At 36.4% G+C, this 71,290-nt stretch overlaps 5 protein-coding genes across 14 annotated transcripts; 2 read left to right on the top strand and 3 right to left on the bottom strand.

The window, feature by feature from the left end:
• Positions 1-31,354: 31,354 nt before the first annotated feature.
• On the top strand, positions 31,355-33,863 carry LOC140867730 (uncharacterized). 2 transcript variants are annotated; one of them, XM_073272779.1, is made up of 5 exons: positions 31,355-31,492; positions 32,543-32,803; positions 32,907-33,090; positions 33,376-33,459; positions 33,580-33,863. In XM_073272779.1, exons 2-4 carry the CDS (start codon positions 32,565-32,567, stop codon positions 33,439-33,441), a joined length of 489 nt encoding a protein of 162 aa, XP_073128880.1. In that variant the 5' UTR covers positions 31,355-31,492; positions 32,543-32,564; the 3' UTR covers positions 33,442-33,459; positions 33,580-33,863. The 2 variants fall into 2 exon arrangements, with proteins under 2 accessions (XP_073128880.1, XP_073128879.1); XM_073272778.1 differs by having other exon boundaries at positions 33,376-33,863.
• On the top strand, positions 33,589-34,164 carry LOC140862022 (uncharacterized). The gene is made up of 3 exons (XM_073265027.1): positions 33,589-33,592; positions 33,688-33,843; positions 33,944-34,164. The coding sequence occupies exons 1-3, from the start codon at positions 33,589-33,591 to the stop codon at positions 34,162-34,164; spliced, it is 381 nt and encodes a 126-aa protein (XP_073121128.1).
• Positions 34,165-37,010: 2,846 nt separating this feature from the next.
• Positions 37,011-42,381, bottom strand: LOC140866343 (factor of DNA methylation 1-like). 4 transcript variants are annotated; one of them, XM_073271319.1, is made up of 10 exons: positions 42,332-42,381; positions 41,991-42,145; positions 41,690-41,893; positions 40,148-41,039; positions 39,855-40,036; positions 39,422-39,511; positions 38,982-39,269; positions 38,322-38,540; positions 37,430-37,670; positions 37,011-37,323 (listed from the first exon to the last, which is right to left on the bottom strand). In XM_073271319.1, the coding sequence occupies exons 2-9, from the start codon at positions 42,132-42,134 to the stop codon at positions 37,434-37,436; spliced, it is 2,256 nt and encodes a 751-aa protein (XP_073127420.1). In that variant the 5' UTR covers positions 42,135-42,145; positions 42,332-42,381; the 3' UTR covers positions 37,011-37,323; positions 37,430-37,433. The 4 variants fall into 4 exon arrangements, with proteins under 4 accessions (XP_073127420.1, XP_073127423.1, XP_073127422.1 ...); XM_073271322.1 differs by having other exon boundaries at positions 41,991-42,136; positions 42,332-42,378; XM_073271321.1 differs by having other exon boundaries at positions 41,991-42,136; positions 42,288-42,372.
• Positions 42,382-43,286: 905 nt separating this feature from the next.
• LOC140864103 (factor of DNA methylation 1-like) lies at positions 43,287-48,352 on the bottom strand. Of its 4 annotated transcripts, none has more exons than XM_073268033.1 (9): positions 48,245-48,352; positions 47,894-48,045; positions 47,598-47,801; positions 46,077-46,968; positions 45,575-45,744; positions 45,078-45,167; positions 44,656-44,940; positions 43,983-44,201; positions 43,287-43,782 (listed from the first exon to the last, which is right to left on the bottom strand). In XM_073268033.1, exons 2-9 carry the CDS (start codon positions 48,032-48,034, stop codon positions 43,552-43,554), a joined length of 2,232 nt encoding a protein of 743 aa, XP_073124134.1. In that variant the 5' UTR covers positions 48,035-48,045; positions 48,245-48,352; the 3' UTR covers positions 43,287-43,551. The 4 variants fall into 4 exon arrangements, with proteins under 4 accessions (XP_073124134.1, XP_073124137.1, XP_073124136.1 ...); XM_073268036.1 differs by having other exon boundaries at positions 44,656-44,934; XM_073268035.1 differs by having other exon boundaries at positions 47,894-48,036; positions 48,245-48,345.
• A 1,882-nt stretch (positions 48,353-50,234) lies between these two features.
• On the bottom strand, positions 50,235-54,796 carry LOC140863718 (factor of DNA methylation 1-like). 3 transcript variants are annotated; one of them, XM_073267336.1, is made up of 9 exons: positions 54,596-54,796; positions 54,426-54,493; positions 52,891-53,806; positions 52,475-52,656; positions 52,026-52,115; positions 51,587-51,874; positions 50,915-51,133; positions 50,480-50,714; positions 50,235-50,408 (listed from the first exon to the last, which is right to left on the bottom strand). In XM_073267336.1, exons 3-8 carry the CDS (start codon positions 53,804-53,806, stop codon positions 50,484-50,486), a joined length of 1,926 nt encoding a protein of 641 aa, XP_073123437.1. In that variant the 5' UTR covers positions 54,426-54,493; positions 54,596-54,796; the 3' UTR covers positions 50,235-50,408; positions 50,480-50,483. The 3 variants fall into 3 exon arrangements, with proteins under 3 accessions (XP_073123437.1, XP_073123436.1, XP_073123435.1); XM_073267335.1 differs by having other exon boundaries at positions 50,235-50,381; XM_073267334.1 differs by having other exon boundaries at positions 50,235-50,714.
• Positions 54,797-71,290: the final 16,494 nt, after the last annotated feature.

Below are 71,290 nucleotides of genomic sequence, written 5' to 3'. Positions count from 1 at the left end.
TTTGATTATCAGTAGTCGCAATTCTTTTAATTGATGAGATAAGATAGAACCGAACAGTATTGTACTTCAGATTCTGATTTGATTGATATTTTGATTTGATTGTGACTGTGCAGTATCGTAATTCAGTTATCAAATTTTGAGTTTATTGTCTGTTAGCTGCTTTATCCAGTTCAAAACTACTGAGGATGGTTTCAGGAAATTGACAGATTCGGAAATCCTCCGGTAAGGATTCTCGATTCCAGGATTCTTTATTAGTTGATCTGCCGAATGACCTTTTGATTTTAGAGTTTCGCGGAGGAATTGTCTTGTTCACAGCTGATGTCCTAGAATCTAGCCTGAAGTGGTTGATAAACCAGTGGTTAGAGAGTTGTTGTTATCATCCAGATGAGATTTCTGGATTACCTCTGAGTCATGAGGTTAGATTCAGCAATGGCTTGAGATCAGATATCCTCATCTGAGAGTTTGATGGAAAGAAGTATTGAAGACTGGACTTGGATCGATGTATGACTGCTTTGGAGTATAGTCGTACCATTTGAAGTGAAACTCGTCTACAGTATTGTAGATCATTCGAACTGAATCTATCAGAGGTATTTAGATGGAATTGGAAATTCTTATCGATCTTTTTGGTTCTTTTCGAAGAATAGTACTGATCATACAGAGTGTTGAAGAATGGTCTTACAGAATTGCATGCCGAGACGTTGCATGCCATGCTATGAAAGTCCAAATTTTGATTGTATCGAGATATCCTTTCCTCGATCATATAAATTCCAGAGCTGGAAATTTATGTGATTATTGCAAGACCGAGGCTGTTTTGATTGAAGCCGAACCCACATCTGTACTTGAGAATTGAAGATTTTGAGTTCTATAGCAGAATTTCGAGAGATTCTTATCGTCGTGGAGCCGATTTCTCGTCTGACTCCAGAGAATGAACTTGTACCTGAACCGAATCTTATGAGATCAGTTTGTTTGACATGAAGAAGAGATCGACCAGAGCTCCAATATTTCTTATTTCCTCAGTGCATTGTATCTTCTTATTCAGATTCTGGAGGTATTCTTATTCAGAGGAAGTATGTGATATCTTAGTCATAGTAGCAGCTGGAGCAGTTCGAGACTCAACATCCGATTCGTGATATTGAATTGGCAGTGAATCTTATTGCTTGTAAGTCGTGCATCACTGTCTCCAGTGGAATTTTCGAAGTCTTTTCTGAACTGAGAAGTCAGAGTATGAGTTTCGCAACCAAACTGATCTTGAGATTGAGGAGAAGATTGAATTTGATGAAGATACTGATTGTGAAATTCCAGTATAATCCGAAGTATTACGATGCAGCGATTGCGGTTTGAATAGAATGATTTGTTATTATTTTATCTATTATTGTTATTCTCTTTGAGCCGATGGATCTGTTCTTATTTTATCTACTATTCTTGACTTCGCCGACCGATGAGTGTTGTACTTCTGATTTGGAGTTTAGAATAGATATGAAGTTTATCGGAATTCTCTTATCCGAACTGAGCCAGAATTGATTTACAAGATGGAGATAGCGCAGAAAACAGATTCGAATTGGAGAATTTGTTGAAAAAGAGTCAGAACTGGACACAGTCTGAGTTTCAGGACAGTGACGATACCTCAGTTGTGAGTATTTGTTTTGTTGTGACAAAGATTTTGATTGAGACAGAGTATCATGAGATTGACACTTTGCAGTTATTCGTTATTCGTTCAGACGATCAAAAGATATTCAGAGAATTGAGGAATCTACCTTTATAGGAACAGATGGAGAATAAGGTTCGAAGTATGAATTCGTAATGGCTAGTCTGTCCACTTTTGATAGCTGATAGAGAGGAGGAACCGACTGTCTATGGTACAGTTACTTGCCAGAATGAAAAGAAGATTAATTTTCGGCGAATACCTTTCTGAAGCTATCGATCAGTCTGGAAATTTGAATTCATTTGAGTTTTATTAGACCGATTGCAGAATCTGCTTCTGTATTCCGTACGGAATGAATTCCAGACTCGACCCGATGTTGAGAAGTTGGTTAGAAAGAGTTTCGGATGGTTTTGCTCTATCGCAGTTTATCCGTGCAGAATAGAATTGGGAATGTTCGGCATGTGGTCACAGAGATATAGAACTGTTTGAATTGGGAGATGCTATCTGATTATAATCGAGATATTGTGGTATTCTGCTTCTGTTTCCGTATATAATGGATTCCAGACACGACAATATGATTGGGATTGTTGTCAGGAGGATTTTTGGATAGTTGACTTGTCAAAGTCTGTCCCTTCTGAATGAGATTTTGAGTTAACTCTCACCTTGAACTCAGTCTTTGAGAGACTTTTGTTATTGGATGATAATTGAGTTCAGTTTATTATCCTCAGAACGACGGACAGCCAAGAATAAGAAATTTAGATTTCAAGAGGATATGATGAGCTGTAGTGCTTGATTTTGGCACTAGCTGGATGGATTTTCCATCTTTTTCGAAGTTTCTATACTACCGCTGTCAGACGAGTCTCTTGACATCATTTCTGTAAATGAGTTGTACGAGAAGAAATTAGAATCCCAATTGAATTGGAATGATTTTCTGAGTTCCATGACTTGGGATCAGATTTGATTCTAGGTTCGATAGATGGATGGAGATTTCCTGTCTATGATGAAGACGACTTGAGAAGAAGGATGAACGAAGTATCCGAATTCCAGCGCAGATCTCTGTACTTATGTTCAGGGAAGCCGAGTAATTTAGAAGATTCCTCAGTTTAGAGGTTGTGGCAGTTATGATTAAAGAGAGAACTGTCTCGATGAACTCACGGGTTCATTTGAGATTCTAGAGGAGATAGGCGATCTCGCCTACCGACTTTTACTCCTTTAGTTCTCCTTGTTTTCCACTACTTTGTTCTTCAGTATCCTTTGGGTATTCTTGACGTGCTTCACGTCTTTTGTTGCCAATTCACAGATTTCCTTGATGTTGAGACGGAAATTGATGAGTCGCCAGTTTTGTTTGAAACGACCGATTCAGATGTGTTTGTGCAGTTGAACCGATACGGATTTGAAGAAACGGTGCTAGAAGCGGAGTTTGATTAGAACCGCGATTTCAGAGTTAATTTTGAGAGAAGAATTATTATAGCAGTTTTTGGACTTTATCTTGTTTTTATGAGATTGAACTGCATTGATTTCGAGGACGAAATCGATTTTTAGAGGGAGAGAATTGTAAGGCCCTGAAATTAATTATTTTGGGATTAGTGGAATTATTTTAACAATGCTTTTTGTAAAAAGCGTTGTCTTTCAACTGTTTTCGATGACCAATTTTGTTGTAGTGTAATTATTAGAATTTAATTGAAGGTAATTAGTTGAGCCGAGATGAAATTGATTTGATTTGGAGTTTCATGGACCGGTTTGCAATTAACACAGTTGACTAGTCTATGGGGTATTATTGTTATTATCTAATCTATATCTCACCATCACTCTCCTATCTCCCCTCACCACACATCGAGAGAGAGAGAGAGACCGAGAAGCCATGGCCAACGATTCTCAAGCTTTTCTTCCGTCCGATTCGCTCGATCCGACCGTCAGATTTTGACTCCGAGTTGAGTTTTACGATCACCGCAATGAGGGCTTCATTCTGACGTAAGTTTTGCTACGATCCACGAACTTTGAATTTTGTTGGGTTGTTAGAATTTGATAATCTTCGAGTATGTTGTGCTTGAGCTAGCATAGATCGTGTATTCGAAGTTGGATCGGAAAAAGATCAAAGTTTGGATTTTATATGATTTTAGAGCTTAAATTCGAAAATGGGTTGTTGGATTTTGGTTGAATTTGGTTGTTCTTGATGGATTAAAAGAGGATATGAGTTGTTTAGAATTGTTTGATGATGTTGATGATTTCTGGTTCGACAGTTTATAGCCGTTATGCCGTCGAAATCGAGTTTTGAACTATCGATTGTTTGTTTCGATTTGATTTCCGGGTTTGGTTGAGTTGTTGAATTGATATCGAATCCGTATGTTCAACATTTCAGATTTGGGTTGACGATTCGGGTTTGGAACGAACTTGGAAGTTTGAATCGATTCGAGAATTAAATAACGGTATAGTATTGAACTTCTTATATGCCTTGTTTTGATTCGATTCGATTTTTTATTGAGTTCGTTGTTATTTTCAGATATGAATCCTCGACGAACTTGGAAGTGGTAAGAAGACAACAATTGAATGAATGGGACGATCAACTCGAATTTGAATTAATTCGAGTGCCCAAAAGAAATCACATACTTGAATGCTAATTGAATTATTTGATTTTATTTGAATGAGTTTTATTGCACTTGCATACATCTTGAGTCGAAGATTCGATTCGTTTTGAACTTAGACGATTTAGGGAACTATATTGAAGTGGTCTTGGATTTTGAGTTTTTCCATGTACCAGAATACTTCTTATAGTTGCTCTAAAGTCTAGGGGTTTGAGTTAAACAACATCCACCCCGAATGGGTGTGACGGTGAGTTGTTTGTGAAAACTTGACCCCGGGATCCCAACCGAGTACCGATTGATTTTGATTATCCGATTAGATAATCCCGAGTTTTGAAGTCATGCATTGCATTTTAATGCATTTCGAGTTGAGTGCTGATATGCCTTTTTGAATTGATTGACTCGTTGTTTTATATAACATGATTTGTTATATTATTTGAAATTGCTTTATTTGTCTCTTTTACTGGGAATTATATTCTCACCGGATTATCTGGCTGTCGTTTTGTTTGTATGTGTACTTGATGGCAGGTGGGGCAGGATTGAGTCAGAAGCTGCATGACTAGATCGAGTTGGAAGTGATACAGTGAGACACCGTTTAGAAGTTCATTCTTTTAGAATTCTTGCTTTATAGGGTTATTGGAGTTTCATGTTTTGAATCATGTTTAGGAAACTCGAATTTATTTTGATTAGTCGAACGAACCCTATTGTCGAACTTGTTACTGTATTTTGGACAGAACTTTGATTATGGCTTGTTCTAATATTGGATTTGAATTAGGATTGGAATGCATGTTCTGCTGTCAAATTCTTTAAAATTTTCTGGTGTAGCAGAGCACGGACCCCGTGTGTAGTAGCCCGTACCCTAATTGAGTAATTAAAGGATTAATGCTAATTAATTGAATTGGGTATCGGACGGATCGGAAGCTCCGAAGGCACGATCGGAAGCTCCGAACAGGATCGGAAGCTCCGATGAGCGATCGGAGGCACCGATGTTATTACGTCAGGCATGACGTGTGGTTGGATCGGAAGCTCCGATCAGGACCGGAAGCTCCGATCACCCCTATCCAGAATCAACAAGTGATATTTTGACACGTGGTAGATCAGGATCTTCGGAAGCTCCGATGGCAGGATCGGACGTTCCGATCGAGGTTCGGACTTTCCGATCAAGGATCGGAAGTTCCGATCGTTGTCTATAAATAGAAGGCCGAGCCTTCACTTTCATTTGCCAATTCCGAGTTCTCCTTTCCATTCTAGTCCTTTTGGAGCTGTTCTAGTCTTCTTAGGCTTGGTCCGGAGGTCGACGAGGCGTTCGGTAGTCGTAGCGGAGTTGTGCCCAAGTTCTGGAGGCATCGACATCAAAGGGCTAACGACGGACGAAGGTATAGCTTTTGCTTCCTATAAATATTTAGGAGTATACAATAGCTTAGTTAAGGCTTTTAGAGCACTTTAATGATAGTAGTATCATTTGGCAGTGTAGAGCAGACCATAGGCGTGGATCTAGAGTTGGTAGAGCTTGCACTATTTTGAGGTACGAAAGTACTGTTCGAGATATCCTGACTGAGTATGCATGTATTATGTGACTGCATGATTTATATGCCATGATATTATGCTGCATTCATTTGCATCTTGCTGTATCTCTTTTGAGATGTCTGTTAGTAGGGTTGTACCCTATCCTGTTAGTGGATGGACTTCCATCGATTTGGGTCTGGTGCATCCACGGTTATCTCGGTATGGGAGCCACCTCCTGAAGCGACGGCACAGCGTGCTACATACCAGGGCCCGGTCTGTCTCTGTTATCTGATCCTTGACCTCGAGTCTATAGGGAGTTCACTTGCATGCATGTATACTCATACTCTCGCACTGAGCGTTTTATGCTCACGTCTCGTACTCTGTATTTTCTGGACACCCTATTCCATGGGGCAGGTTTGCGATTGGACGAGGAGGGTGGATCCAAGAGGGGCTAGTCAGTGGTTGGCCAGCTGGAGCTTCGCTTAGGTTTTATTACTGTTGTTTTGGGTTTATACAGCTATTCGATTTGGTTGTATATTATTGGATAAATTACAGATTCCTTTACTTGGGATTGTATAATGTTTATGGTTTCCGCAGTTTTATTCTGATATCTGTTTTATTAAGTTAATTGCATGCCTAAGTTCTGTTTAGTAGGTGATCCGGGTAAGGGTCTCTACATTTATGGTATCAGAGCATGCAAAAGAATTCTTGGGATTTAGTCTCATCTTGAGGTATTTTTGTAGATGTCAAATCGTGACGACCAGAGTTCTCATGGCAGTGTTGGTGGGCGTTGGGGTGATGCCGACCGGGAGCCTCATCGAGAATGGCGTCATCGTCACCATGACGACGAGCGTTTCACTGTGCGTCGATTCTTAGCTATGAGTCCTAAGCCCTTAGTTGGAGGTGAGTCTCCGGAGGATGCGGAGAACTGGTTAGACCGCATGGAGACGACTTTTCAGACTTTCCAATGCACCGATGAGCAGAAGGTGGAGACCCTTGTCTATCTTCTGGATGGGCGTGCGCGCAGGTGGTGGAGGTTTACTTCTGCACCTTTTGTTGCGGCGAGAGGAGTGGCCACCTGGGCTGAGTTCCGCACAGCTTTCCAAAAGCGGTATTTTCCTCCGGCACTCCGTCAGTAGAAGGCAGGCGAGCTACTGAGTCTGCGACAGGGAGCCATGTCTATCGATGAGTATCAGCAGAGGTTCTTTGATCTGCTATCCTATTGCCCCGAGATTGCTAATAGTTAGAGATGAAGTATAATCTGTTCCTTCAGGGCCTTAACCCTGAGATCCATGACCGTGTGGCGGTTGGCGACGACATGTCCTACGAGGGTTTGGTGAGCCGTTGTCACCAGGCAGAGGACAGCATTCGGCGGAACAGGTCTTTCTCTCAGTCGAGACCTGCTAGTTCTTTGGGTCCCCGTGCCCAAACTTTCAAGAAATCTGGATCTTCTTCTTCCTCTGGTTCTGGAAGTGTTGTTCGTTATGGTAAGAAGGACAAGTGTGATCACTGTGGGAAGAACCATCCATCCGACAAGTGCCGCAGAGCTTCTGGAGCTTGTTTCCGTTGTGGAGAGACTGGTCATATCCGGAGGGATTGTCCACAGTCTGGGGGAGGCGGTTCTGGTTCTGGTTCAGGATCGGGTTCTCAAGCCACCGTACAGCAGAGGTCGCAGGGACAATCTGCTGGGAGTTCTCATTTGAGGCCACGAGCTTCTGGCCAGGTGTTTGCCCTGAGACATGATCAGGCTGTGGAGGAGAATGAGAAAGTCATCGCAGGTACATTTCTGCTTTATGGTATACCTGCTCTTGTACTTATTGACACTGGTGCATCTCATTCCTTCATTTCTACACGTTTTGTTAAGAGGCATAAGTTACCATGCATTGCACTAGACATAGTGATGTCTGTTTCTACTCCGACGGGCCAATCTGCTTTGGCTAAGCGTCTAGTGATGGGTTGCCCTTTAGAGTTCGAAGGGAACATTCTGTTAGCAAATCTCATGGTCCTGGCGATGGACGACTTTGATTGCATTCTGGGAATAGATGTGTTGACTACCTATCGAGCTTCAGTGGACTGCTATCAAAGATTAGTACGCTTTCATCCGGAGGGGAGTGAGAGCTGGTTTTTCTATGGTGAGGGAGCGCGACCCCCGATGCCTTTGGTATCAGCTTTGAGAGCCTGTCGAGCTCTGGAGTCTGGCGGGGAAGGCTACCTTATCTATGCAGTTGACTTGTCCGCTGAGAGTTTTGGGATAGAGAGCATTCCTGTTGTGGATGAATTTCCAGATGTGTTTCCTGATGAGATTCCGGGTTTTCCTCCTGCTAGGGAAGTCGAGTTTGGCATAGAATTGATGTCGGGTACTTCGCCTATTTCTAGAGCACCGTATCATCTGGCTCCGTCAGAGATGCGTGAGTTAAATAATCAGCTACAAGATCTTTTGGACAAGGGGTACATTCGTCCTAGTGTGTCTCCTTGGGGAGCTCCTGTTCTCTTCGTAAAGAAGAAGGATGGGTCGATGCGGCTGTGCATTGACTATCGGCAGCTGAATCGAGTCACTGTGAAGAACAAGTATCCGTTGCCTCGTATTGATGACTTGTTTGACCAGCTGCAGGGCACGTCAGTTTACTCCAAGATTGACTTGAGATCTGGGTATCATCAGTTGAGAGTCCGTGATCAGGACGTAGCCAAGACTGCATTCCGTACTCGCTATGGGCATTACGAGTTTCTAGTGATGCCTTTTGGTTTGACTAATGCGCCGGCTATATTCATGGATTTGATGAACCGTGTCTTCAGTGAGTATTTGGACAAGTTTGTCGTGGTCTTCATTGACGACATCTTGGTGTATTCGCATAATACAGAAGAGCATGTTTCTCACTTGCGGTTGGTACTACAGACTCTTCGAGATGAGCAGTTGTACGCCAAGCTGAGCAAGTGTGAGTTCTGGATGGATAGAGTGGTCTTTCTTGGCCATATCATATCCAGGGAGGGGATTTCTGTTGATCCAAGCAAGATTGAAGCGGTACTTAATTGGTCGCGTTCGACGACAGTTGCTGAGATCCGTAGTTTTCTGGGTCTAGCAGGGTATTATCGTCGCTTAATTCTGAACTTCTCTCAGTTAGCTCGACCGTTGACGCAGCTTACTCGCAAGGGTGTGGATTTCGAGTGGTCCTCCGAGTGCGAGGAGAATTTCCGTGAGCTTCGACGGCGGTTGACTTCTGCGCCGGTGTTGGCATTACCGTCAGGATCTGGAGGGTATGTGGTTTACACGGATGCTTCTCTTCAGGGGTTAGGTTGTGTCCTGACTCAGAATGGGCATGTGATCGCATACGCTTCTAGACAACTGAAGCTTCACGAGGACAACTACCCAGTCCATGATTTGGAGTTAGCAGCCATTGTGTTCGCTTTGAAGATCTGGCGTCATTATCTGTATGGCGAGAAATTTGAGATCTTCACCGACCATAAGAGTCTCAAGTATTTGTTCACTCAGGCAGAGTTGAACATGAGGCAGAGACGCTGGATGGATTTGCTTAAGGACTATGATTGCGAGATTAAGTACCATCCGGGAGCTGCTAATCTCACCGCTGATGCTTTGAGTCGCAAGGTGCGACTATCCGCACTTCAGACTTGTTCGATGTTTAGTGCGATTAGTGACTGTTGTACTTCAGGTTATACCTTCAAGCATAAGAAAGGTATGCAGAGTATCCAGATGTTTGCGATATTATCTGAGCCAGCCTTGTACTCGCGGATCCGAGAGGCTCAGATGTCTGATTCGAAGACCCAACGTTTAGCTCGTCTAGCTGACGAGGGTAGCTCGTCTGGATTTCATTATCAGTCAGATGGCTTTCTGTGTTTGTCTGGTAGGCTTGTGATTCCGCAGGATGAAGAGTTGCGAGAGGAGATTTTGTCTCAGGCACATCGCACTAAGTTGAGTATTCATCCTGGGAGCAACAAGATGTACAAGGATCTACGTACTCGTTTCTGGTGGAAGGGAATGAAACGCAGTGTTTATCAGTTTGTTTCGAGATGTTTGGTGTGTCAACAGGTCAAGGCAGAGCACCGACGACCTGGAGGATTGCTTCACAGTCTGCCTATTCCTGAATGGAAATGGGAGTTTATCACAATGGACTTTGTAACCCATTTGCCGGTATCCCCGAGGAACTGTGATGCTATCTGGGTTGTGGTGGACCGACTCACCAAGTCAGCGCATTTCATTGCCTATAGCCGAGAGTACTCTGTGGATCGCATGGCACGGATGTACATTCAGGAGATCGTCCGACTTCATGGAGTGCCTGTGAGCATTGTCAGCGATCGGGACCCCATGTTTACTTCTAGATTCTGGGGGAGTATTCAGCGTGCGATGGGTACTACTCTCAGTTTGAGTACAGCCTATCATCCGGAGACTGATGGTCAGTCAGAGCGCACTATCCGTACGTTAGAGGATATGCTTAGAGCATGCGTCATGGATTTTGGTTCAGCCTGGCAGGATCATTTGTCGTTGATCGAGTTCGCTTACAACAACAGCTATCATACTAGTATTGGGATGGCACCTTTTGAGGCGTTGTATGGGCGACGTTGTCGTACTCCACTCTTCTGGGAAGAAGTGGGGGAGAGACAGGCTGAAGGACCGGAGTTTATCCAGCAGGCGATAGACATTGTTGATCAGATCAAGAAACGGATTAAGACTGCACAGGATCGTCAGGCCAGTTATGCTAATATCAAGCGTAGGCCCTTGCAGTTCGAGGTCGGGGAGAAAGTGTTTCTGAGAGTGTCACCTTTCCGCAAGATTCTCAGATTTGGCCTTAAGGGCAAGTTGTCTCCCAGATATATCGGTCCGTTTGAGATCTTGGAGAGCATTGGCGATTTGGCTTATCGACTAGCTTTGCCACCGCATCTATCCAGTATTCACGACGTGTTCCACGTATCTCTGTTGCGACGGTATGTGGCGGATGAATCTCATATTCTGCAGCGGAATGAGGTTCAGGTAGACAAGGATTTGACTTATGTTGAAAAACCTCTTCGTATCCTGGATTATAAGGATAAGGTTTTACGGAACAAAGTCATTCCTTTGGTTTTAGTTCAGTGGCAGCGCCGAGGCACTGAGGAAGCTACTTGGGAGCTTGAGGACAGGATGCGTAAAGACCATCCTGAGTTGTTTTGATTTCATTCTTTGAGTTGTTTTCAGTTGCAAACTCTGTAAACGTTTGATTTGAATAAAGAATGTTTCTGATTTCTGTTTTTGCATTCGGTACTTAAGATCTGATTTCGAGGACGAAATATCTTAAGTGGGGGAGAATGTAGTAGCCCGTACCCTAATTGAGTAATTAAAGGATTAATGCTAATTAATTGAATTGGGTATCGGACGGATCGGAAGCTCCGAAGACACGATCGGAAGCTCCGAACAGGATCGGAAGCTCCGATGAGCGATCGGAGGCACCGATGTTATTACGTCAGGCATGACGTGTGGTTGGATCGGAAGCTCCGATCAGGACCGGAAGCTCCGATCACCCCTATCCAGAATCAACAAGTGATATTTTGACACGTGGCAGATCAGGATCTTCGGAAGCTCCGATGGCAGGATCGGACGTTCCGATCGAGGTTCGGACGTTCCGATCGAGGTTCGGACGTTCCGATCATTGTCTATAAATAGAAGGCCGAGCCTTCACTTTCATTTGCCAATTCCGAGTTCTCCTTTCCATTCTAGTCCTTTTGGAGCTGTTCTAGTCTTCTTAGGCTTGGTCCGGAGGTCGGCGAGGCGTTCGGTAGTCGTAGCGGAGTTGTGCCCAAGTTCTGGAGGCATCGACATCAAAGGGCTAACGACGGACGAAGGTATAGCTTTTGCTTCCTATAAATATTTAGGAGTATGCAATAGCTTAGTTAAGGCTTTTAGAGCACTTTAATGATAGTAGTATCATTTGGCAGTGTAGAGCAGACCATAGGCGTGGATCTAGAGTTGGTAGAGCTTGCACTGTTTTGAGGTACGAAAGTACTGTTCGAGATATCCTGACTGAGTATGCATGTATTATGTGACTGCATGATTTATATGCCATGATATTATGCTGCATTCATTTGCATCTTGCTGTATCTCTTTTGAGATGTCTGTTAGTAGGGTTGTACCCTATCCTATTAGTGGATGGACTTCCATCGATTTGGGTCCGGCGCATCCACGGTTATCTCGGTATGGGAGCCACCTCCTGAAGCGACAGCACAGCGTGCTACATACCAGGGCCCGGTCTGTCTCTGTTATCTGATCCTTGACCTCGAGTCTATAGGGAGTTCACTTGCATGCATGTATACTCATACTCTCGCACTGAGCGTTTTATGCTCACGTCTCGTACTCTGTATTTTCTGGACACCCTATTCCATGGGGCAGGTTTGCGATTGGACGAGGAGGGTGGATCCAGGAGGGGCTAGTCAGTGGTTGGCCAGCTGGAGCTTCGCTTAGGTTTTATTACTGTTGTTTTGGGTTTATACAGCTATTCGATTTGGTTGTATATTATTGGATAAATTACAGATTCCTTTACTTGGGATTGTATAATGTTTATGGTTTCCGCAGTTTTATTCTGATATCTATTTTATTAAGTTAATTGCATGCCTAAGGTCTGTTTAGTAGGTGATCCGGGTAAGGGTCTCTACACCGTGCCTCTTTTGTGTAAGGGTCCGTGCCCTCTCGCATTCCCGAATCATTATTTTTTCTATGAATGCACGGACCCCGTGCCTTTTTTGTGTAAGGGTCCATGTAAGCCGGCAGAGAGTTGGCTTTTTAGTGTATTTTGGATGTATGGACCCCCTTTCGGAAGTGGCACGGGGTCCGTGTCCCCTTTTTGTTTATGCCCGGACCCGTGCACGGAGGGTGCACGGGGTCCGTGCATTTATTGCCAAAAAAAAAATTCTATTATTTTGGCCTTTGATTAATGATGTTTAATTATTGATTATTCGTTACTTGCCGATTAGAAACGGGGTCTCACAGTATTCCATTTGTGTGTGAAGCATGTCAGAAATGGAAGCAGACTAGGGTGTCACACGAGGTGTTGCCAACATTTGTGACAACACGCTATCTTGAGCTTTTACATATGGACTTGATGGGTCCTATGGATGTTGAAAGCTTTGGTGGTAAGAAATATTCTTTTGTTTGTGTGGATGATTTCTCACAATATACTTGGGTAAACTTTCTGAGAGAAAAATCAGACACATTTGATGCATTCAAGAAACTGCTCACTAAGATTTCGAACCTATACAATCTGAAGGTAATCAGAATTCGTTCTGACCATGGTAAGGAATTCAAAAACTCTTATTTTGCTAGTTTGTGTGATAAGAAAGGGATTTCTCATGAATTTTCTGCTCCTAAAACTCCACAACAAAATGAGATTGCTGAAAGGAAAAATAGGACTTTGCAAGAAATGACAAGAGTGATGCTAAGTTCAAAAAATATTTCAAAACATTTTTGGGCTGAAGTCCTGAATACTGCATGTCATATTTCAAATAGAGTTTATTTGAGGAATGGTACTACTACGACATCATATGAAATTCTCATGAGAAAGAGGCCAAACCTTAAATATTTTCATGTTTTTGGATGTGTATGTCACGTTTTGAATGATAGAGATCATCTTGCTAAGTTTGATGCAAAGAGTGATAAGTGCATGTTCTTGAGATATTCATCAAATAGCCGAGCTTATAGGATGTATAACTTGAGAACAAGGATATTTTTGAATCAATTAACGTTGTGTTTGATGACTTTGCAGATCTAAAGAAGAAAACAGTTGAGGATGGAGTTGATGACCTACTGGATAATTCTGGAAATTCAGATGTTGTCCAAGGAGTGTTGCCAACACCTCCTACAGAAATTCCAGAATCAAAAATTGAAAATCTTGCTGATGAGAATATTTATGAGGACAGTGAGGTAAACGAAGTTGGAAAGAATATTCCAAGAAGAATTCAGAAGAATCATCCAACCTCACAAGTTATTGGAGATGTGCATGGAGACTTGCAAACTCGAAGGAAAGAGAAAGTGGATTATCGAAAGATGACAGGTTTGTTGTGCATGAGTTCTACATATTCTCAGGTAAGATTATCTTGTTTCGTGTCAAACATTGAACCCAAAAAGGTTGAAGAGGCTTTAAAAGATAAATTTTGGGTCAATGCTATGCATGAAGAGTTAGAACAATTTGTTAGGAATGATGTTTGGTACTTGGTACCGTGTCCTGCTCATGGTAATGTTATAGGAACTAAATGGATTTTCAAAAATAAAACTGATGAGTCGGAAAACATCATTAGAAATAAAGGTAGGTTGGTAGCTCAAGGGTATACACAGGTTGAAAGGGTGGATTTTGATGAAACCTTTGCTCCTGTAGCCCGCATTGAGTCAGTCCGACTTTTACTTGTTGTTTCATGTTATATGGGAATGAAACTTTTTCAAATGGATGGAAAAAGTGCCTTTTTGAATGGGATCCTAAATGAAGAAGTCTATGTGAAACAACCTAAGGGTTTTGAGGATCCAAATCATCTTGATCATGTGTATAAGTTGAAAAAGGCATTGTATGGTTTGAAGCAAGCACCACGTGCGTGGTATAGAAGATTCACCGAGTACTTGATTAATATTGGCTTCAAAAGAGGTGAAGTGGATAAGACTTTATTTGTGCAAAAGTCTCAAGGTAATATCTTAATTTGCCAAATTTATGTGAATGATATAATATTTTGTGCTTCAAATGTTAAACTTGTTGATGATTTTGTGAAGTGCATGTCGTCTACATTTGAGATGAGCATGGTTGGTGAGTTAACTTATTTCTTGGGATTGCAAGTGAAACAAATGCATGATGGTATATTTGTGTGTCAAAGCAAGTATGCTAAAAATCTTGTGAAGAAGTTTCTTAATGACAACACTAAACATATGCGCACACCTATGGGGTCTAATGAAAAACTGTCTAGGGAGGATGTTGCCGAAGGTGTTGACAACACCCTCTACAGAAGCATGATTGATAGTCTCTTGTATTTAAGTGCTACTAGACCTGATATAATGTACAGTGTTTGTCTGTGTGCTAGATACCAGTCTAACCCAAAAGTTACTCATTTGAAAGCCATGAAACGCATACTGAAATATGTGGCAGGAACTTTGAATTTGGATTTGTGGTACACTAAAGAAACCAATTCGAATTTGGTAGGGTTTAGTGATGCTGATTGGGCTGGGGATTTTGATGAGAGAAAGAGAACCTCGGGAGGATGTTTCTATTTGGGGAATAACTTAGTGTTATGGTACAGTAAGAAACAAAACTGTGTCTCACTTTCTACTGCCGCGTCTGAGTATGTTGCTGTTGGTAGTTGTTGTTCACAACTCTTATGGATGAATCAAATGCTAAAGGATTATGGTGTTAAGAGTGATACTCCTATTATGTACTGTGATAATTCTAGTGCCATTGATATATCCAAAAATCCAGTACAACACTCTCGAACCAAACACATTGACATTAGATATCACTTCATTTGAGATTTGGTCGAGAAAAGCATGATCTTAATTGAGTTTATTGGGACAAATAACCAATTAGCTGATATGTTCACAAAAACTTTGGATTTCGAGAGATTTTCTAGTCTAAGGAAGTCTCTCAGTATGTGTGCATTATAGACAGAACCAAGATGTTGTCAGGAGTATTGCCAATACCTTGTGACAACACCTTTTCATGCATGAACATTTTTAGGATCTTAGGCATTTTTGCATTCATGCATTCATTCTGTTTTGTGATGTGTTGAATACTTTGTAACCGTTGACTGGTTTTCACTCAGGATTCTGTGCAAAATATTTTACAGCTCAATATTGATTAATTGAAGAAAAATTCTGAGTTAGTCATGAAGTAGTGGAGGGATGTTCGTGTATTCCATGATCTGTCCCAAATGAAAAGTGATTTTGTAAACTCAGAATAAAAATAGAACAAGAATAATTAAGCTTGAATTGAGTCAATCATCAAATTGAAGCAAATGAAAAAAGCTACCTAGAGGGGTCCATTTGAAGATCGTTCCTCTAGTGTGCAGGCTACCACTTCTGCAAAAATAATGAAATTGGAAATTAAAATTTTTTCTGAATCCTGAAGTGTTGCTGGGAGATGTTGCCAACATCGTGGATAACACCTCATGTGTCAACATATATTTGCGCAATTAATTGCATTTTATTTTTATGTCACATTCTGTTTTAGATATAATTAGGACATGCATATTTTTATTTGTGAATATCTTTGGCCGAACGGTTATGAATTCTGATCAGATGAAAATTTTGAATTTTGCCCTATCCTCTGAATTTTTGAATTTGAATGTGAATGGATTTTGTTTCAGTGGAGTTATATTCGAATGAGGAGTTATTTTGGTAATATTTGGTGAAATATTTGGGCCCAGATTATCGGTGGAAATCAAGGGATTTATTGCCTAATTTAAATCGAATTGTTACCGTTTTGGAGAGTTACCGTTGAAGATTTTGTTACCGTTGGGGGCCTACTGAATCTGAGTTAGAATAGGAAAAGATTTGGTGCCTTATATATCTGAGTACTTATCTGTTAAGGAAATATTGTTCTTCCTTGGTTCTTATCTTTTCTCTGTTCTCCCGATTCTCAAATTGCTCTAAATTTCTCGATCCTTCATTTTTTCATATTATAATGGCAGGAAAAGGTTTTGATTCACATGATATTTGTTCTGAGATGGGATATACGGAAGATGCTGCGGAAGGTGTCTCAGCACCTACATCACCACACCCTGTGACTGTGCAAGCCATCGTTCCTGTCGCCGAGGAACCTGTGCCTCTGGACTCCATCGCTCCAGGAGAGTCTGGAAATGCCATCGATGTGGAGAATTTACCAGATATGAGCGTGCTGAACAAGATGTTTCCTTCAAAACCCTTGACCCATAGATCAAAGAGACAAGTTGGTTACAACCCAGATTACACTGCATCCAAACGATTCCATGGGAAAGGACAACCCTCACGACCTTCTCTGGTGGACACTGAATTTACCTCTGGGGATGAAAGCTCCGATGAAGACTTTAAGTTGGTACATCGTAAAAGGGGAAAGGCGAGTGCCATGGAACCCTCTGTTCAAACCACCCCGTTCCATTTGAATCTGAGGAAAACTCAAAGGGAAGTCATCCTCTGATAGTGAATCCACTGCATCAGAAACTCTATTTGCTGATGTTGTTGTTCCGAAAGAAGCGTCTGCATCCATTTCGATTTCTGAAGAACCATCTTCTGTTGCTCCTCCTGCTCTGTTTGATGATGAGGAGATTTCAATAGCCCAGTTCATGGCTAAAATGAAAAAGACTAAAGGAAAGAAGCCTACACCCACTGTTACAGCTCCTGTTCAGGAATCCGAGGATGAACCTGATGAAGAGATGCTTCAAGAGTATGCTGATAACCGACCACAACCCTCTGATAGTTCAAGCTCTGATTCGAGTGAAGATTCAGATGCTGAGAAGGAGTTGGAAGAAGAGTCAAATTCTGATGACTCTGAAGAAGAAGAAGAAGAAGAAGAAGAAGAAGAAGAAGAAGAAGAAGAAGAAGAAGAAGAAGAAGAAGGTGCTGAAGAAGGTGTTGCCGACACCCTGGACAATACCTTAGGCGAAGAATACCAGGTAAACTTGTCCTATTCATCTGTTTTTTACTCTAAAGAGATTGCCGATTGCTGGGAGAAGTATACTGATCGAGAATTCCTGGAAGAGCATAACATTGATATGGAAAGTTATGGAGCTCAAAACATGGTGAAATTTTTTGAGGTAAGGAACCTACTGTCTACTGTTACTACTGCTAGTCCTTATTGCAGAGAACTGGTGCATGAGTTCTACTGCAATCTCACTGAAACTGTGAAGGATCCAAGATATATGAAGCATGGGAAAGTTTATGTACGTGGGCAGATCTTCTCTTTCAGCCCTGCTATTATCAATGGATTTCTCCAGACTTCTGCCTCAGATGATGCTGCTCTGCCCACCATGGATGAGATGACATCTGTCATCACTGGAGGACATGTCACAGTGTACCCAGCTCATCCTAAGAAATTTCCAGCATCCAAGCTCACTTAGTTTTACTCTGTTCTCCATAAAACTGCTGTGAAGTCTTGGACTCCATCCGGAAATTCCAGTGTGGTTACCAAGCATCAAGCTCCTGTCTTGTATGCTATTGGTACTGGAGTTGCATTCAACTACGGCCGACTCGTGTTTGACACAGTCATGGCCTTTGCAGATTGTTCTCAACCCACTTTGAAGCTGCCTTTGTAGTGACCCTGCATGGTATCACCTACTAACTGGCAACTAATAGTATGTATTAAACTTAATACAGCAAAATAACTTAACAGAGTAAAACATGCGGAAACAAAACCATAATTTACATATCAGCTTAGTAACATAATCCAAGCTTAAATCTGTAGTGATACAACCAAATCAAAAACTTAAACAGTAAACATTATACAGCTATATCGAATCCTGCTGTATAATAGAATCCTCAAGGCTCCTGCTCCCTAGTCCTGCCTTGAACTACCAGCTCCGTCCATCCTGCGACCTGCCCCATGAAATAGGGTGTCCAAGATAACAAATAGGACGTGAGCGCTAACGCCTAGTACATAGACATGAGTACACATAAATATATGATGCATGCAACATGATGACTGGTAACGGGTCATCCGAAAAATCATGCTCAGTACCGGCGCCACATGAGTGCTGCCACCGCACGGATCAACCTCTGGGTGCAACCACACTCGTCTAGTACACCAGAGTAGACAGACATAAATGCCCCCGCCGTCGCGGTACTCTCAGTGACAGACTATCGAGTATAGAGCTGAGCGGCTCTATAGTCAGATATAACAAGGTATAGGTTCAACGTGTATATGCACATGACATATGAGTATAGAAAGCGATAAATCATACATCATGCCATATAATAATGCCAAATAAATTCAACATATAAACATGTATAATCGTTGGCAATCTCAGTCAATGTGTACGTACCTCTAGGCTAGTTCAAGTATAGTAAAATCCTAGGTTCCAAGCCTATATTTAAAAGTTCACCGTATCACTACATAAATTCTATAAGTCTTAACTAAGCTAATAAGTACTCCCAAAACTTAAATAGATTCCCGGACCATACCTTCGTCCGTAGTTAGCCCTTTGAAGTCGCTAGTCCCGGATGACTATAACCACACCTTGGTTATTCCAGAACCTCTATTATAACCGATAGGGCCCTCAAGTGTATATCTCACACTATATAACTGAAGAAGGAAACTCGGGAATTTATATTTAGAAATGAATCTGCGAAGCCCTATTTATAGGCAAAATTCCCGGCCAGGATCGAAACTTCCGATTTCGGGATCGGAGCTTCCGATCCAGCTCATTGCGTGCATGCAGGACACGCTAGGATCAGAACTTCCGATCCGACGATCGGAGCTTCCGATCTCACCCCCGATCAACACTTGTCAAAACTCGCGGCTGAGTCATCGGGCAAAGCTGGCAGCCGGAGATCGGAACGTCCGTTCCAAGATCGGAGCTTCCGATCTCGGTGCTTCCGCTGAGCTTCCAAAGTGGCTGGGATCGGAGCTTCCGATCTGAGTTCGGAGCTTTCGATCCGGCCCAAAGTCAAAAGCCCAAATTCTCTTTCGAAGTCCAATTAAATCCCGGAATTGATTAATTACCAACCCTTAATCATGTTTAACATATTATTATCTTAAAATGAGTTCTGGGTTACTACATTCTCCCCACCTTTAGATATTTCATCCGCAAAATAATATCTAAAGACAAATCAAGATAACAATATGAAATATCAAACCATGTTTATTACAACAACTGTAATTACATCTTACATGGTAAATCAAAAGTACAAAGCAAACAACTCAGGATATTCCGCTTGCATACGACTCTCAGTTTCCCAAGTTGCCTCTTCAACGCCTCGGCGCTGCCATTGTACCATCACAAGTGGTATAGTCTTGTTCCGAAGAGCTTTCTCCTTCCTGTCTAGGATACAGATTGGTCGTTCAACAAAGGACAGATCTGGCTCTAGCTAAATATCAGTAGACTGAATCACATGAGATTCATCAGCTATGTATTGTCGAAGTAACGACACATGAAAAACATTATGTATACTGGAAAGATTTGGCGGTAACTCTAGACGATATGCAACATCTCCGATCTTCTCCAGTATCTGGAAAGGTCCAATGAAACGAGGAGACAACTTGTCTTTCACACCAAATCTCATCACCTTCCTGAAAGGTGATACAAAAAGGAACACATATTCACCAGGCCCAAACTGAAGTGGCCTGCGACGAATATTAGCATAACTGGCTTGTCTATCTTGAACAACTTTGATCCTATGCTTGATCAAATCTACCTTGTCTACAATCTGCTGCACCAATTCAGGACCCTCGACTTGTCGTTCCCCGACTTCATCCCAGAATAACGGAGTACGACACCGTCGACCGTACAGTGCCTCGAAAGGTGCCATATCAATACTACGATGATAACTGTTATTGTAGGCAAATTTGATCAAAGGTAACTAATCCTGCCAAGATAAGCCAAAATTCATGACAGAAGAACGTAGCATATCCTCCAGCGTACGAATCGTCCGTTCTGACTGCCCGTCAGTCTCCAGATGATATGCAGTGCTCAAACTCAGAGTGGTACCCAACGCCTCCTGAAAACTACCCCAAAAACATGAGGTAAATCGCGGGTCTCTATCACTGACTATGCTCACTGGAATCCCATGTAATCGCACTATCTCCTGGATGTATAAACGTGCCATGCGATCATAAAAATACTTCCGGTTATAAGGAATAAAGTGTGCTGATTTTGTCAAACGGTCAACGAAAATCCAGATAGCATCACACTGACGTGACGTCATAGGTAAGTGGGTAACAAAATCCATAGTTACGTGCTCCCACTTCCATTCGGGAATCTCAAGATTCTGCAGTAATCCACCTGGTCGTCGATGTTCAGCCTTAACCTGTTGACAAACCAAACATCTCGAAATAAATTGATACACACTCCTCTTCATCCCTTTCCACCAGAATCTAGTTCGCAAGTCCTTATACATTTTCATACTTCCAGGATGAACTGATAATCGACTCCTGTGAGCTTGAGATAGAATATCATTCCTGAGCTCCGCAACATTAGGTACAACCACTCGATTAGATAAGCACAATAAACCATCTGCCTGAAAATGGAATCCAGATGTATTAACTCCATTGGCTAAACGTGTCAAACGCTGAGTCTTAACATCAGATATCTGAGCATCTCTGATCCAAGAATACAATGCTGGCTCAGATAGAATAGTATACAAACGAATCCCATTCCTCCCTTTCTTGTGCTTGAGCGTAAAACTCAATGAACAGCACTCTTGAATCATATGAGATATTTCACAAGTCTGAAGTGCAGAAAGTCTTACCTGCCGACTCAAGGCATCAACAGTAAGATTGGCAGAATCTGGATGATATTTGATTTCACAATCATAATCCTTCAGAAGATCCATCCAGCGTCTCTGTCGCATATTCAACTCCGCCTGAGTGAATAAATACTTCAAACTCTTGTGATCCGTGAATATCTCAAATTTCTCGCCATAAAGATAATGCCTCCAAATCTTGAGTACAAATACAATGGCGGCTAACTTCAGATCATGCACTGGATAATTATTCTCATGCGTCTTCAACTGTCGAGAAGCATAGGCAATAACATGTCCATGCTGTGTCAGAACACATCCTAATCCCTGACCAGAGGCATCAGTATAGACAACATAACCTCCTGATTCAGAAGGTAGAGCTAGCACAGGTGCAGTAGTAAGACTTCCACGTAGCTCGTGAAATGACTCCTCACAATCCGAGGACCATATGAAGGCAACATCTTTCCGTGTAAGCTGTGTCAAAGGCCTTGCCAAATGTGCAAAATTCTTGATGAACCGACGGTAATATCCAGCTAGACCCAAGAAACTACGAATCTCAGCAACCGTCGTCGGACGAGACCAGTTCAGCACTGCCTCTATCTTACTAGGATCAACAGATATCCCTTCATTAGAAATCACATGACCGAGAAACACTACCCGATCAAGCCAGAATTCACACTTGCTCAATTTCGCATACAGCTGCTTATCTCGTAACGTCTGTAAAACAATCCTTAGATGTTGTGCATGCTCATCCTTGTCATGAGAATAGACAAGAATATCATCAATGAAGACGATGACAAATCTATCCAGATATTCCCGAAATATCTGATTCATCAAATTCATAAAGACTGCCGGTGCATTCGTCAAATCGAATGGCATCACCAGAAATTCATAATGCCCATATCTGGTCCTGAAAGCAGTCGTAGATATATCTGAGTCTCGTACCCGCATCTGATGGTATCCAGATCTCAGATCTATCTTCGAGTAAACAGAAGTACCCTGTAATTGATCGAATAGATCATCAATCCGCGGCAAAGGATACTTATTCTTGATGGTGACACGATTCAACTGTCTGTAATCAATCCATCTTTCTTCTTGACAAATAAAATAGGTGCTCCCCACGAAGAAACACTCGGACGAATATATCCCTTATCAAGCAAACCCTGTAACTGCTGTTTCAATTCCCTCATCTCTGACGGTGCCAGACGATAAGGTGCTCGGGATATAGGTGTAGTTCCTGGTACTAGATCAATACCAAATTCAACCTATCGCACCGGAGAAAAACCAGGAATCTCATCAGGGAATACATCAGGAAACTCGCTGACAACCGGTAACTGATCAATACCCGTACTACTCGTGGACATATCAACTGCATAGATGAGGTAGCCCTCCCCACCTGACTCCAAGACATGACATGCCTTCAGAGCCGAAACAAGTGGCATCGGAGGTCGCGCACCCTCACCATAAAAATACCAGCTATCACCCTCAACCGGATGAAACTGTACCAGACGCTGATAACAATCCACAGTAGCATGATACAAAGTCTGCATATCTATTCCCAAGATACAGTCAAAATATGCCATCGCTAATATCATCAAATTAGCTGCTAACACATTACCCTCAAACTCAAGAAGGCAACCCATCACTAGACGCTTAGTTACTATCTCTTGCTCCAACGGAGTAGATACAACTAAATCCATATCTAATGATACATAAGGTAATCTATGTCTCTTAACAAAGCGACTAAAAATAAAGGAATGTGATGCTCCAGTATCAATTAATACAAGTGCAGGAATACCACATAACAGAAAGGTACCTGCCAACATGCGATCGCTTCCCTCTGTAGCCTGCTCCTGAGACAGAGCAAACACCTGCCCTTGATTCTGGGGACGATATCCAGAAGAACTCTGTGGTGCTGGCTGCTGACGTGGAAAAGTAGAAGCCTGAGATCCAACCTGTGATCCCGATCCACTAGCAGAACCCATGCGCTGAGGACAATCTCTCCGCAGATGTCCCTGCTGACTGCAAATATAACAAGCACCAGTAGCTCTCCGACATGAAGCTGCAGGATGCTTCCCTCCAGAATGACTACAAAACTCCTCCTTCTTCTTCTTCTTCTTCCCAAAACGGAACATACCTCGTGAACCACGAGATCCAGATGAAGTAGTAGGAGTAGATGAAAACGTAGGTCCAGACTGCACAACAGATTGAGCTCGAGGCTCAAAAGATCCACTAGGCTGTGCTGGCATCAACAACTGTGCCCGCCTGTTGCTAGTCTCCACAAGACGGCAACGGTTCACCAAAGTCTCAAAAGATACCGGGTCATCACAGACGACAACCTGAGAGTAGATATATTGGTTCAAACCTTGTAGAAAGATATCATACTTCGACACATCACTCTCATTGATATGAGGACTGAAAGGTAGCAGATCAAGAAATCGTTGCTGATATTGATCAATAGTCATTGATCCTTGCCTCAGAGTAAGCAACTCCATAGATCGTGCTTGGCGAATAGCCGGAGGAAAATACAGTTTCTGAAACTCCCGACAGAAATCCCCCCAAGTCACCTGTCCTCTCTCAGTACGTGCCTGAGCAGCCTTGGCATCCCACCAAAAACGTGCTCGATCCTCTAGAACAAATTCTAGAACTTTTAATTTCTGATCCTCAGTACAATCGAAAGCACGAAAAGTACTCTCGAGTTTAGACATCCAACTCCTCGCCTGTTCAGGATTCTCGCCTCCCACCAAGGGTTTCGGTCCTACTTGCATAAACTTATTGATAGAGTAGCGACGTCTACCCTCATGATGACGATGTTGATCATCATGATGGCGGTGATGACGATGATGATGACCACTTCCCTGGCCAACACTACCGTGACTTTCGTCAGCCATATTCTGAAAAGAATTGCACATTAAAATCCCAAATGCGCAAGAATTACTCAAGACTAAACTAAATCCCAAGTACTAATCCCAAAATCTAACCTTGCTCTGATACCAAAAATGTAGTGATCCTGCATGGTATCACCTACTAACTGGCAACTAATAGCATGCACTAAACTTAATACAGCAAAATAACTTAACAGAGTAAAACATGCAGAAACAAAACCATAATTTACATATCAGCTTAGTAACATAATCCAAGCTTAAATCTATAGTGATACAACCAAATCGAAAACTTAAACAGTAAACATTATACAGCTATATCGAATCCTTCTGTATAATAGAATCCTCAAGGCTCCTGCTCCCTAGTCCTGCCTTGAACTACCAGCTCCGTCCATCCTGCGACCTGTCCCATGGAATAGGGTGTCCAAGATAACAAATAGGACGTGAGCGCTAACGCCCAGTACATAGACATGAGTACACGTAAATATATGATGCATGCAACATGATGACTAGTAACGGGTCATCCGAAAAATCATGCTCAGTACCGGCGCCACATGAGTGCTACCACCGGATAACAAATAGGACGTGAGCGCTAACGCCCAGTACATAGACATGAGTACACGTAAATATATGATGCATGCAACATGATGACTGGTAATGGGTCATCCGAAAAATCATGCTCATACTTGAAATTTATTTGTTTAATATTAAATTTATGGTAATTTTATCATTTTAATTATTATTTGAATTAATATAATTAAAATTTTAATAAAAGTTGAAAACATTTTTTTGCGTGTAAACTCGTAGTAATCTCGTTTAATCTTTAAAAATTTGAAACTCGACATTCACGTTTCGACGTGTTTCGCGTTTTTTTAAAACCTTGCTATTAAATGTATGGAGTTTCGATTCAATGTTTTTTTCTTTTAAATGAAAGAAACTTTGAACTCAACAAAAAATTATGGTTTAATTAATCGGAAATAATTTCAAAAATATCTTTTAATCAAAAAGTTGAGAAGTTATGACATATTAGCTAATAACAAAACGAAGTAAAATTTATATGAGATCTGGAACACAATGACATGATTTTATATTAAAATATAAAACAAATATTGAATATGATATAATGTAATACAATAAAAAAAATTGAAACTAATTGTAATATAATAATGTGTCACATATTACATATACGTCAAATTAGGAAGAACTGTTATGGATATTAAATTGAAAAAAAAAAAACACATTGAAAGAAAAACGAATTTTTATATTATGGAATTATATTTGTTAAAATGGAAAGTATTTATTGGAGTTTTCTTATAGTTTTATTTATGTCAAAATTTAATTAGAGTGATAAAGGATATTATGGTCATCTTATAAATTTAAAAAGGTAGGAGTGTGATTAACAAATTTTGGAGTGTAAATAATAATCTTCATAAATAAATAAAAATATATATATATACCTAATATTAAGCAAGAATGCCTTATGACCTCTTATTATGGGGGATAATTGCATTCGGACCCCCTGTGAAAGTTTTAATTGTCGTAAAACCCCCTGTGATAAATCAATTGGCTTAATGCTCCTCGTGATTTTAAAACTTTGGCACACGTGCCCCTTTCTTTATTTTAATTAAATTCAATTAGCAAATGTCTGTTATACCCTCATATATAAACAAATAATACGTTGTCGTATTCAACAAAAATCTTGAAGGAACATACAGACGTGAGGACTGGCGATTCTCTGACCGCGAACCCTAATTTTGAACCAGCGGAGTTTTGAAGAGAAATTGAGACATCGATAGGTGCAGGTACTTATGCTCTTCTTTCTAGTATCATGGATTTAGCAATCGATTTTGACGTTTGGTATGGAGGTGTGTTCAAGAAAAAATTCGAAGGTGTTCATCCGAGAATTTCTTATGTTGGGGGAATAAAACACCAGTTTAAGAGAGTGAACTTTGATAGGTTTAATATGAAGGATTTATTTGCTCGTTATAAGCTCTGTGGTGGCAACAAGTTGAATGTTTGATTTTATTATAGGATTCTTGGGTGGGTAATAGAACAGGGTCTGGTAGAAATTATGGGGGATAAAGAGGTCAGTGATATGTATGACTGGTATAAGGAATTAGAATTGGTAACTATTTGGATTGAGGAGACAATGCCATTGCCTGATATGGTTTTGGACCCAGATGAAAATGTTGTTGATGCAGTGGAGTTTATACACTCAAAACCAGTAGGTTATATTGAATATCACAAGGAATCTGTAGCTAGCCCTAAACCTACTGAGAATGCTAGCTTAGATGATGAATCCCTTGCTGATAATACGCAAGTCCATGAGACTTTTTATTGCTCTGGTCCTAATTTGTCTGAATCTGAACCAAATCCTACTGAAAATGTTGGAGACAATGCTTCCAATCAATAGCCACGTAATTTTGCTGATCACTACAATGACATTCATGAAGGGATTAGTGATGGCAGTGAATTTGATGATTCTTCAGATGAAAACTATTCAGTTGGAGTTGAGAAGTCAAGTTCCGATGATGATTCAACAAATGAAATGTTGAAAGGTGTTCTTGGGAGTGATGAAGAGGATATTTTTGCTGAAGAAGTTGTTGTAGGAGAAGGGATGAGAGAGAGTATGATTAGGAAAGACAACAAAGGTAAGAGCAAAGTTTGTGAGAAGAGAAAGAGGAATGAAGATTCAAATAGTGCAGCTAACTGGGCAAGTGATGATGGTGAGGAAGATGACCTCATTAGTCTTGATGGATCTGATAATGATGGCCCTAAGCATCCAACTTATAAAGAGGGGCAGAATATGAAGGATTTCAAACTTGTGGTTGGTATGAAATTCAAGAATGCAACAGAGTTCAGGGAGGTTCTTAGAGATTGCATGGTTAGAATGGGTTATGAGTTGGTGTTGAAAAATAATGAGAAAACTAGGATAACCGGTGTTTGTAAACACGGTTGTGATTGGAGGATTCATGCTTCACTGGTTCAAGGTGGTCCAACATTCCAAATCAAAACAATCAAAGGAGCTCACACTTGTGCAAGAACTCATACCAACAGATTTGCTAACTACAAGTACTTGGGCAGAAGAATTGAAAATATTGTAATTGATAATCCAGATATCAAGATCGATCAACTACAGAATATAATATTGAGAAAATGTGCAGTAGAAGTTGGTTATTGGAAAGTTTTAAGGGAAAAGAAGGCTGCTCTTCAGAAGATAAGAGGGATTGATGGTGTCCAGTACCAGCTACTTAGAGATTATTGCGAGACAGTGTTGAAATATAATCTAGGCAGTAAGATTATAATTAGGAAGAGAGAAGACTTTGAGCCACCAACCTTTGATAAGTTGTATTACAGTTTGCAAGCAATGAAATGATGTTTTTTGTCAGGGTGTAGGCCTATTATTGGACTTGATTGTTGCTTTCTAAAAACAGTACATGGTGGACAGATATTAGCTGATGTTGGTAGGGATGGTAATGACAACATGGTTCCTATTGCATTGGCTATAGTACAAGTAGAGAACCGAGAAAACTGGACTTGGTTTCTAAGTGAGTTGCTAGAAGACATAGGAGGTTTGGGAGAGGATATATGAACTTTTATCTCAGATAGACAAAAGGGTCTTATTGAGGCTTTGAAGGATTTGGTGCCTAATTCTCAGCATAGGTATTGCTTACGACACATGTATCAAAACTTCAAAAAAAAAATACAGGGGAGTAGAATTGAAGGGTCTGTTTTGGAAAGCTGGTACTACCGCAAATAAAAATGAGTTTGATGTTCACATGAAGAAGATTTTTGAAATTGATCCAAAGATAAATGCTAGTTATGAGACAGCTTATGAGTGGCTCCAAAACATTCCACCGATTCATTGGGCTAGAAGTCATTTTCCCACTGTTTGTTTGTCAGATGTAGTAGTGAACAATTTGTGTGAATCATTCAATAGCTCAATCTTGGAGGCTAGGGACAAACCAATAATAACAATGTTGGAGTGCATAAGGAATAAAATGATGAAGAGGATTCAACAGAAGAAAATTGGAATAGAGAGATATATTGGTGAGATTTGTCCCAATATAATGAGAAGGATCAATAAGAATAAAAAATTCTCCAGAAATTTTTTTGCAATATACTGTGGGGAAAATGAATTCCAAATCCAGTGCTTGTCTTCTCAAGGTGTACTTAGTCAATATGTGGTTGATTTGAACAAGAAGACATGTACATGTGGTATGTTCCAGCTTTGTGGGTATCCTTGCGCTAGCTCATGCATGCACTGCCATCAGTAAAAATAGACAGAAATTGGAAAATTTTGTTGATAAATATTATAGGAAGAGTGAATATTTGAGGATTTATTCACACATGATTCATGTCGTGCCTGGAAAAGCTGATTGGTGCAAAACACAAGGTGAACCATTGAATGCACCAATATATAAGAGAAAGAAAGGAAGACCTCAAAGAATGAGAAGAAGAGAAGCAGATGAGGGTGACAGTAGCATGTCTACAAGAAAGGGACTCACTCATACTTGTTCAAAGTGCTTGGAGCTTGGACACAACAGAGCAACTTGTAAAAATCCAGTTAATCCAAAATAAAAAATGTGCAAGGTAACAATCGATTCAGATATTCCAATACAATGTTTCTCAAACATTTTGACCAAACTTTCAATTATAGGGAGCTGCTGGACAAAGAACTGAAGGCCCAGAAACACAGTCATCTACAGCACCAAGACAGTCACCAAGGAGGCCAGCAAACCAAGTTCCAAATACAAATCCTCAGGTATCTGTCAATAGATCTTGTGTTCATGTATTTATGTATATAATTTTTAAAATTTATGGCAGGAAACACAGGAAGCTGAAAGCTTTCCTCAAGCATCTTCAACCAGAGCATCAAATTGTCATTCAAGGGTAAGAAGAGGATCCAATACTCAATACAGTGCAATGGACAATCTACATGGAAGTGTCAATGCTAGTGCTAGTGTCAGTGCCAGTGCTAGTGCAAGTTCAAGAGCTAGAGCAAGAGCCGCTGCAACTGGAGAAGGTATCTCTAAAGCAGCTGCAACTGCCACTATCCATGGTTCAACACAAGGAAGAAGTGCAAGATCTAGTACAACAGCTCATGTTGGAGGAAAAAATGCAAGCTCAAGTGCAAGTGCTTTAAGATGAAAAATTCAGAGGTGGATATGCTCCTGTTTGTCTGGAATAATTGGTAGTAGAGTTTTTGGAATGAAAGAATTCTGGCTAGTTTTTTTATATATGTCTTGGATATGCTAGTTTTTTAAGATGGGATGGAACAAACATGATGCACTTTTTTGTATTTTGAGTTTTTGGTGTATGTTTTGGTACTTTATGAATTGCAGACTATCATTTTGATCCATTATCCAAATTGTTATATTTGGTGTCATTTTGTGTTGTTACCATTTTATTATGATCATACAATGTTTATTGCAATCTTATTTCCAAATCCACATTAAGCTAACCTTAACAAAGAAAATACAAAATATTGATTACCACAATCAAACTTTCTTCATTCATAACAATAAAATATGGCAGGAATTAACTACATTACATTCATTTGCCTAATTCAAGTTGACAGAAACTAAAAGAGTACAAACACCATTCAAATACAATACACGCTTCACTTGACCAAGAGAACGATGAGCACCAAGAGGAAGAAAATCGCAGCAACCCAACTAACATGAACATATCCAGTGGAAAGTGAAGCACTTGTAGTGGAAAGTGAATCGTTCTTGGTCTCTTGCACCTTGGACAAAACTTCTGCTTCTTCATGTTGCCTCTCAACACCATCGTAGCTACTGTAACTTACACCTATGTCACCAAATGATTCACCTTCACCTCCATTTGGTAGCAAGCTATAGCTTTGGGGTTTACACCAACGAAAAAATTCGCAATGATTCTTCGCACAACAGTAATACAACGTTCCTTTTGATTTTTTTTTCAGAAACCACAACCCTAATATCGGCCAAAATCTTGCAGAAACAAGTTGGTGTGTTCGGATACCTTAAATCCAAGTTGGGCTTCATGGATTTTTTGCATCGGCTTTGAGATTGAGATTTCATTGCTGCTGCCTTCAATTATTATTCCCTCTGATACAGCCAAACAAGCTCAACGACTTGTGAAATAAAGAGAAAACAATAAAAAAAAAAAAAAAAGAGAGAATAATAAAGGGCAATTAAGTCAGACCATGTACAAAAAGTACCAAAAATCAATAAAATTTGCATGTACAACGCGTGTACTCACACCACCAGTTGAAGGGGGCCGTGTGCCAAAGTTTTAAAATCACGAGGAGCATTAAGCCAATTGATTTATCACAGGGGATTTTACGACAATTAGAACTTTCACAGGGGGTCCGAATGCAAAAATCCCATTATTATGGTATGCCAATAAATTAAAAATTAAAAAAAATTTGTTTCCTCCACTTCAATTTTTTCCACCATTTTGATTTAATTTTTTTTAATTCAAATATTTCTTTTTTTTTATCTCAATTTTTTATTTAATATATAATACAATCATTTTAATTAAAAATTTTAATTGAAATATAATTTTATTATAAAAATAAATTATTTAATACACATGGTACAGTTTGGTACAAGTATAATTAGTACTTGTACAACTTATAATATTCAATCCCGCCGTTCTTCTCCTCATATTATTTATTCATCTATTAATTATTTATTTTATATCAATCAAATCATTAATCATTTATCTTACATCAATCAAATCATTGAATTTAAATTACTATATTACCCTTATAAATAATATTATTCATATTTTATTTATTCTCAAAAGGACAAAATAGTAATTTATATTTTTAATATAAAATTCAATCAATCAAATCAAATAAACTATAATCTATCAATCAAATCAAATACTAAATTAACTATCATTTTTTATTTATTTTATATTACATTATATAACTTATCCAATTATTATTTATCCTATCCTCGAACCAAACAGTGTCTTATTGTGTGAAAAAGTCGTTAGTATATATTAAGCATGTATCAGTATATATACTTATTATAAATTATTTATTTATAATAATTTTATAAGTTTTTTTAAAATTAAATATTAAATGATTCGCGGGTCCAACCCGGGTCGGGTCAATACATATGAAATAACGACTATTGATGAGTCTTGTTGCATGAATCCCGGGTCAATACATATGAATAACGACTATTGAGGAGTCTTGTTGCATGAATGAGAACAAACAAAATCACACGTATAAATAATAATAATTTTTTTAAAAAACGTCCAAGTTATTGATTAATTTTACATAAATGTGCTCGTATCCTAATTTTCTTTTAAAATATTCCACTCGAACTAACTTTCAACTATTGTTTTCAGATAATCAAAATGATAAAATCCTTAAAAAAAATTTAACTGATTAATTAGACTGACCTCTCTCTCATGTCATATATCATCGGCCACCACCGTCTACTCGCTCAGCCCACGATTTCTTCGGTTTTTCGACATCTTCTTTGTCTGTCTGCCTCAAAAGGTTATTAAACCTATTCCTTGATTTATTTTTGTTTTTGTTTTCCGGTTAATTATGTGTGATAGGGGCAGATTTTGCATAGTTCGATTTCAAAATATTATTCTGGTACTTGATTATGTGAATTATTATAGGGATATCCGAAAACCAACACATGCTGTCCAGAATAAGAATTATGAAAATATGGACAATTTCTCTGACCTGTAAAATCATGTTATGAACTTCAGAAAACATCCCCACTCAGACCATCGGATTCAAAATATAAACTGGTTTTGGATGCCGGAAAACTTTATTTGCACTCCGGCCGAAAATCCATATATATATATTGTGTTGTACAACTTTAGTATGATTCGTAACTTGATTTCAACTTTCGAATGAAGGCAAATCTTCAATCCACACAGGTAGTGTTTGGGATATATTTTAGGAATCACTTTTCAGCTTTTCTTTAATAAAATTTTGGGAAAATTGCAAATTTAGTCCTGTATGTTTGTCACTTTGCGATTTTGGTCCTTTATGTTTTCACATTTCAGTTTTAGTCCTGTATGTTTCGATTTTTGGCAATTTCGGTCCTTTTTCTTAAAAAATGCTGACGTGGCACTGTACACGTCAGCTCCACATCAGCATTGAATTGGTGCCACGTCAGCGCCACATCGGAAAAAGGACTAAAATTGCCAAAAAAATAAAGATAGCGGACTAAAACTGCAATCTGAAAATATAAAGGACCAAAATCACAAAGTGACAAACATACAGGACCAAAAAAACAATTTTCCCTAAAATTTTTAAATTTTGTGAAATTTTGTTAATTAAAAGTTGAGAAATGCTTCTAACTCTCCTAAACACTACTATAGTTTGAAATAATTTGCGATGTACTTGATTGATCATACCTTGTCATGTATTGTTAAGTTGAGAAAGCATTATGTACTTGCAGACGATGTGTTGTGCGTATGTAATTACATTTTAAATATGTTAAGTTCGAATATAAAATGTAATTATGATGTTGGAATATTAGTAAATGTTATTTTTGAGCGTTGATTTCATTATATTTGCCTTTGCTAGCAATCGTCATCTTATTTCGACAATGAAAGCGATGGTGGTTAAAAGAAGCTGTTTTTCAAATATATTGGAGCAGCGAAAGGTTATGTCGCCTGAAATTAAGGACAATGAAGTAATCATCAAGGTGTGCGCCGTTGGGGTCAATTGGGGTGACATTTTTGACATGGTTACAAGTGATGATGGTATCTGTCCAGGCCTTGAATGCTCTGGAATAATTGAAGCAGTTGGAAGAAATGTCATTTGTTGGAAAGTCGGGGACAAAGGGTAATCTCGCCATCTCTCCCCCAATTGATATTGTAACATGATAATTTTTTTTTCCTCCGGTATTCCTTTCCATCCTTATGTAACATAAAATTGTTTATTTCAGGTCTGTGCCATTCTTGAAGGAGGAGGATATGCAGAAAAAGTGGCTGTACCGGCAGACTTTCTTCTTCCGTTGCCTGATGATTAATTTAGCTGATGCTGCAGGCTTACCTTATGCATCATGTAGCATATGGTTGGCTTTATTCAAAATGCGTGATCCCAAGGCCCTTAGAGGTAAAACAGTATTGGTAAGAACCAAGCCTAAACTTTATAAGGAATTCATTCTAAAAAGTAACGAAGTGGTTTTGGATCCATATTTTTATTTGCACATGTTTACACCTAAATTTCAAGTCTGGTAACAAACTTATGTTTATGATTCTATTTTGTTCTTCCTCATTGAGGCAATGTGCTTTCTCAAGCAATGATTTGTAGTTTTGTAAATTTGTGATATTAGAATTTTTCTTGGACATATCCTTATCTTTTGTTGCTAATTATCAAAGCCACTAACAAATTTAGAGTTATGCAATGTTTAGATTCGTGAAGGCACCAGCGGGATCGGCGCATTGGCAATACAATACGCAAAGTACATGTGGGATTAAAAGTTATTGCCTCCACAGGTGATATTATTTACCAAATGACAATGTCAAACCCATTCTCCTTTTCACGACAATTTGTGATGTCTTAATTGTCCATAATAACATATTCCCATTCTCGTTGATGCTTTTTTTTTTTTGAAGGACGTAGAAATGGGTTTTGTATCTGTCGTGGTTTTGGCGCGGACATTTGTGTTAATCACAAGTCAAGAGACTTTGCGTGGGACGTCCTGATGAAAACTCAATTTTCAGGTGTTGACTTTGTGATTGATTACGGAGCGTCCGATCTTAGGAGAAACATCGAGTGTTGTGATGAAAGGGGTAAGGTTGTCATTGTAGATTTGCATGGAAGGGATCGTAGTAGGATTGATCTTGCTCTACTAGAAGAAAAACGGGCTGAAATTAAAGGTGAAGTGTGTTGATTTCTTTTCGATAGTATTAATTTGTTGGCTTAAAACCCTCATCCCCATTATTCTCTAAGTGTACCATCTATTACTATTTTCTGCAGCTTTCGATCTACAATCTAGAGATTTGGAAGATAAAGCATCCGTGATTGCCGAAGTTAGAACTCATTTTTGGCCTGCTGTTCTTAAGGAAAAAGTTGTTCCACATGTTGAGTATCGTTTTCCAGTGACTGGAGCTCGGAAAGCTTTGAACCTTTTAAAGAAAAAGGATGGTATTGGGAAGATTATCTTGTGTATGAGCAGTCCCAATCTTAAAATGGACTAAATTTGGTTAATGTTCTTTGAGACAATGCATAGCTTCCTATATCTAATAAATTGTTTTAGGAAAATATAGATTCCGAGGTCTTGTTTAAAAATAAGTTGGTGGTGTTGGAGAAAGTAACAAACACAAACTTATGTCACGGAGAAAAGTTGGACCTTATAACGTGGGACGAGTAACAGCAAAAAGCAAAAGCAAATCACATAAAAACATCATGCTTCATATATATAACACGAGAAAAGAAAACATTCACTCAATAAAATATTACCCCATAAAATTAAATTGGCACCGAGTTTAGTTGAAATCATAGTTGATTAGTAGTGCATTCAGTAAATGGTGATATTTGGTCATTCAATTTCCTATCTGCAGGCACGACTCTTGATTAGTTCAATATCTAAATTGAACACCGATAACTGTTGTGTGACAATATGAAACTTTGAAAACAGTTTGCAAATTATTAGAGAGGCATTCAAATTTAAGATTTTTAAAATAATTGGAAGGGCACCAATCAGCAAGATAAAATTGAAATTGCAGTCTACAGTGAAAACCATGGATATATATAGATCAATTCAAGCTAACCTTAGGATCTCCCTTTTCATCTATATATATATGTTTGGAATGAATACCAATCATCAGTTTCTTTCATCCATTTCTGCCACAGAGAACAACAAAGCTCAGGAGCTTCTTCCTTCTCCTGCTGCATATTATAAGCGTCACACCATGCAAAAAGCAATGCAGGCTAGTACTAACGGACAAGTAAAAAAATACTCTTACTAATGAGCTTTATATGCGGCATAGTTGGCGTTTTTCAGCTCTCTACTCCACAATCAAGGCGTTTTTTCTTCGCCTCCAACTCTAAGTTCAACGATTCCTGTTCATCCAAAACCCACTTAACGTGCTGAACATTGCGTTGCATCTTCTTTGTTTTTGAAAAAAATAGCAGAATTTCAATTTAACCTCAGAGAGGTACAGAAAACACAGAGATCATAATAGGGAAGGAAATATATAGCAATTAGTAAAGGAATAAACATGATGGCTTTAATGAGTGGGAATTAATCAAACTTCCTTCCACATACTCAATGATATTCAATAGTAGCAAATTATGGGCTATTATAAAAAAAAAATGATAGTAAAAAAAACAAGGACAAAAAAGGATTAAAAATTTAGTCAAATGATTTATTGCATGATGAGTAATGAAGATGGATTTAACTTCTTATTTATATCCCATTATTACCTCAAAATTAATTATTAATAAATTATGTATATTATATAATATAAAAATTCCACATATTATATTTGACTCATTCTTTTACATTGTAAAATATTTTACTTTAGGAAGGTGAAAAAATAATCCAAATGATCATTGACTACTAAATGACACAAACCGGATGTATGGACATTGCACATCATAACAAAATTTGAGAAGCAATAATGCTAAAAATTAAATATAAATTAATTTATTTAAATTAATAATGAGATTAATATTAAGAGATTTTTAAATTAAATTTTTTCATTAGCCTATTTTCTTTTAATATTTTAACATTTTAAATTTAATGAAAAAAGTTAGTATAAATGATTTTCCACGTACCTTTTTTTTGGACCAAAACTAACATATTAAATTTTTATCAGACCATCATTCTAAATTTTATAATTTTAATTAAATACATGTTTTGTTGTCTTTTTTTGCCGTCAATTAAGAAATAGGTGTATATATCAAATGTAATAATATTGATTATTTTTAACCACTTTTAAATTATAAAAATATTCATTATTACTCATACCTATCTATGGCCCCAAGTTTATAAATTATAACTTGAAACTATCATTAGTATTTAAATTTGGTGGAAAAATTTAATAGACAAATGATTTTTTTATATCTATTTTTCATGTTATGTATACAATTAGATACTCAATTGATTAAAATTTTCTTTTTTTGAATGGAATTGATTGAAATTAATATTAGGATATAAGCTGGTAAGTTAAATAGATACTATTTTCTTATATCTATTTTCCATGGTATGTATACAATAAGATACTCAATTGATTGAAATTTTCTTTTTTGAATGATTTATTTTTTTGAAATTAATATTAGGATATAAGCTGGGTAAGTTAAATATATAAATAATTTTCCATATCTTATCATCATATTATGTATAATAAATCGAATTAAAAAAAAAGTCATATTATGTATAAATTAACTTATAAAGAGAATTTGTTTTTTGATTTTTGATTTAATTATTCACTATACGATATATTATTATATATAATAAAATTAATTACGTAAATTAAAATGATACTGAAAAGTTAAGAATTAATAAATATATAATGCAAAATTATTTTACTACTGTTTCACTTGGATTAATTTATTGATTATTTATTTATTTTTAAGTGTTTGTTTGTTTACATGTATACTGCATTAATTTGTTGATGCATGACGTGTAACTCATCTGACACTAAAGTCCCTAGCTAATATGGAACGAGGTTTTGAGTTCGAGATCCAGTTGTGGCAATCTCCTCCCCCAACTCAAAAAAAAAATGTATAATCATTCATTTAATAATGTTTGGTTTAAAAAAATAACGATTAATTACAAATTATGTGTATTATATAATTTTTCTTTATAATAAAAAAATTTCATTTCTTCACATTATATCACAATCATCTCCCCCAACTAAAAAAAAAAGTATATTGCATTAATTTAATTATGTTTGGTTAAAAAATAGCGATTAATTACAAATTATGTATATTATATAATTTTTCTTTATAATAAAAAATATCATTTCATCACTATATCGTAGAAAACTCATGCTGCATTAACATGATGTTTGATTGAATTCACCAAAAAAATCTTGATATCACGTCCGTATCACCTGCTTTTTCCGAACAAAAAAAACAGAAAAAATACATGTTTTGTTTCTAGGGAAAAAGCACAAAAACCAGAACTTCGAAATTGTCATTTGGGAAATCTTAATTACTTGGTTGATCGCACGCTTTGCATAAACAAGCTTCCTTCCACGTAGTGAATGATACGGAATATTAGCAAATTCCTCGACTATACACAGATATCATCTACACAGCAACGTTGGTAAAACAGCATCAGCATTCTGAATTGGAGAAAATCGCAATCTTCGACATTAATTCGGAACCAGATGGCAGCACAAATTTGCCTGCAAAAAAATCATTCAAGCTTTCATTACCTGAATAGAAAGTCAGTGAGATGCATGTCTTAGTATTGAAATGAAAACGAAAAGATAGACAGAGAGCTGAGTGCACCTGCTTAATTTCTCTTCCGCTTCCGCTTGAGATTTTTTAATTGCCTGAAAATGTAGTGGATGACTTCCTTGAAAGTTGCCTTTCTGTTCTCTTTAAAGTTCCAAAGTTCTGGAACCTCAAATCGCCCACTTGGATTATACTCGCATAGCTCGGTTAAGGCTAAGGTCACTGCCTTGTAAACTTCACAGCCCCACTCATTCTTAAGGTTGAGTAGCCTATCGTCATCCTCCTTTATCGATATCTAAAATGAACAGCAATGGCTGTTATGTGTGACATTATAAAAGTTTGCAAATACTTGCAGTACTGGAGACATTCACATTTAAGATGTTTAAAAGAATTGGAAGGGAAAAACATGGGCTTTAGAAGTATTTTTTGCATGCAACGAGAACGAGGAGCTGGCTGCTAACTGCCTGTTAGATCATATGCATGAGTTTGATGAGTTAAATTTCTGCCTTCTCGTTAACTCTTTCTTGCACTTTGGATTTTATTTTATTTTTGTTTAAATTCGAATGAATACCAAGATAGTGTTATCCTAATATTCATGGTATAAAATCTTATTTTGTTGTGCTTCACTACGCAGAGTAAATATTTTCTGTTCAGAAAACACATACAATGAATTTAAATATGTACACCATATTAGTTGCTAAGAAAACAAAGGAAGAGCATAGTTTACGCTTATTTACTGAAAGTTAAGGGTTGCAGATTTTACAGATTTGGATTAATCCAATCTAATGTTACAGCCTGATTTCGTGACGTGAGATATCGATTTTGACAATGTCGAGACACTTATCTCTATTGTGACAACATGTTGGGCTTTCCCATTACAGGTTCATTTTGAATCATCAACTCAAATGAAAAGTAAAACCATGCATGTAGGTCAATTCAAGCTAACCTTAGGATCTCCCATTTCATCTATAATGATTTGGAATGGATACCAATCAGATTCTTTCATCGATTCCTGCCACATAGAACAAAGCTCAGCTGCCTTGATATCAGCTTCGTCCGGTGAAAATCTTGCCTTGCATGCAGTCTTGAAGGGTTTCTCGTCAAGTTTACCCATCCTCTTAATGCCAATGCTGACACGATTGCTACTCAGCAAATCAATCAAGTCCTGGAAAAAATGACACATTAATTAATATCATTAGTTATGTGCGACGGTTTAGTAGCTAACACAATCAAATGGAGATGGACAACTGTCGTGTCATCACATTCGCTAGTATAAACCTTCGATCAAGCCCAAAGAAACTAATCCTGTTTACCGATCAAGAAGTTGGTTGACAAATCTTGAATCGGTGCTTCTAATATTCTATCTTGTGTCATTGCATGTTAATGATATTGTCGATGTCTGGAACCAGCAACAATCTTGATGGGAAAAGAAAAAGTAACCCAAGCCCGCACACCATTTTGTAGCCTCACAAATCTTTTCCAACTCCATTTATGTTTTGGCACATTCATATACTTTCGAATAGCTATACTATATGATCAGGTTAATCTACCACCAGAATCACACAAGAAAGAGCAAGATTCAGATTTAATATAATCGATTACATACTGCAATCAGTTCATTTCGAGCCTCTTGCAGCTCATCATTACTTTCACGCTCTTTAGCAAGCAGTTGTCGATTCAATTCCTTACGATAATTCAAATATTCAACTTTCTCCTCCAACTGCTCCCTCAGCTGATCTCTCGTATGCTGGGCAACAGCATCATCATCACCTACCAGATGCTTCATCACCTCTATTTTTCCCTTAAGTTCTTGAATTTCCATCTCTAGTTTCTGCTTCTCATCTAGATTTCTTTCCAACTCAAAAATCTTTTTGAGAGCTTCTTCCTTCTCTCGCTGCATATTATAAGCATCATAACATGTAAAAAGCAACGCAAGCAAGTACTAACTGACAAGTAAAAAATGCTCTTTTTACTGAGCTTTACATGTGGCATACTTAGCGTGCAAGTAAAAGGAAAAAAGGCATCACAATCAAGGGTTGTTCATACCTTTTGTTCTTCAACTAGTTTTCGGACATTATCATTCACCTTCTTTTGCTCCTCGGAAGCCATTTGAAGAACACTGTTTCTCAAATTATTCTGGCAAAATATTGGAGCTATACATATCAGCATATTTCCAAAAAGAATAGATAGAAAGGATGTGACAAGAAGGATTTCATAAAAGTCAACAGACTCATATACACAGCCGCTGAAAACATCAATTCTAAAACAGAGGTCAGTTAAGGCTTGGCATACATCATCCTTTATGTCTGCGTCGTGAATGCCACAAAAGTCTGCCAAAGCAATCAATGTGCAAACGGAGTAACACAAGTCTTAAAAAACTCCTGTTGGGACCCAAGTAACTAGGGAGGATCGAAGCATCAATTCACATGTAACTAAGGCCTAATAAATCTATGTGCAGTACGCGTAAACAATGAATTACCTTCATTTTCTCCTCTTCAAGTTTATTTCTCTCATGTTCAGTCAAAGTCTCACGTTTGTTCAGCTCTCTACTCCACAAATCAAGGCGTTTTTTCTTCGCCTCCAACTCTAAGTTCAACAATTCCTGTTCATCCAAAACCCACTTAATGCGCTCCTGAGCATGTCGATGCATCATCTTAGTTTCTGAAAAAATAGCAAATTTCAGTTTGACCTCATATGAGAAGCTCATCCAGCCGGTAATACAGTTTTACAAGAACATGAAGCAGAACACAACAATGGAAGAAGAAAGCCAACCTTCGTAGAAAGCTTTGTGAATTTCATCTCTCTCATCACGTATCCTACCGAGGGACGTCTTCAATTCATTGTACTTGATCTGCAACTGATTCAAGTTTTCGTTTTTCAACTCAATCTCATTAAATAGTTTGACTACCATGTTGTGCCTGTCAATAGTTGATTCCAGAACAAGGTCTGAGATTGTTTTTAGGCCCCCTCTCCTGCGAAGATAATCTCCCACAGGCCCCTTGGCTTTGTAATCATCTTCACGTGCTAGCCAACCATAAATACATGAACCTGGAGAAGTTCTACGATCATCCCACTCTTTCTTGCTTTGACCCTCAACTTCAAAGAATTTCTCAAACTCCGTGGCACTCTTAAACCCAATCCAATCATGATCAAATCTTACGACAGCATGTGTGGCGTGTCGCTGATCGTCCCAGAAGGTTTCAACTTCTAAAGGCTTGAACTTCGAAAATTTCTTCAACCAGTACCCACAGTCGACCACACAATTGTCTTCCTTTGGATCTTTCAGTATGTAAGCAATAATCCCAGCCCAAGGCCAGTAAAACAAATCGTTCTTCGCGGTATTAGCTACTGATTCAGGTATCACATTCTGTAGTAGGGCTGAATTAGATAAGTAAGTCTCTAAATATTCAGCTAGTGCAAGGTGGCTTTCCTTCTGCTTATCGCTTAGATTAGTTGATCCCTCAGCAAATCCAATAGCATGATGAAAAAGAGAATTGTAATCATAGCCCTGTTTTTCATTATCATCACAAAAAGGACATCCAAGGATACCATTTAAACCCTCTACTTTAGAAATACCGGTCATCAATCGTTCATAAGGTTCCTCTCTATATTGATTAGTTTCTGAATCACTGCTGTTACTCTCTTCGCTGGAACTACTTCCCATCTGAATGACAAATGGTATATCACATAATAAATAATCTAATCGCCTGGGTAAATAATATAAGAGAGTCCAATAGGACAAACAATCGACTACTTGGAGATGCAATCTTCCAGATATGCATTAGAAGATATCAAAATATACAATTTGGGGGCATTTCACGATACCTGATAACATAATAAATTATAGTGTATAAATTGAAACCACAACACCAAAAAGAAAAGTTGACAGGTAGTTTGACGCCTATTTATACATCACTAGTGAAATCAGAATGTCATTAACGAAAGAACTTTATCAAGATTTTGCAAGTGTCTCATTTCGTTTTTTCAAAATTTTGCTGCCATTTTGAGAAGAACTGAGCAGCTTTATCTCAACATTTGCAGGGTAGGCTCTCTGCCTACATGATTTTATTTCCTCCAAGATCCTAGATTCCAGAGAACGAAGATGCCAATTCAAAATGTGTATTCATTGGTGAAGAATTGTTGGATTTCAAGAGAATTAAAATGTTAGAATTCTTTCGTTTCGAAAACAAATTACGGACATTCTGCACGACTCCATACATTCACATGATTTTCAATAAAAGTTAACACATCATCAAACCACACATTCTGCTAGGTGAAATGTAGATTAGATACACCACAAGAAAACCATCATACCACGTTTAACTCATTGTCTGCATCTTGTCGCATATCATCCTGCAGGAGCTCGGTGCTACTCGGTATCTCATCTAGATCTCCTTGGCCATCCACCTCCTCAATATTCCCCACTAATCTCGCCTCGAGCTCTGTAATTTTCATTTTCTTAGCATCTAAAAAGCATTCTAACGCGAGTTTTTGCTTTAGAACCTGCTCATTTTCCCTCTGCAATGTGACATCCAAGAAACTGAGAACCATAAATCTTTCACACATTTGCCAGGAAGACATTCAACAAGAAGAGGCATGATGGCAGAAAACTTACCTTCAGTTGCTCATACAGGCGTTTCCACTTCTCCTTCTCGGCCTTCAAAGAATCATGACAAGGTAACTGCTGAGACAATATAGGGTTTTCAGAGGTGCCCTCTCCATTCTTTGCAGCAGATTTCGACTTCGAACGAGACTTCATTACTATGCCAGCTTAAATAGAAAATGAAACAGGAAATCAGTTATACTCGGCCAGATTCTAGTGCAAAGAAATCCTCACTAAATATGACTTCTTACACTACTACTAGAACCAAGAAATGAAAACTTTTTGCCTCCATAAAACAACAATTTTCACCTGTATACAAACGATTCTACAATGGGGAGAATAAGCACACATACCGAGGAATATTGTGCGTTTTCTCGGTGTAGGCAACTTTGGCTGCAGACCAAAGAACCAGAAGTTCAAAAGCCACCTTTCATTTGGTTCAGCAAATATTTATAAAAAAAAAAAAAAAAAAAAAAAAAAAAGTCACTTCGTCTACATTTTTTTAAAAAAATAAATATTTTTTTTACTTTAAAAAAATAAATCAATAAATCAACAAATCACAATTTTTTTTAAAAAAAAGTTATTTTATGTTTTAAATAAATAATACTAAAAGCTAAATTTCCTTGCTAATGAAACTGTTTTCAATAGAATCTATTCATTTAATTATTAATTTTCTTTCGATGTTTTTTCGAGAAATTACATTTTAGAGTGGTGGGTGTGTTCGCATTATTTTATAAGAAAATTAAAGATAAATCATAATTGTTAGAGTGGTGGGTGAAGCCGGAAGTGGTGGAAGGAAGAAAATGGGATTCTAGTCTTTTAGAGTTGTTTTTTTTAATATTAAATTTTTATAATGCCTTTTTTATTTTAAAGAACCTATATTTTAGATCAAATTCAGTTAGTTTAATGGGTTTGTACATAAAGTAATAAAGTAAAGATAATAAAGAATATATATGAAAAAATAATTTCCGATTAGTGGAACAACCTGATTGAATTCCGTTTAGTGTGATCTAGTAATTGACCAACCAATTAAAAATTTCCAAGGTCGCAAGAACAAAGTTCAAAATCTTTTTTTTCTTGAAAATGTATGATCCTGATCTTAAGTAGCGTTTGCAACATATAAAAATAGTAATTATGTAAACACTATCTTGATCTTCAAACATTAAAATTAAATTGTCACCGAGTTTGTAGAAATCATAGTTGATTAGTGCTTAGAGTATGTGGTGATATTTGGTCATCCAATTTCCTATCTGGCGCGACTCTTGATTAATCCACTCGCGAGGGAGAAATGGGAACGTGAAACAACACTTGAATAACTAGATTTGGATACATAAATTTCTTTGTTCACAAGCTTTCCACATATGGAATAATATCAAATAGTGGCAAATACCTCAATTCTACACACATATCATCCTACACTGCAACGTTACCCCCATCAGGATTTTGACTTCGAAAATCAAAAGCTTGGATATTCTGAACCAGATGGCCGCACAAATTTGCCTTCTTGCAAAACAGTGAGATGCATTTCTTAGAATTTAAATGAGAAATAATAGGAGACAGCAAGTGCATCTGTTTAATTTCTTTTCCGATTCAGAGTTTTCAACCGTGTGAAAATGTAGTGGATGACTTCCTTCAAGGTCGCCTTTCTGTTCTCTTTAAAGTTCCAAAGCTCTGGAACAACATAACATCCACTCGGATTGTACTCCCGTAGCTCAGTCAAGGCAGTGGTCACTGCCTCGTAAACTTCACTGCCCCACTCATTCTTAAGGCTGCATAGCCTTTCGTCGTCCTCCTTCAGCAATAGCTAAAAAGAACACCAATAACTGTTATGTGTGACTGACATTATGAAACTTTGAAAATAATTTGCAAACAAGTACACTGGAGGCATTCACATGTACGATGTTTACAAGAATTGGAACGACAAATATTAGACCACTCAACGAAAATAAAATCGATATCGCAGGCTACAGTGAAAACCATGCTTATAGGTCAATTCAAGCTGACCTTAGGATCTCCCTTTTCGTCTTTAATGATTTGGAATGGATACCAATCAGACTCTTTCATCGATTCCTGCCACATAGAACAAAGCTCAGCTGCCTTGATATCAGCTTTGTCCGGTGAAAACCTTGCCTTGCATGCAGTCTTGAAGGGTTTCTCGTCAAGTTCACCCATCCTCTTAATGCCAATGCTGACACGATTGCTACTCAGCAAATCAATCAAGCCCTGGAAAAAATGACACATTAATGAACATCATTAGTTATGCGTGACGGTTTAATAGCTAACACCATCAAATGGAGATCAATGGTCGTGTCATCATATTCACTAGTATCAAACCATCGATCGAGCCCATATAAACTAATCCTGTTTACCAATCAAGAAGTTAGTTGACAACTCTTGAATCAGTGATTCTATCTTGTTTCATCACATGTTAATGAACAACCATGAACCACATGGCATGTATTGTCGATGCCTGGAACCAGCAACAATCTTGATGGTAAATAAAAAGTATCCAAGTATCCACACCCCATTTTGTAGCCTCACAAATCTTTTCCAACTCCTTTTATGTTTTGGTGCATTCATATACTTCCGAATAGCTATACTTTAAAACCAGGTTAATCTACTAGCAGAACCACACAAGAAAGAGCAAGATTCAGATTTAATATAATCGATATCATACAGCAATGAGTTCTTTTCGAGCCTCTTGCAGCTCATCATTACTTTCACGCTCTTTAGCAAGCAGTTGTTGATTCAATTCCTCACGGTCAAACAAATCTTCTATTTTCTCCTCCAGCTGCTCCTTCATCTCATCAATCTTTTGCTGGGCACCAGCATCATCTTCACCTCGCAGATGCTCCATCACCTCTAGTTTTCCCTTGAGTTCTTGAATTTCCATCTCTAGTTTCTGCTTCTCATCTAAATTTCTTTCCAACTCAAGAATCTTTTTGAAAGCTTCTTCCTTCTCCTAACATAACAGCATGTAAAATACAATGAATGTGACAAGTGAAAATGCTCTATTACTGAGCTTTATATGTGCCATACTTAGTGTGTGTGTGCACGTGACAGAAGAAGAATAGGCATGGAAATCAAGGGTGGTCATACCTTGTGTTCTTCAAGTAGTCTTAGGACATTATCTTCCACCTTCTTTCGCTCCTCAGAAGCATTTTGAAGAACACTCTTTCTCAAATTATTCTGGCACAAAATATTTCAACTTTACATATCAACACAAACATACATTTCCAAAAAAAAAAATAGATAAGATGTGGGATAGAACTGAAAGGATTTCATAAACGTAAATCAACACGTATAAACAGAAGCCGAAAGCTTCAATTCTAGAAAGGAGGCTAGCTAAGACTTTCCATTCACCACAAAAGCAAACCATACATTCTGTCTGCCTAATGAGTTCCATAAAATTCTGCCAAAGTGATCGACAGGGAAACACATAGGATAACACGAGTCTTAAACAACTAATGTTTGGAAATAAGCATCTACTCGAGCATGGAAATGCCAGTTCAGATTTTATTGAGCATGTAAATGCTAGTTCAGATTTTATTGGGTCCAAATAAATGTAAATACATTGAGAATAGACAACGAAGTACCTTTGTTTTCTCCTCTTCAAGTTTCTGTCTCTCACGATCAGCTAAAGCCTCCCGCTTGTTCAGATCTCTGCTACATGCGTCGAGATGTTTTATCTCTGAGATCAATGTTAGTTGTTCCTCTGAAATTCTCCTAATATTCTCCAGAGTAAAGAGCTGCTTATTCTTGATTTCTGAGGAAAAAAATACTTTACAACAATCTCAAAAAGATCCAGTTTAGTTTATGCATAGATAAGTGATAGGGAAAGACTCATTCCCATGTCAAACTTAAAAGTATAGAAACATGGCCATATTGAGCAAGGATTTAGTGGGTGATAATTCGTCAAAATCAAGAACAAAAAATTAAAGAAGAGTTAAAAGCCTCGAACACCAAGATTGACAGGCTCGTATGATTGTGCGAGGGAGAACAGTGGAACACTTGCCGCATATGAGACACTCATCCAGCCAGAAACGCAGTTTTACAAGAACATGAATCAGAATACAACAATAGAAGAAGAAAACCAACCTTCACAGAAAGCTTTGTGAATTTCATCTCTCTCATCATGTATCCTACCGAGGGATGTCTTCAGTTCATTGTACTTGATCTGCAACTGATCCAGATTTTCGTTTTTCAAGTCAATCTCATTAAATAGTTTGACTACCATGTTGTGCCTGTCAATAGTTGATTCCAGAACTAGGTCTGAGATTGTTTTTAGGCCCCCTCTCCTGCGAAGATAATCTCCCACAGGCCCCTCCGATTTGTAATCATCTTCACGTGCTTGCCAACCATAAATACATGAACATGGAGAAGTTCTACGATCATCCCACTCTTTCTTGCTTTGACCCTCAGCTTCAAAGAATTTCTCGAACTCCATGGCATTCTTAAACCCAATCCAATCATTATCAAATCTTACGACAGCATAAGCAGCTTCTCGCTGAACGTCCCAGAAATTTTCAACTTCTAAAGGCTTGAACTTGGAAAATTTCTTCAACCAGTACCCACAGCTAACTACACAATTGTCTTCCTTTGGATCTTCGAGTATGTAAGCAATAATCCCCACCCAAGGCCAGTAAAACAAATCTTTCTTCACGGTTTTAGCCTCTGATGCAGGTATCACATTCTGTAGTAGGGCTGAATTAGATAAGTAAGTCTCTAAATATTCAGCTAGTGCAAGGTGGCTTCCCTTCTGCTTAGCACTTAGATTAGTTGATCCCTCAGCAAATCCAATAGCATGATGAAAAAGAGAACTGTAATCGTAGCCCTGTTTTTCATTATCATCACAAAAGGGACATCTAAGGGTACCATTTAAACCCTCTACTTTAGAAATTCCTGTCATCAATCGCTCATGAGGTTCCTCTCTGTATTGATTAGTTTCTGAATCACTGCTGTTACTCTCTTCGCTGGAACTACTTCCCATCTGAATGACAAATGGTAAGCACATAATAAATAATCTAATCGTCTGGGTTAAGAATATTAAAGAGTCAAATAGAACAATCAACTACTTGGAGATGCAATCTTTCAGTATGCATTAGAAGATATCAAAAAATACATTTTGGGGACTGGGGGCATTTCACAATACATGAAAACATAATAATGCAGTGTGTAAATTGAAACCACGGCACCAAAAAGCAAAGTTGACAGGTAGGTTGACGTCTATTTATACATCACTTGTGCAATCAGAATGTTTTACAAAAGAATTTTATCAAGATTTTTCAAGTTCCGCATTTCATTTTTCCAAAATTTGCTGCCATTTTTATTTTTTAGAAAAAGTGATTGCAGGGTAGGATTATCTGCCTACATGATTTAATTTCTCCAAGATTCTTGATTCCAGAGAACGAAGAAGCCAATTCGAAATGTGTATGCACTGGTGAAGAATTGTAGGATTTCAAGAGAATTAAAATATTAGAACTCTTTCGTCTCCAAAACAAATTAAGGACATTCCTGCACGACTCCATACATTCAGATGATTTTCAATAAAAGTCTACATAGCATCGAACCACACATGCTGAATATAGATTAGATTACACCACAAGAAAACCATCATACCTCTTTTCTTTCATTGATAGCACCTTGCAGCTTATCATCCTGCAGGAGCTCGGTGCTACTCGGTATCTCATCTAGATCTTCTTGGTCATCCATCTCCACAATATTCCCCTCTAATCTCGCCTCGAGCTCTGTAATTTTCATTTTCTTAGCATCTAAAAAGCATTCTAACACGAGGTTTTGCTTTATAACCTCCTCATTTTCAATCTGCAATGTTACATCCAAGAAAGTGACTAAATCTTTCATACATTTGCCAGGAAGACATTCAACAAGAAGAGGCATGATGGCAGCAAACTTACCTTCAGTTGCTCATACAGGCGTTTCCACTTCTTCTCGGCCTTCACAGAATCATGACAAGGTAACTGCTGAGACAATATAGGGTTTTCAGAGGTGCCCTCTCCATCCTTTGCAGCAGATTTCGACTTCGACCGAAACTTCATTACTATGCCAGCTTAAATAGAAAATGAAACAGGAAATCAGTTATACTCGGGCAGATTCTATTGCAAAGAAATCCTCACTAAATATGACTTCTCCCACTACTACTGGAACCAAGAAATGAAAACTTTTTGCCTCCATAAAACAACAATTTTCACCTGTATACAACTATGCATACAAACGATTCTGCGAATAGGGAGAATAAGCACACATACCGAGGAATATTATGCGTTTTCTCGGTGTAGACAAATTAGGCAGACCCAAGAACCAGAAGTTCAAAAGCCATGGCTTTCATTTGGTTCAGCAAATATTTTCGAAACAATAATGAAGTCACTATTTTTTTTAAAAAAATAATTTTTTTTTACTTTAAAATAAATCAATCAATGAATGAACCAAAAAAAATGCGAATCTCACTTTTTTCAAAAAAAAAAACTTTATTTTATGTTGGACAATGCTATATGTATATAGACTTACATAGAGGTGTACACGTCTTATTAAATTAGGAAATAATTTCAAATTCTTTTAAAATTTTATTTTTTTTCAACCTACAATTTTTTGAATTGCTAAAAAATATATATCCAATTCTTTTAAAATATTTTTATTTTCAACCTACAATTGTTTATCTTCTTCAAAAAAAAACTCTTAACAAAAATATTATTATTATTAATTTAATTATTTATTGTGAAATTTTAGGGGTATCAAAATTGAACCCGACCCAAGTTGATCAGTTACTATCGAATTAAGGTTGATTTTTGGAGTTCAGGTTAGACCCGAAATATTTGATTTTTTTAAATTTTTTAACATAATAATTAAATACACATAATAATAATTAATATATTTTGATTTAAATATATAATAATAAAATCTCACTTATATAGTTCTATATAACTTAAATTTGAAAGTCCAAGTATATAAAATTTAAAATAAACTTAATACACACAATAAAAATTATTTTTAAAAATCAATATTTTACAAAATAATTATTACATGTTTAAAATCTATGATACAATATACAATATTTTTTTTCAAACATACAATATATAAAAATATAGTAATTATTTCTTAATTCTAGAAATAAGTACAAAAACTTTTTATAAATTTTTCAAACCAAATCCGAATAAATCAATAGTGATCGACTCGAACTCGACTAACACGATCAACATAAACCTATATGATTTGATTTTTTATTTTGTTTTTAACAAAATAATTAATTATTACACATAATAATATTAAATATATTTTAGTTTAAATATATATTTTATCCATAATAAATTTAAATATATAATAATAAATCTCGCTTATATATGATTTAAATTTGAAATTTTTAATTTTAAAAATTTTAAAATATATTGTCTATAATAAAATAGATAATTATTATTTTTTAACTCAATTAATAATTATATTTTCATAATTATATTTTAAAATTTTATAAAATAATTATTTTTGTGGAACTAAGTAAAATTCATTCTACAAGTAAGTAATAAAAAATAATAATATTTTTTAAAAAAAAAATTTGAGTAAGAAAAAAAATTGTAGATTGAAAAAAAAAAGAAATTTTAAAAGAATTTGAAATTCTTTCCTAATTTAATAGGACGTGTACGCCTCTATGTAAGAGTTTATGTAAATATAGCATTGACCTTTTATGTTTTAAATAAATAATACTAAAAGCTAAATTTCCTTACTGATGAAACTGTTTTCAATAGAATTTATTCATTTAATTTTTAATTAATTTTCTTTCGATGTTTTTTCCAAAATAATAACCTTTTCATAAAATAATTTCTCTATATCTATCATCAAATATCTCTTACAACAATTATATATATATATATATATATATATATGAAAAAGTATTTCCCGGTTAGCGGAAAAACCAGATTGAATCCGTTTAGCATGATCGAGTAATTGACCAATCAATTAAAATTTTCCAAGTTGGCAATAACAAACTTCAAAATCTTTTTTTCCCTCAAAATGTATGATCCTGATTTTAAGTAGTTTTTACAACATATAAAATTAAGTGATTATGTAAACACTACCTTAATCTTCAAACATTAAAATTAAATTGTCACCGAGTTTGTAGAAATCATAGTTGATTAGTGCTTCAAGTATGTGGTGATATTTGGTCATTCAATTTCCTATCTGGCGCGACTCTTGATTTATCCAACTCGCTAGGGGGAAAAAAGGGGTGTCAATCATCTAAGAAATGGGAACGCGAAACAACACTTGAATAACTAGATTTGGATACATAAATTTCTTTGTTCACAAGCTTTCCACATATGGAATAATATCATCAGGATTCTGAATTCTAAAATCGCAAGCTTCGATATTCTGAACCAGATGGCCGCACAAATTTGCCTTAAAAAAATCATTCAAGCTTCATTACTGGAATTGCAAATCAGTGAGATGCATTTCTTAGGATTTAAATGAGAAAGAATAGGAGGCAGCAAGTGCACCTGTTTAATTTCTTTTCCGCTTCAGACTTTTCAACTGTGTGAAAATGTAGTGGATGACTTCCTTCAAGGTCGCCTTTCTGTTCTCTTTAAAGTTCCAAAGCTCTGGAACAACATAACATCCACTCGGATTGTACTCCCGTAGCTCAGTCAAGGCAGTGGTCACTGCCTCGTAAACTTCACTGCCCCACTCATTTTTAAGGCTGCATAGCCTTTCGTCGTCCTCCTTCATCAATAGCTATAAAGAACACCAATAACTGTTATGTGTGACTGACATTATGAAACTTTGAAAATAATTTGCAAATAAGTACACTGGAGGCATTCACATGTAAGATGTTTACAAGAATTGGAACGACAAATATAAGACCACTCAACGAAAATTAAATCGATATTGCAGGCTACAGTGAAAAGCATGCATATAGGTCAATTCAAGCTGACCTTAGGATCTCCCTTTTCGTCTTTAATGATTTGGAATGGATACCAATCAGACTCTTTCATCGATTCCTGCCACAGAGAACAAAGCTCAGCTGCCTTGATATCAGCTTCGTCCGGTGAAAACCTTGCCTTGCATGCAGTCTTGAAGGGTTTCTCGTCAAGTTCACCCATCCTCTTAATGCCAACGCTGACACGATTGCTACTCAGCAAATCAATCAAGCCCTGGAAAAAAATGACACATTAATGAACATCATTAGTTATGTGTGACGGTTAATAGCTAACACCATCAAATGGAGATCAATGGTCGTGTCATCATATTCACTAGTATCAAACCATCGATCGAGCCCATATAAACTAATCCTGTTTACCAATCAAGAAGTTAGTTGACAACTCTTGAATCAGTGATTCTATCTTGTTTCATCACATGTTAATGAACAACCATGAACCACATGGCATGTATTGTCGATGCCTGGACCAGCAACAATCTTGATGGTAAATAAAAAGTAACCAAGTATCCACACCCCATTTTGTAGCCTCACAAATCTTTTCCAACTCCTTTTATGTTTTGGTACATTCATATACTTCCGAATAGCTATACATTAAAACCAGGTTAATCTACTACCAGAACCACACAAAAAAGAGCAAGATTCAGATTTAATATAACCGATATCATACCGCAATCAGTTCTTTTCGAGCCTCTTGCAGCTCATCATTACTTTCACGCTCTTTAGCAAGCAGTTGTTGATTCAATACCTCACGGTAACTCAAATCTTCTATTTTCTCCTCCAACTGCTCCTTCATCTCATCAATCTTTTGCTGGGCACCAGCATCATCTTCACCTCGCAGATGCTCCATCACCTCTAGTTTTCCCTCAAGTTCTTGAATTTCCATCTCTAGTTTCTGCTTTTCATCTAGATTTCTTTCCAACTCGAGAATCTTTTTGAGAGCTTCTTCCTTCTCTCGCTGCATAGTACAAGCATCACAGCATGTAAAAAGCAATGCAGGCGAGTACTAACTGACGAGGAAAAAAACTCTTATTACTGAGCTTTTTATATGCAGCATACTTAGTGTGCAACTGAAAGGAGAAAAGGCCTTGAAATCAAGGGTGTTCAACCTTTTGTTCTTCAACTAGTCTTAGGACATTATCATCTGCCTTCTTTTGTTCCTCGGAAGCCATTTGAAGCGCACTGTTTCTCAAATTATTCTGACACAAAATATTACAGCTTTACATATCAAAATATTTCCAAAAAGAATAGATAGGAAGGATATGACAAAAAGGATTTCATAAAATTCGACAGACTCATATACACAGTCACTGAAAACTCCAATTCTGTAACAGAGGTTAGTTAAGGCTTGACATACATCATCCATTATGCCTGCCTTGTGAATGCCACAAAAGTTTGCCAAAGCAATCAATGTGCAAACAGAGTAACACAAGTCTTAAAAAATTCGTCTTAAAAAATCCGTGTTGGGACCCAAGTAACTAGTCGAGGATCAAAGCATCAATTCAATTTTTATAAGGGCGAATAAATGCATGTGCCCTGCGCATAAACAATGAGGTACCTTCATTTTCTCCTCTTCAAGTTTATTTCTCTCACGTTCAGTCAAAGTCTCGCGTTTGTTCAGCTCTCTACTCCACGAATCAAGGCGTTTTTTCTTGGCCTCCAACTCTAAGTTCAACAATTCCTGTTCATCCAAAACCCGCATAATGTGCTCCCGAGCATTGCGTTGCATCTTCTTTGTTTCTGAAAAAAATAGCACAATTTCAGTTTGACCTCAGAGAGGTACAGAAAACACATAGAACATAATAGGGAATGAACATCACAAGTAAAGAATAAACATGGCTTTAATGAGTGGGAATTAATCAAACTGAGGAAACCTTCTAAAGAAGTGTTAAGACAGAGTAGTGCAATGGCACAACCTCAGAAGAACACTAGCATTTACCTGGGATGGGGGTTGGGGGGTGGGGTGCAACATACCTTCACAGAAAGTGCGGTGAAGTTCATCCTTCTCTTCAAGCAACCTACTCAGCGACATTGTCCGTTCATTATATTTAATTTGCAACTGATCCAGGTTCTCATTTTTCAACTCAATCTCATGGACCAGATTACCCACAACCTTGTTTGTATCTTTTTTTTCATCCTCAACGAGATCTGTGATCGTTTTTAGTACTGAATTTTTGCGGAGATAATCTCCAGCAGGCCCTTCTGATTCGTAATCATCTTGGCGAGCGAACCAACCATACATCTTTGAGCCAGGAGAAGTACTTCGCTCGTTCCATTCTCTCTTTGTTTGGCCAATACATTCAAATGATTTCTCAAACTCCATGGCATTCTTAAAGCCAGTCCAATCTTGATCAAATCTTAACAAAGCATGCGCAGTTTGCTGGTCATAATTCCAGAAAATTTCAATTTCTAGAGGCTTGTATTTGGAGAATTTCTTCAGCAAATACCCACGGGTGTCCACAGAATCGTCATCCTTTGACGTATTCAATATGTTAGACACAATCCCCACCCAAGGCCAGCAATAGAACTCCTGCTGCTGAGGTTTATCAGCAGGTGCAGTTGCAGGTGCAGGAGCAGGTGCCGCACGCTGTGGTACAGGTTCAGCGTCTTCAGCTAGATATGCCTCCAAATATTCAGACAGTGCAAGATGATTTGCTCTCTGCTTGGCACTTCGATTGGCCGAGCCCTTAGATACTCCAATGGCATGTTGAAAAAGGTGATTGTACTGGTAGTCTTGCTTTTTCTTACCAGCGCAAAAGGGGCATCTAAGGGTACCATTTGGACCCTTTACCTTATAAGTACCAGCCTTCAGGAGTTCATAAGGTTTCTCTTTGTACTCATTAATCTCAGAATCACTGATATCCGACTGTTCATCAGAGCTGCTTCCCATCTGAATAGCGATACACATAACAGTTGATTGAAAACAATTCTCGAAGAGAGAGAGAGAGAGAGAGAGAGAGAGAGAAAAAAAATGAGTCCACTACCACTAAAATATTCAACCTAAAGCACGTCAAACATACAATAGCTTGCGGGACTGAAAGTGGACGTGAATAGAGATTAAAAAAATTGTCTAAAGCAAAGAACTGCCTAGGTTATATCAGCACACAAATTAATGGTTGTCTACCAGACTCCCATTGGATTCTGGCACAAAAAGCTGATAACATTAAGCTTAGGGAATAGAGCACAACCATACTTACTGCATAACAACTAAGAAAGCTTTCCTATCAAACCCCATATTTGTTTTAGTAACTGCAGAAATGCAACAAATTGCTGTCGCATTTCTCCCAACAGCTTACAGTAGCACATTCAAAAACCAAAATTGAATTATTTACGAACTCCCCGCGGAATTAAAAAGTAAAAACAGTTCGGTTGGAAATTTTTTTCCTAGCAAATGTGCATGCATCCTCTTTTATCAGACAAAATAGAAAATCCAGCCTCTCTCCTCTTAAGCAAAAAGCTAAATTTTGCAGGAAACAAAATCCACATCGATACACAATTTCTGCCATTACCTCGCCAGTAAGCCGATCCACAAATCGAGTTGATTCAGAGCAACAAGGGAAAAGTTCAGCTCACGTGCCTACACATAAATAAAAAAAAAACCATACCGTAAGCTATCAATTCAACCAACAAATGAATACAATTGTTGCTTACATGCACACTAGCCTAAGCATTTTCTTACCTCGACGAGAGCAATTGACCTCAGAGCAGAAGGGACGAATGCCGGAACGAAGCCTGTTTCCGCGGTGAGCTTAGTTCACCAAAGCAGACTGAGAACACCAGGGGATCAGAATACCGGCCGTGAATCGCCGAAGAAGCAGGTCGAAACCCTAGAGAACCGCGGACAAATTGGGAAGCAGTGGGCTGGAAGTACACTCGATGGTGGAAGTGGTGATCCGTCGGAAAACTGGGAACATTGAATTAAAGTTGAAAACAATAATGGGCTTTCATGTTTGGGCCAATCCGAATTTAGGGCCTTAGGCTTGCATGAAATGGGCTTAAACTGAGTATAATATATTACAGATGTTAACATAATTAAAATCTTAATATAATACTAGCTACATTGGCACACACATAACTAATAAAATGTGATAGTATCAATTGTAGAAAAAAATAGATAGATGATAAGAAATCAAAGAAATTCACTATAATGAAGCATAAAAATTTGACTGAGATATGAAAGAGAAAAAAAAACAGTAGCACCACACCCTGCATTGAAGAAGAAACTTCCTATCTTTGCTTGATATTTTGGCTCTCAGAATTGGACGATTGAATTATTTTCTACTTAGTGGAAAAAAGTTGTTATGGAGACATGGGAAGGTGAGAGAGAGAATGAAATAGGGAGATGGAGGTAAAACGTGAGAAAAAAGTTAAAGTGAGGGTAAAATGGGAAAAAAAACATGGTGTCCTCTTGTCATATCAAATATGGTTATTATATACCCCTCAAGTATTATAATATAGTATAGATAATATAAAAATATAAATAATGAAGTTAGATCAATATTTTATTTAAATATAACTTTTGAAGTTGTATTGTATTTTTATTTTATAAACCGTGGAATTTTGGGAAATGGGTATTTTTTGGGAATAAAAAATTGATAAATGACTGTAGATCAAATAGTAAGAGTAACATCAATAATTAAAAAAACGATATGGATAACATTGTCGCCTTGGTAGAATTTTTTATTTTATTTTTGTTTTCCGGTATGTGTGATAGGGCAGATTTTGCGTAGTTCGATTTCAAAAAATTACTCTGATACTTGATTGTATGAATTGTTAATAGGGATGTTCTCCAGAATAAGAATTATGAAAATATGGACAACTGTATAGGTAGTGCACCAAAGAACATTTAATGGTGGAGATTTATCAATAAATATGAGGTCATTATGTTTTCAATGGACCTCACGTAAATTGATTAATTTCCCCTCTAGATGCACAATAAGGACACTACCTATTAAGGTAGGTTGAAATGAGCCGACAAGGTTCTCTGACCATTAAAATCATGTTATGGACTTCAGAAAACATCCCCAGTTAAATCATCAGATTTAAATTTAAAGTGGTTTAGGATGCCGAAAAACTTTATTCGCACTCCCGTCGAAAATCCATATATTTTTTTATACTACTTTTAAAATTGTATTTTGTTATGTTACAACTTAAGCATGATTCGTATCTTAATTTCAACTTTCGAATCATGAAGGCACCCGCATATTTTGAAATAATGTACTTGATTGATCATACCTTGCCGTGTGATAAGTTGCCTAATATTATGTTGAGAAAGCATTATGTACTTGCAGACGATGTGCTGTCCCGTATGCATGTAATTAAATTTTAAGTATATGTTAGGTTTGAATATAAAATGTAATTATGATGGTGGAATATTAGTAAATGTTATTTTTGAGTATTTATTTCATTATATTTGCCTTTGCTAGCAATCATCCTCTTATTGCAACAATGAAAGCTTCGAACCTTTTCTCAAAAAAAAAAAAAAGAAAGCTTCGAACCTTTTAAAGAAAAAAAAAACATTGGATTGCCGAAGTTAATTAGAACTCATTTTTGGACTGTTGTTCTTCAGAAAAAAAGTTTTCCTCAGGTTGAGTATCGTTTTCCAGTGGCTGAAGCTCGGAAAGCTTGAACCTTTTAAAGAAAAAGGATAGTATTGGGAAGATCATCTTGTGTATGAGCAGTCCAAATATTAAAATGGACTGAGTTTGGTTAATATTCTTTAAGACAACGCATAGCTTCCTATATCTAATAAGTGGTTTTAGGAATATATAGATCCCGAGGTCTTGTCTATAAATAAGTTGGTGGAGTTGAAGAAAGTAACAAACACACAAACTTATCTCACGAAGAAAAGTTGAAATTGAATGTACTTATAACGTAAAACGAGTAACAACAAAAAGCAAAATCAAATCAGATAAAAATATCATGCTTCATATAACACGAGAAATGAAAACATTTATTATTATTTTTATTTATTTATAAATTTTGGGTTTCACTGTGATTTCATATTGTCGTCCTTGTGTGTTTAATGACTCTAATGAATGAGTTTTTTTTATTAATTTCTAATGAATTTAATTTATACGGTTTATGTTTAAACATTACTTATATAAAATATGATGAAAATATTATTGTGAACTATTTTTTTCTCATTTGAATTCTTAGTTTTTATCTCTTTAGTTGTGGAGTTAGCTAAAATTTATTATTTTAAATATTAATTTTTATTTATATATATAAGTATGCAAGCTCTATTATGAATTTACAAACATCTTCTTGTTTGTTTAATGACTTTAATTAATGAGGTTTTTTTTGGCTTTCTAGCTAATTAATTTAATTATATGATTTATGTTTATAAATAACTTGCATAAAACATGTGAAAAATAATTGTAAACTATTTTTTTATCATTTAATTATTCTTTCTTATCTCTTTAGTTGTTGGTATTAGCTAAAACATATTCTTTTAAATATTAATATATATATATATATATATATATATATATATTTAAATAGAGTTTCTTTCAGCTGCCCACCTACCATGTCCACCAATGATATGACACTATTATATTAGATGTGATAAAGATGTGATAAATTGTAGGTCCAATAGAATAGTGACATATCATTGGTGGGCATGGTAGGTGGGCAGCTGAAAGAAACTATATATATATATATATATATATATATATATATATATATATATATATATATATATATATATATATATATATATAAGTTTCATTGTAAATTTATAAACATATCCTTGTTTGTTTAATGACTTGAATTAATTAGGTTTCTCTGGATTTTTAATTAATTTAATTTATATAATTTATTTTTATACATTATTAGCATAAAACATGGTGCAAAATAATGCAAGTTATCTATTTTTTTCATTTGAATTATTTTTTAATTTTTTTAGTTGTGATTGTTAGCCAAAACTTATGATTTCAAATAAAATTTTTTTGCAACCATTATTTTTTAGTTTAAATTTACAACTTAATTTATTTGTTTTTTCATTTCCTCGTTAATTGTTTTGTGAATTTTTTTTGTTTTTTTCATAATAATTTATCTTTATTTTCATAATAATTTATCTTTAACAAGTTTATTGATTATTTTTAAAATAAAGCTAGAATCAATTGATTTGTTTTCATTTTCTTTCTTTTTTTTTTGTCATTTTTTTTTTTAGTTTTTCATAAAAAAATTTCTCTATGTCCATTGATTACTTAGAAAATAAAGTTAGAACTTATGTGCTTGATGTAGCAAAAAATTGATATTATCCGATTAGTGAAAATCTGGGTAACTTGTGGAGATCTAGATAGTCGGATTAATACTCGAACTGTTCCAAACACCGAACTTCGTGGGTTGTCACATGCATCACAAAGAAAAGTGAGTGTTGTCAGGGATTGCCTAACAAAGACATTTCGACGCTCAAGTCATTATTTGCTCAATAAAAGTTATAGAGAACTAGAGCATGTGACTATAGAGAGTGTATCTTAATAATGAGAGGACTTGAGTTATTTATAGATAGTCGGAGAGTTTCATGGGCTTGAACTTCTTATGGGCTTTTAAGAGTTTGTGGGTCTTGATAAATTGTCCAAATAAAAAATTAAATAATATGAGATCCGAATGGATTGAATCACTGGGCTTGGGCCCGGGAAAAATTCAAATTGGGTCATAACCCATCATAATCCCCCACTCTCGGGCATGTCGCGTAGCTAGATAGCCGAGAGTAGGAATTTTTGGAGTAGTCTGTCGATAGACATGTAGCAGTCTGAATACAGGAGATAATAAAGTTGAGTTTGTAACCCATCACTCACATTTTCTTGAATGGGGTGGAGATGGGGACGATTTTTGTATTTGGGAATGGGGATGTGGAAGACATCTATGTCCCCACCCTGCCCCATTTTCATCCCTACAATTAATTCTATCAACATGTTCGTATACCAGTGATCAGCGTCATTGAGTTGCATGATCCTCTGAATTATCGTTGTCGCGCCTAGAGGTAATAAACTAGCTCGCCTTTTCAAACAAAGAATTAGTCTCACATAACCTAATGTGGTCAGTACACACAAGAATGTATCTAGTATCATTAACACTGTCCTCGAGGAAAATATTATCCACGATCATTTTAATATATCCAGATAAAACAGTCCCGAAAAAAGATCCTACTGCACTTATTAATTAACAACAAAAGGAATTTATATTCATCACCATTAAAAATTCCTAACTCTGCATACATTTTCAATGAGAACCACATCAATACTAACACAGTGACAAACTGAACCTATTTGATATAATGACTAATCATATACGTTGACAAATTCCATGGGTCAAAGGTTGGTTCGTTAGCGTTTTTTGCACAAAATCATTAGCAAATTACGACAGTCAAGAAAATGATAAACTATTTAAAGTAATTTTTATCTTCCTACTTACCAATATCATGTGGTCGAGCTCTAAAACTCAAACCGATTCTCTCATTGCCGATATCATCGTTGTTCTCATCATTGACATTCTTTTCATCATCGTTGATCTTGTCCTCATTTTTTTCAACATCATTGAAGTTCATCCGTCGAATGTCAAGGAAAGCAAGAACAACTAGTACAAATGTATTTGTTCTTCGTCTTCGTCAATGGCAGAGCCAGGATTTCGACTCCACCTAAGCTAAAAAAGTTTTAGCGAGAAATCAAAAAATCATGAAAGCTGAAAACACTGATTTTTTTTAAAAAAATGTAAAATTTTTAATTAAAAAATCAGAAAAAATTGCCTCAAAATTAATTACAAAAAAATTAAATATTTCTCAACGTATATATAAATTTCATCATTGTTTGGTCGATATATACCTTATAAAAGTGGGAACATTATAATATCATAGAACTTTAGAAGATAAAAAGTGAAGAATAAGATATTTGCAACTTGACAATATAGAACAGACTTTTCAATTAATTAAATATTATTTAATGGATGAAAATGAGAAAATTTATAAACCCAATCCATGCAGTAACATTATTTTCACTTTGAATTGGTATTTACTTCGTCCCAATTATTGTCAAGCAATACTTAGTCTCGGTCAATTTATTTGTGAAAATATATGTATAGACAAGGATTGACATTAAGACCAACTTTTTTTTTTTTGGTTTTTTTGATTAGTTTTGAGAAATAAAAAGTGAGATATTTTATTTTTTTAATTGGGCTACACAGACTAGTATAACATTAGCTCCAAAAATAATATTTAATATTCCTTTTTAAAATTTTTGGACCATATAAAAAATTTTAAAAAAATCAAGTCCGGGTGGCCCAATACCTGCCTCTCGTGCCCCTGAGTTATTTGTCCGCGAATTCCAATATCTTTAAGATCAAAATAATAAAGCAAAATCAATCCAAGACTCATTAAGAAATAAAAATAAAAAAGAATCAACATCCAAGACCATAAATCTTGTCCCTGTGTCCCCCACTGCTAGTGCTAGCATTTTGGTTCAATAATATTTCCCGGCACCGTGAGCATGTTACTGAATAAAATGAGAACAATATTGAAAGCGTGTTGGATCATGGGCCATGGCTTCTTGAAGCTATATCCTACCAATTGATAGGTATTATACATTATACATGGATAATAAATTATACAAATTGTATATATATTTCAAATTTGTACCCCATTAATGTAAAATAAATTATTAATTAATAAATAAAAAGTAAACGTACCACGAGCATCGACATCGCTAAATTCCTAAAACTCTCGACGGGGTTGGCGACATTCTTCCCCGTAATCTCTCGTCGTTATTGCCTATGGTCCTCCTCCTCAGTCTCAAACATAGACATAGACTCCACATAGAAATTCTTCTGGAATGGTAGTTTATGTTACATGATTCCAAAGAAACTCAAAAAGTTATTTGACAACTTGTTCCCGCAGACGGCGTCATTTGTAAAATTACCCAAATCACAAGAAGAAATATATGCAATTAAATATAAGAACACAATAATTAACGTGGTTCGGTTGATCGTATCGCAACCTAAATCCCACGGGAAAAAGAAACAGCTGATATTTATTGATAACAGATGAGAACTTCACAAGTACAAGTTTCAATCTCTCCGAAGAAATTATCAAACTAAGCTTGTATCCTTAATCTATCTTATTCGTGTTCTCTGATCTTCCCTGTACTCACTGTCTCGAGCTCTGTCCGTCTTATCTCCAACTCTTGTCGTGTCGGGACCAACTCCTGTTGTGGCAAAGTAGTAGGAACGGGCTCCTGTAATCCAAAAAAACCCAAATAAAACAACACAAGCCTGTGAAAGAGTACTCACTGTCTCGGGCTCTGTCCGCAGTATCTCCAATTGCTGTTGTGACTCCTGCCATGTCGGGACCAACTCTTATAGTGGTAAAGTAGTAGTAACGGGATATTCGTAGTTGCAATGTTTAAAATATTTCATGTTTCCAAACCCAAACACTGCCTAACATTCTCCTGTTAATATGTCTAGGGACGTCAAGATTGACCTAATTCTTGGTCAATTCTTCGAGTTTTTCAACATTTTTTGCGAAGTTACTAAATTTGTTCTAGCTCCCTAAGGGTGATTGTTTATTTTTACGTTTTTCTCACCTCACACTCACTCATCAGCATCATCCCAATCATCTGAAAACTCATCCAGCCAACTGCACACAAATTCACTTGTAAGTCTCTGCGCTGGAAATGCTAATATTCCTCATCTACTTCTGCGACAAATAATTAGGGATGATAATTTTTCCCACGGGTTTGGGAACTTGCGGGAAACCCAAAACGAGGCGGGTATGAGAGAGCATTTTTGGGTTTGGGATTGGGTTCGAGTTCGGGAATTTCTAAAAATCCCTTAAACATATTAGAAATGGTATGGGGATGTTATCTCCATCCCAGAATCTGCCCCGATGATGAAGACGACGATGATGATGATGATGATGATTATGATGATGATGATGATGATAGTTAAGCATAAATATTTTTTACTTATCTAATTTTATTAAATATTTGAATAATATATAAATTATTCTAAATATTAAAATTAAAAATAAAAGTATTTAGTAGTTTGTACTATTTTAAAACAATAATTTTCATTCATATGGATATCTCTAATCTAAGATATATATTAAATTTTAATTTTATAATCAAAAATTTTTACACCAAAATTTTTTTATGTGTTTTACAATAAAATTGACCAATAATATATATAAAAATAAAACTATTATTATTATATATATATATATATATATTCGAGTATGGAGATGGAGAATAAGTCTCCGCGGGTATGGGGACGGAGAATCCACGATAAAAAAATTAACGAGGAATGAGACGGAGATGAGAACGAGTTTTGTATTTGGGAACGAGGTTGAGGAAGACATCTCTGTCTCCTCTCGTCCCATTGTCATCTCTACAAATAATTCTATAAACAAGTTTGTATACCCGTGATCCCTATCATTGAGTTGCATGATACTCAAAATTATTGTGGTCGCGCTTAAAGGTAATAGACTAGTTCGCTCTTTCAAACAATGAATTAGTCTCACAGAACCTAATGTGGTCAGTACACACAAGAATGTATATAATATCATTAACACTGCCCTCGAGGAAAATCTTTTCCACGATCGTGTATATACACATTCATGATACTTCATTTTAATATATCCAGGTAAAACAGTCCCAAAAAGAGATCCTACTGCACTTATTAATTAATAACAAAAGAAATTTATATTAATCACCATTAAAAATTTCTAACTCTGCATACTTTGTTAATGAGAACCACATAAATACTAACAAAGTGTCAAAGTGAACCAACTTGATATAATGACTTATCCTATACGTTGACAAATTGCATGGGTCAAAGATTGGTTCGTTAGCGTTTTTTGCACAAAATCATTAGCAAATTACGAAAGTCAAGAAAACGATAAACTATTTTGAAAGAACGTGTTTCACACGTCTTTTAAATTATTTTCTAACTACAATCAACTTCTATTTTTAGAGTTTTGTCTTTCTTAAACATGTTTTAAAATAGGTGATAATTATTATCTTCTATTGCAAATATTTGATTTCTGATAATATCTTGTTTCCATATTTTGTAGGATTTCTAATCTTTATTTAAAGGAGAGAGTGAAACGTTTTGAAGATAACAATATAGAGAGAGTGGAACGTAGAGAGCAAAAATTCATGAGAGAATAAACGCTGATTGGTGCAGAAATTTTGGAGCTTTGAAGATCGATTGTTGAAAAATTTCTGAAGCAGTCACTACCGTTACACAGTGTTGCTTAGCAGTGTTGGAGACACTGAAGAAAACGCGAGTGAAGTGTTGTTTTGAAAGTGGTTCCTTGGTTTTTTTTTTTTGGCACATGTGTTTAAAACTTCTTAATTATTAGTTTTTCTATTCTAGTTCTTACTAATTTTTAGGAAGTTATTTATTTTCTCAATTTGTTGAGAAAAGTAGTTTTTCATATACAATCACTAGTTGGTTTTTGTGTAAACTGATTTGTTTTCTAGTGATTATTTTGCTATGAGGCATCGCGTAAGTACTTAATACTTGTGCATAAATATTTTTGTTATTTACTTTTAATTATTTTATTCCGCTGCGTAGTGTATCTTGAAGTATTTACAATATTAAGAGATAACACTAACTCAAAAATTCAAAAAATTTATTTTTGATATTTTAGTGATTTCAAACTATCTGACCCTTATATAGTTAAAGTAATTTTTGTCTTCTTACTTACCAATATGTGGTCGAGCTCTAGCATTCGAATCGATTCCCTCATTGCCGATATCATCGTTGTTCTCATCATTGACATTCATTTCATCATCATTGATCTTGTCCTCATTGTTTTCAATATCATTGAAGTTCATCCGTCGAACGTCAAGGAAAGCAAGAACAACTAGTACAAAATGTATTTGTTCTTCGTCTTTGTCAATGGAAGAGCCAGGATTTTGACTCCACCCAAGCTAAAAAAATTTAGCGAGAAATCAAAAAGTCATGGAAGCTGAAAACACAGATTTTTGCAAAAAAAAAAAATGTAAAATTTTTTTTATTAAAAAATCAAAAAAATCTCCTCAAAACTAATTACAAAAAGATTAAAAAAATTTCAGCGTATATACAAATTTTATCATTGTTTCGTTGATATATACCTTATAAAAGTGAGAACATTATAATATCATAGAACTTTAGAAGATAAAAAGTGAAGAATAAGATATTTGCAACTTGACAATATAAAACAAACTTTTCAAGTAATTAAATATTATTTAGTGGATGAAATTTAGAAAATTTATAACCCCAATCCATGCAGTAACATTATTTTTACTTTGAATTGGTATTTTTTCCGTTTCAATTATTGTCAAACAATAATTAGTCTCAGTAAATTTATTTGTGAAAATACATGTGTAGACAAGGGTATACATTAAGACCAACCCATTTTTTTGGACTAGTTTTGAGAACTAAAATGTGAGCTATTTCATTTTTTAATTGGGCTACACATGCTAGTATAACATTAGCTCCAAAAATAATACTTAATATTCTTTTTTAATTTTTTTGGACCAAATAAATTTTTTTAAAAAAATCAAACCCGGGTGGCCCAATAATACCTGCCTCCGCCCTTGGTCCTCATGCCCCTGAGTTCTTTGTCCGCGAAGTCAAATATCTTTAAGATCAAAATAACAAAGCAAAATCAATCCAAGACTCATTAATAAATAAAAATAAAAAAGAATCAACATCCAAGACCATAAATCTCGTCCCGGTGTCCCCCACTGCTAGTACTAGCATTTTGGTTCAATGATATTTCCTGGCACCGTGAGCCTGTTAGGGAATAAAATGAGAACAATATTGAAAGCATGTTGGATCGTGGGCCATGGCTTCTTGAAGCTATATCCTACCTATTGATAGGTACTATACGTACATGGATAAAAAATTGTATATATATTTCAAATTTGTACCCACTAATGTAAAAGAAATAATTAATTAATAAATAAAAAATAAACGTACCACGAGCATCGACATCGCTAAATTCCTAAAACTCTCGACGGAGTTGAAGACATTCTTCTCCGTAATCTCTCGTCGCTACTGCTTATGGTCCTCCTTCTCCTCACTCCCAGACATAGACGTAGACTCCATATAGAAATTCTTTGGAATGGTACATGATTCCAAAAAAATTCAAAAAGTTAGTTGACAACTCGTTTCCACAGACAACTTTATTTGTAAAATTACCCAAATCGCAAGAAGAAATATATGCAATTAAATATAAGAACACGGTAATTAACGTTGTTTGGTTGATCGTATCGTAACCTACAAGCACGGGAAGAAGAAGCAGTTGATCTTTGTTGATAACAGATGAGAACTTTTCAAGTACAAGTTTCAATCTCTCCGAAGAAATTATCAAACTAAGCTTCTAGCCTTAATCTATCTTCTTTGTGTTCTCTGATCTTCACTGTACTCACTGTCTTGAGCTCTGTCCGTCGTATCTCCTACTCCTGCCGTGTCGGGACCAACTCCTGCTGTGACGAAATAGTAGTAACGGGCTCCTTTAATCCAAAAAAACCCAAATAAAAAGACAACACAAGCATGTGAAAGAGTACTCATTGTCTCGGGCTCTGTACGCAATATCTCCAACTGCTGCTGTGACTCCTGCCATGTCGGGACCAACTTTTATAATGGCAAAGTAGTAGTAACGGGATCTTCGTAGTTGAAATGTTTGAAATATTTCATGCTTCCAAACCCAAACACTGTCTAACCTTTTCTTTTTATCCTTGTTAATATGTCTAGGGACGTTAACATTGACCTAATTCTTTGTCACTTCTCCGAGTTTTTCAACATTCTTTGCGAAATTACTAAATTTTGTTCTAACTTCCTAAGGGTGATGTTTATTTTTACGTTTTTCTCACCCTTACACTCACTCATCAACATCATCCCAATCATCTAAAAACTCATCCAGCCAACGACACACATATTCATCTGTAAGTCTCTGCGCTGAAATGCTAATATTCCTCATATATTGCGACAAATAATTAGGGATGAAAATTTTTCCCATGGGTTCGGGTACTCGTGGGAAACCCAAAATGAGGCGGGTATGAGATGGCATTTTCGGGTTTGGGTTAGGGTTCGGCTTCGGGTTTGGGAATTTCTAAAAATCCCTTAAACATATTGGGAACGATATGAGGCTATTATCTCCATCCCCAAATCTGCCTCGATGATGATGATGATGATGATGATGATGATGATGATGATATTTAAGTATAAATATTTTTTAATTTATCAAATTTTATTAAATATTTGAATAATATATAAATTATTCTAAATATTAAAAATAGCAGTATTTATTTGTTTTTATTATTTTAAAAGAACAATTTTCATTCCCTTAAAAAAATATTTATTTATAGGGATATATCTAATTTAATATATATGTTAAATTTTAATTTTACAATCAAAATTTTTTACACCAAATTTTTTTTATGTTTTTTATAATAAAATTAACTAATAATATATAAAAATAAAACTCAATATATATATATTCGAGTATGGAAATGCATATTAAATCCCCGCGGATATCATGCGGATGGAGAATCCACGATAAAAAAATAATGGGGAATGAGGCGGAGATGAGAACGAGTTTTGTATTTGGAGACAAGGATGGGGAAGACATCTCTGTCCCCGCCCATCCCTTTGTCATCCCTACAAATAATGCTATCAACATGTCTGTATACTCGTGATCCCCGTCATTGAGTTGCATGATCCTCAAAATTATCGTTGTTGTGCCTAAAGGTAATAGACTATCTCGCCTTTTCAAACAACGAATTGGTCTCATAGAACCTAATGTGGTCAGTACACACAAGAATGTATCTAATATCTTTAACACTGCCCTCGATGAAAATTCTTTCCACGATTGCCTATATACACTTTCATGACATTTCCTTTTAATATATCCAGGTACAACAGTCACAAAAAGGGATTCTACTGCACTTATTAATTAATGGCAAAAGGAAGTTATACCCATCGCCATTAAAAATTCTTAACTTTGCATACTTTGTCAATGAGAACGACATCAATACTAACACAGTGACATACTGAACCAACTTGATATAATAACTTATTATATAGTTAACAAATTCCATGGGTCAAAGTTTGGTTCATTAGTGTTTTTTGCATAAAATAATTAGCAAATTACGACAGTCAAGAAAACGATAAACTATTTAAAGTAATTTTTATCTTCTTACTTATCATGTGGTCAAGCTCTATCATTCGGACCAATTCTCTCATTGGCGATATCATCTTTGTTCTCATCATTGACATTCATTCATCATCATTGATCTTGTCCTCTTTGTTTTCAACATCATTGAAGTTCATCCGTCGAATGTCAAGGAAAGCAAGAACAACTAGTACAAAATGTATTTGTTTTTCGTCTTCGACAATGGCAGAGCCAGGATTTCAACTCCACATGAGCTAAAAAATTTTTGCGAGAAATCCAAAAAACATGGAAGCTGAAAACACTGATTTTTGCACAAAAAAAAAATGTAAAATGTTTTATTAAAAAAACAAAAAAAAATCGCCTCTAATTTAATTAAAAAAAGATTAAATATTTCTCTGCATATATATAAATTTTATCATTGTTTGGTCGATATACCTTATAAAAGTGGGAGCATTATAATATCAGAGAACTTTAGAAGATAGAGAGTGATGAATATGATATTTGCAATTTGATAATTTAAAACAGATTTTTCAAGTAATTAAATATTATTTAATGGATGAAAACCAAAAAATTTATAACCCCGATATATCCATGTAGTAACATTATTTTTACTTTGAATTGATATTTTTTCTCTGGCCCAATTATTGTCAAATAATACTTAGTTTTGGTCAATTTATTTGTGAAAATATATGTATAAACAAGGGTAGACATGAAGACCAACCAATTTTTTGTTTTGTTTTTTTGTTTTTGGACTAATTTTGAGAACTAAAAGGTTGACTAATTATTTTTTAATTGGGATTTCTAGGCTACTATAACATTAGCCCCAAAAATAACACTTAATATTCTTTTTTAAAATTTTGGGGCCATATGAAAAATTTTAAAAAACAAATTGAGCCCGGGTGGCCCAATACCTGCCTCCGCTCTTGGTCCTCGTACCCCAGAGTTCTTTGTCCGCGAAGTTCAATATCTCTAAGATCAAAAGAACAAATCAAAATCAATCCAAGACTCATTAAGAAATAAAAATATAAAAGAATCAACATCCAAGACCATACATCTAGTCCCGGTGTCCCCCACTGCTAGTACTAGCTTTTAGCTTCAATGATATTTCTGGACACCGTGAGCCTGTTAGGGAAGAAAATGAGAACAATATTGAGAGCATGTTGGATCATGGGTCATGGCTTCTTGAAGCCATATCCTACCAATTGATAGGTACTATACATTATACAAAGATAACAAATTTTAAAATGTATATATATTTTAAATTTTGAACCCTACCAATGTAAAAGAAATAATTAATTAATAAATAAAAATTACAACGTACCACAAGCATCGACATCGCTAAATGCCTAAAACTCTCGACGTGGTTGGCCACATTCTTTCCAATAGTCTCTCATTGCTACCGCCTATGGTCCCCCACCTCATTCTCAGACATAGACATACTCCACATATAAATTCTTCTGGAATGGTGGTGTATGTTACCTGATTCCAAAAAAATTCAAAAAGTTAGTTGAAAACTAGTGAATTATTGAATTTAAGCTCGTTTCCTCACATCTTTTGTATAGGGCATAGATGGGGACGAGTTTTGCATTCGGAGATTGGGATGTGAAAGACATCCTTGTCCCCTCCCCGTCCCATTGTATCCCTACAAGTAATGCTATCATCATGTCCGTATACCCATGATCCGTGTCATTGAGTTGCATGATCCTTAGAATTATTGTTGTCGTGAGATTTAACCCTAAAAGTAATTGACTAGTTCATCTTTTCAAACAACGAATTTATCTCATAGAAACTAATGTGGTTAGTACACACAAAAATGTATCTAATTTCATTTACACTGCCCTCATGGAAACTCCTTTCTAAGATCGCCTATATACACATCATGACACTTCCTTTTAATATGCTCAGGTAAAACAGTCCCCAAAAGAGATCCTACGACACCTATTAATTAACAACAAAAGGAAGTTTTACCCATCGCCATTAAAAATTCCTAACTCTGCATAATTTGTCAATGAGAACCACATCAATACTAACACGGTGACATACTGATCCAACTTGAGATAATGTCTTATCCTATAGGTTGAAAAATTCCATGGGTCAAAGGTTGGTTCGTTAGCGTTTTTTGCACAAAATCATTAGTAATTACGATAGTCAAGAAAACGATAAACTATTTTAAGTAATTTTTATCATCTTACTTATCAATATCTTGTGGTCAAGCTCTAACATTCAGACCGATTCTCTCATTGTCGTTATTATCGTTGTTTTCGTCATTGACATTCATTTCATCATTATTGATCTTGTCCTCATTGTTTTCAACATCATTGAAGTCCATCCGTCGAATAGCAAGGAAAGCAAGAATAACTAGTACAAAATGTATTTGTTCCTCGTCCTCGTAAATGACGGAGCCAGGATTTCAACTCCACCAGGGATAAAATTTTTTTGCGAGAAATCAAAAAATCATGGAAGCTGAAAACACCGATTTTGCCCCAAAAAAACAATAAAAATTTTTTATTAAAAAACCAAAAAAATCACATCAAAATTAATTACAAAAATATTAAATATTTCTCAGCGTATATATAAATTTCATTATTGTTTGGTCGATATATATCTTATATCTTATAAAACTGGAAGCATTATAATATCAGAGAACTTTAGAAGATAGAAAGTGAATAATATGACATTTTCAACTTGACAATTTAAAACAGACTTTTCAAGTAATTAAATATTATTTCATAGATGAAAACGAGAAAATTTATAACTTCGATCCATGCAGTAACATTAATTTCACTTTGAATTGGTATTTTATCCGTCCCAATTGTTGTCAAACAATACCTAGTCTTGATAAATTTATTTGTGAAAATATGTGTATAGAAAAGGGTAGACATGAAGACCAATTCATTTATTTTTTTGGACTAGTTTTGAGAATTAAAAAGTGAGATATATTTTTTTTTTTTTTTTAATTTGGCTACCCAGGGTAGTATAACGTTAGCCCAAAAATAACACTTAATATTTATGTTTAAAATTTTTGGGTCATATAAAAAATTTAAAAAAAAGTTGAGCCCGGGTTACCTAATACCTACCTCCGCCCTTGGTCCTTGTGCCCTTGAGTTCTTTGTCCGCAAAGTCCAATATATCTAAGATCAAAAGAACATATAAAAATCAATCCAAGACTCAATAAGAAATAAAAATAGAAAATAATCAACATCCAAGATCATACATCTTGTCCCGGTGTCCCCTAATGCTAGTTCTATCCTTTTGCATCAATTATATTTCCGATTATCGTGAGATTGTTAGGGAAGAAAATGGGAACAATAGGGAGAGCATGTTGGATCGTGGGTCTTGGCTTTTTGAAGCCATATCCTACCAATATATAGGTACCATACATTATATAAGGATAACAAATTATACAAATTGTATATAGATTTCAAATTTTGTACCCCACTAATGTAAAAGAAATTATTAATTAATAAATAAAAAGTACAACGTACCATGAGCATCAACATCGCTAAATACCTAAAACTCTCTACGGGGTCGGCGACATTATTCTCTGTAATCTCTCGTTGCTACCACCTAAGGTCCTCTACCTCACTCTCAAACATAGACTTAGACTCCACATAGAAATTCTTTTGGAATGGTAGTGTATGTTACATGATTCCAAGAAAACTCAAAAAGTTAGTTGACAACTAGTGAATTAATGAATTTAAGCTTCTTTCCTCACATTCTCTTGTATGGAACCAGAGCTACCTCTAGATTCTCAATATTGGTGGATCGATAGGTCAGCCCATGACGAAGACATCGTGTTAAAAAAAAGACGTGATTGTGATATTTTTGTGCTACATTGGTTGAAAAGAAAAGTTTAAAATAGTTTATAGCGACTTACAGTAGATTCTGTAATAACTTGAGCAAATCATTTTGTACAATTAAAAACGGTACAAAATAATTACTGCAAAAATTAATTTTTACAGTCGCATTTACTCGCCTAGGCCAAGGACATGACAATAGCCCCAAACTCGCAAGAGTTAAGGACATAAATAATGTCCTACTGAACTATTGATGAACAAAAGTTCGTCATTGTAGCCGATAATTATAAAGTTAGCATTTCTACCTCATTTCATCACTTCATTAACAAAAACACATGAATTATAGATTTTTTTGAACCATCAACAATCATGATGTGCAAAATAAAATACCAAGTGTACACACAATTTGACAGCC

The sequence above is a fragment of the Henckelia pumila genome, chromosome 4, assembly GCF_033568475.1.
Source record: "Henckelia pumila isolate YLH828 chromosome 4, ASM3356847v2, whole genome shotgun sequence".
NCBI lineage: Eukaryota > Viridiplantae > Streptophyta > Magnoliopsida > Lamiales > Gesneriaceae > Henckelia > Henckelia pumila.
The sequence above is the reverse complement of the archived record's forward strand: the minus strand, read 5'-3'. Positions and strand labels throughout refer to the sequence as shown.

What these genes read in the sequence shown, in the direction of transcription:
- LOC140862022 (XM_073265027.1), top strand. An exon ending in AAAACGGGCTGAAATTAAAG is followed by an intron (nt 33,844 to 33,943) that starts GTGAAGTGTGTT and finishes TATTTTCTGCAG; the next exon opens with CTTTCGATCTACAATCTAGA.
- LOC140866343 (XM_073271319.1), bottom strand. Translation starts at nt 42,134, where the DNA reads ATGAAGTCTCGTTCGAAGTCGAAATCTGCTGCAAAGAATGGAGAGGGC. An exon ending in CTCGAAATGAACTGATTGCA is followed by an intron (nt 38,541 to 38,981) that starts GTATGTAATCGA and finishes CATTTTTTCCAG; the next exon opens with GACTTGATTGATTTGCTGAG. An exon ending in ATGAAATGGGAGATCCTAAG is followed by an intron (nt 37,671 to 38,321) that starts GTTAGCTTGAAT and finishes TGTTCATTTTAG; the next exon opens with ATATCGATAAAGGAGGATGA.
- LOC140864103 (XM_073268033.1), bottom strand. Translation starts at nt 48,034, where the DNA reads ATGAAGTTTCGGTCGAAGTCGAAATCTGCTGCAAAGGATGGAGAGGGC. An exon ending in CTATCAATGAAAGAAAAGAG is followed by an intron (nt 46,969 to 47,597) that starts GTATGATGGTTT and finishes TTTGTCATTCAG; the next exon opens with ATGGGAAGTAGTTCCAGCGA. An exon ending in TTGAAGAGGAGAAAACAAAG is followed by an intron (nt 45,168 to 45,574) that starts GTACTTCGTTGT and finishes ATTTTGTGCCAG; the next exon opens with AATAATTTGAGAAAGAGTGT.
- LOC140867730 (XM_073272779.1), top strand. Translation starts at nt 32,565, where the DNA reads ATGAAAGCGATGGTGGTTAAAAGAAGCTGTTTTTCAAATATATTGGAG. An exon ending in TGGAAAGTCGGGGACAAAGG is followed by an intron (nt 32,804 to 32,906) that starts GTAATCTCGCCA and finishes TGTTTATTTCAG; the next exon opens with GTCTGTGCCATTCTTGAAGG. An exon ending in TTAGAGGTAAAACAGTATTG is followed by an intron (nt 33,091 to 33,375) that starts GTAAGAACCAAG and finishes TGCAATGTTTAG; the next exon opens with ATTCGTGAAGGCACCAGCGG.
- LOC140863718 (XM_073267334.1), bottom strand. Translation starts at nt 53,806, where the DNA reads ATGGGAAGCAGCTCTGATGAACAGTCGGATATCAGTGATTCTGAGATT. An exon ending in TCACCGCACTTTCTGTGAAG is followed by an intron (nt 52,657 to 52,890) that starts GTATGTTGCACC and finishes TATTTTTTTCAG; the next exon opens with AAACAAAGAAGATGCAACGC. An exon ending in ACGAAAAGGGAGATCCTAAG is followed by an intron (nt 50,715 to 50,914) that starts GTCAGCTTGAAT and finishes TGTTCTTTATAG; the next exon opens with CTATTGATGAAGGAGGACGA.